The sequence below is a fragment of the Erpetoichthys calabaricus genome, chromosome 18 (assembly GCF_900747795.2).
Source record: "Erpetoichthys calabaricus chromosome 18, fErpCal1.3, whole genome shotgun sequence".
Taxonomy (NCBI): domain Eukaryota; kingdom Metazoa; phylum Chordata; class Cladistia; order Polypteriformes; family Polypteridae; genus Erpetoichthys; species Erpetoichthys calabaricus.
In genome coordinates, this window is record NC_041411.2 from 3142729 (window position 1) to 3203676 (window position 60948).

At 44.5% G+C, this 60948-nt stretch overlaps 2 protein-coding genes across 3 annotated transcripts; one reads left to right on the forward strand and one right to left on the reverse strand.

Moving 5' to 3' along the window:
* Positions 1–22052: 22052 nt before the first annotated feature.
* On the reverse strand, positions 22053–45083 carry sdsl (serine dehydratase-like). Of its 2 annotated transcripts, none has more exons than XM_028824713.2 (8): positions 45019–45083; positions 36141–36309; positions 29128–29167; positions 28419–28558; positions 27999–28087; positions 26198–26425; positions 25810–25934; positions 22053–25229 (listed from the first exon to the last, which is right to left on the reverse strand). In XM_028824713.2, the coding sequence occupies exons 2-8, from the start codon at positions 36294–36296 to the stop codon at positions 25036–25038; spliced, it is 972 nt and encodes a 323-aa protein (XP_028680546.2). In that variant the 5' UTR covers positions 36297–36309; positions 45019–45083; the 3' UTR covers positions 22053–25035. The 2 variants fall into 2 exon arrangements, with proteins under 2 accessions (XP_028680546.2, XP_051777343.1); XM_051921383.1 differs by lacking the exon at positions 45019–45083 and adding an exon at positions 41057–41306.
* A 79-nt stretch (positions 45084–45162) lies between these two features.
* LOC114668649 (L-serine dehydratase/L-threonine deaminase-like) lies at positions 45163–60550 on the forward strand. The gene is made up of 8 exons (XM_028824522.2): positions 45163–45276; positions 47141–47299; positions 47784–47823; positions 49579–49718; positions 51381–51472; positions 53911–54138; positions 58432–58556; positions 58731–60550. Exons 2-8 carry the CDS (start codon positions 47147–47149, stop codon positions 58937–58939), a joined length of 987 nt encoding a protein of 328 aa, XP_028680355.1. The 5' UTR covers positions 45163–45276; positions 47141–47146; the 3' UTR covers positions 58940–60550.
* The last annotated feature ends 398 nt before the right edge of the window (positions 60551–60948 follow it).

The window sequence follows — 60948 nt, forward strand, 5'->3', positions numbered from 1 at the left end:
TATTATTTCAAATTCTTATTTATTGTCTTAATCTAGAGGGTATGGATTGTAGCCCCCACGGCGGGGTGGATGAAAAAGGGTCTGGCCGAATAAAGTGGTGGAATACCTGTCACTGTTTCTCTTGTTTCATTGTGAATAAAAACAAAACTGTTTTCGCTAAAGCGCGACGGACCCTCTCTTTATTCTGCACTTGGTTTTCACCCCCCCCCCCCCACCTCCTTTCAGAATAAAGCACGCTTCACTCATGTTGCCATCATGAACACGGAGTCCACAAGTAAAAACTCACGTAAGACTCCCTAAGTCATAAGAAACATCATAACAAAGGAGAAGAGTAGCGGCAGATATTTAAAATATTTAATTGGGGGCTTCAGTTTCAAAGCTTCAAGTCTACATGTCCTCAGTTGTTGTAGACATTTGTCACTTGTCAGTTGTAGTAGACATTTGTCACTTGTCACCCCCCTGATGGAGCTCAGCAGAGAGCTAGTAAAGGATCAAATGTCAAAAATAACCTCATATTCATAACTGGTGACCTTGAAATTGTCTAAAACGATACCTCACATGCCTAGGTTTGAATGTTCTGGGAGAGGCTCTTGGTGGGCCAGGACCACCGGTGGTAAAGAATCAAATATCAAACACATGATCACATTCGTGATCAGCGACCTCAAGACAGCATACAACGACACTCTGCATGCCCACATACAGGATGTTTTGTGAAAAGGGGTATCTTTGACCCCTCATATCCCCATTAGGGGGTCCGATGACATGGTACGAACAACTTCAAGTCCTGCTGATCATTTTTGTTGAAGACACCTACTGGTTTACTCTTTATCATAAGAGAGTGTCACTGCCTGCACAGAAAATGGTCCAGAACCGGCCTAAAAGTGAAAAAGGTTTTTGGGTCTAGAGAACAAGACATGGGGGCAAACCCCAAACAGTGTAACCCCTTGCAGAACTTGACATCAGGAGGACTCAGACATGTGGGGGTTCTCCTCGTACAGGTGAGTCAGGAGGTGAAGGGAAAGAACAAATGAAAAAAAAAGTCATTTCGGAATGTCCAGAAGGAATTCTTATGAATAGAACAGCAAGCCACGCCCACACCTGCAACACAACCCCGCCCTCTGTGGGTGGAAAGAAGTCTACCTGCATTGGAGCCATGCCTCTTGGCACCGCCCCCTTCCATATATGGAATTGGGCATTCTGAGGGATGCATTTTAACAGGTAGTTTAAACCAAGTGATGGATCAATCCAACATGACGTCACTGTCACTAGAAGATAGATACAGTGCATCCGGAAAGTACTCACAGCGCTTCATCACTTTGTCCACATTTTGTTATGTTACAGCCTTATTCCAAAATGGATTAAATTCATTTTTTTCCTCAGAATTCTACACACAGCACCCCATAATGGCAACGTGAAAAAAGTTTACTTGAGATTTTTGCAAATTTATTAAAAATAACAAAACTGAGAAATCCCATGTCCATAAGTATTCACAGCCTTTGCTCAATACTTTGTCGATGCCCCTTTGGTAGCAATTCCAGCCTCAAGTCTTGTTGAATATGATGCCACAAGCTTGGCACACCTATCCTTGGCCAGTTTCGCCCATTCCTCTTTGCAGCACCTCTCAAGCTCCATCAGGTTAGATGCACAGCCATTTTAAGATCTCTCCAGAGATGTTCAATCGGATTCAAGTCTGGGCTCTGGCTGGGCCACTCAAGGACATTCACAGAGCTGTCCTGAAGCCACTCCTTTGATATCTTGGCTGTGTGCTTAGGGTCGTTGTCCTGCTAAAAGATGAACTGTCGCCCCAGTCTGAGGTCAAGAGCGCTCTGGAGCAGGTTTTCATCCAGGATGTCTCTGTACATTGCTGCAGTCATCTTTCCCTTTATCCTGACTAGTCTCCCAGTTCCCCACAGCATGAGGCTGCCACCACCATGCTTCACTGTAGTGATGGTATTGGCCTGGTGATGAGCGGTGCCTGATTTCCTCCAAATGTGACGCCTGGCATTCACACCAAAGAGTTCAATCTTTGTCTCATCAGACCAGAGAATTTTCTTTCTCATGGTCTGAGAGTCCTTCAGGTGCCTTTTGGCAAACTCCAGGCGGGCTGCCATGTGCCTTTTATTAAGGAGTGGCTTCCGTCTGGCCACTCTACCATACAGGCCTGATTGGTGGATTGCTGCAGGGATGGTTGTCCTTCTGGAAGGTTCTCCTCTCTCCACAGAGGACCTCTGGAGCTCTGACAGAGTGACCATCGGGTTCTTGGTCACCTCCCTGACTAAGGCCCTTCTCCTCCGATCACTCAGTTTAGATGGCCGGCCAGCTCTAGGAAGAGTCCTGGTGGTTTCGAACTTCTTCCACTTACAGATGATGGAGGCCACTGTGCTCATTGGGACCTTCAAAGCAGCAGAAATTTTTCTGTAACCTTCCCCAGATTTGTGCCTCGAGACAATCCTGTCTCGGAGGTCTACAGACAATTCCTTTGACTTCATGCTTGGTTTGTGCTCTGACATGAACTGTCAACTGTGGGACCTTCTATAGACAGGTGTGTGCCTTTCCAAATCATGTCCAGTCAACTGAATTTACCACAGGTGGACTCCAATGAAGCTGCAGAAACATCTCAAAGATGATCAGGGGAAACAGGATGCACCTGAGCTCAATTTGGAGCTTCATGGCAAAGGCTGTGAATACTTATGTACATGTGCTTTCTCAGTTTTTTTATTTTTAATAAATTTGCAAAAATCTCAAGTAAACTTTTTTCACGTTGTCATTATGGGGTGTTGTGTGTTGAATTCTGAGGAAAAAAATGAATTGAATCCATTTTGGAATAAGGCTGGAACATAACAAAATGTGGAAAAAGTGATGAAGCGCTGGGAATACTTTCTGGATGCACTGTAGATAGAGATAGATAGATAGATAGATAGATAGATAGATAGATAGATAGATAGATAGATATTAATATTAGTATAGTAGGCAGGACAACACATAGATAGATATATTAATATCTGTGTTATCCTGCCTACTATACTAATATTAATATCTATCTTAGTATAGTAGGCAGGATAACACATAGATGACAAGTCCTTCAGGAATCAAGGGCCAAAATTGAATCCCTTAGGTGTCAGACCTCAGGTTTAGTGTGTAGAAGTGCACTTTGTAAGAGGCAGATGCACCTCTTTGATCGAATGCTGTTGTATCGCCATGCTGGTAGTCTTATGGGGGCCTACCTAGAGTACCAGAACGTTTTCTTAAGTGTACCATTGCCAGTATACACTGGCAGTTTCATGGAGGACCCCCACTACTCTTTGACCTGTTCAACTGTAAAACAGGTTTGCAGGTCCCAAAATTTCTATGAAAGTGAGAGGAGCAAAAAGCCCAAGATGGGCAAGACTGGGGGGGGGCTCTGTTACAGATGAGACAAACAAATCTCAAGGCGAGGCCTCAGGAGGAGGTGCTGCCTCTCAGACGTCTACACGTTGTGGGCTTCACCCAAACGCCAGTCCGTGGCTTTAACTTGGCCAAGCGTCAGCAGGAGATTAGAAAACGACAAACATCAGAACATCAAGTCAAACAGATAAGACCACTGACTGCACTCCTTCAAACGTCCCCTTATAGGACTAAGTGTGGCCCAATCTAAAGGCCTGCTTTTGTCCGATGTGTGGCTGTGTTAAAGATGGAAGCCCCCCAGCAGGAATAAGAGTTTGTGGACTGTGCAGTCCCAGGGGGCTTCGTTCCCTAATAATCCGCTTTGGAGTTTGTCTTTTCTCCAACCACATTTGCACATGAAGGCATCGGGCCACGAGGGACGCGGACACGCATTCGGCCATTCTTTCCACTTTATTGGGTTCTTAAGAGACTCTGAGTTAGTGAATAATTACAACAGTGGGGTTGCTTCCAATCATCTCCCGGAGCAAGTGGATTTAACACCACAAATTTACTGGGACCTCGGGAGGGGGGCCCACCGTCTTTTGTGGCGAGTTGTTTTTGTGACGGACGCCTGGTAGGGCTGCCCACCTCTGCACAGCCCTCTAAATGGCCTACACGTCTGCCACTCACGTGTGTGTGGAGTATGAGGGCCGAGGTCTCTGGCTGTGCCCGTTTATATCGCAGTTGTAAAGTTCAGAAGGCTCGCCAGCTTTATACCCTCGCATGGCTGGAATCCTAAAATGGTCTGCTGGGCACTGGACAAGATAAATCAATGAAAGGGGTCTAAGAAAGTTCAAGGACAGGCATGGAAGGATCCTTAAAAGGGGACCCTGGAGTGTCAGTGGTCCCAAGGTTAAATGCACAATTAAATGTGATTTAACGTATGCCCAGTCTTAGGGTGGCACGGTGGTGTAGTGGTCAGCACCACAGCCTACATCACATTTCGCTCCAGCAGAGAGGCCAGTTGCTTCGCTAGGGACACTTCAAAGACCACTGCACAGGGCCATCTTAACAGGATTATAGGGCTCCGGGCAAAGCGGTGCACTGGGACCCCTACCTACCTCGGCAAGTCACAACATACATAGATTAGTGTGGGACCCCCGGTCAACTGCCCACCGTGCCCATGCGTTAAGACGGCCCTGCCACTGCAGCATCCGAATCCCCTCAAAACGAGTTCAACTTCTCCTCCCCCATTGACTTCATTGCATTTTGTCGAGTGCGCCCAAATTCTCAAACCTGTCTGCATTTTCAGCAGAGTGAATTCAGTGGGGGGCGGCACGGTGGCACAGTGGGTAGCGCTGCTGTCTTGCAGTTAGGAGACCTGGGTTCACTTTCCGGGTCCTCCCTGCGTGGAGTTTGCATGTTCTCCCCGTGTCTGTGTGGGTTTCCTCCCACAGTCCAAAGACATGCAGGTTAGGTGCACTGGTGATTCTAAATTGTCCCCAGTGTGTGCTTGGTGTGTTTGTGTGCCCTGCAGTGGGCTGGCGCCCTGCCCGGGGTTTGTTTCCTGCCTTGTGCCCAATGTTGGCTGGGATTGGCTCCAGCAGACCCCCATGACCCTGTAGTTACGATATGCCGGGTTATATAATGAATGGATGGATGAAGTAGGGGGGGTTCGCATCTGAAAAGTCAGATGGAAATGTGGGTGGTGCCCTTGAGGGCCAAGGATTCACCAATCAAAACAGAGCACTCGCTACAGCCCGCCCTCTCAGCTTTGATGAGTGAAAGTGACAGTTGTACATTCGAGGCGTTTTTTAGGTTGCGCGCCTCCTCAGTGGTACAAATAAACGACTAAATAAACTCAAACCAACAAGCTGCAAAAACATTTCGATTCACATTTAATTATTTATACTCACATTCACGTTATTATTACTTATTACATTTCACAGTACTTTTATTCAATTGCGTATTTTTATTATTTTAATTTTGGCCGAAATATTCCTCACAGTTGCGTGCAAAGTCACATGAATATATAACTGAATAAAACAAAGAAATACGCAACAAAAACAAATTTCATGATTAATGCTCATATATCACATGATATATATTTTATACATGATATATTTATATATTTTGCGCATTTTTCTTCATTTGGGCCCCCTGAAGTGGCGTCCCGTCCAGCTCTGCATCCTGCCTGCACAGGCCACACCTCCGAATGGACGCTTGAAAAAGCGGGAACGTCACACCGGCACTCCGCGCCCACCGCCTCTAAAAAATGTAAATATCGCGAATGTCTACGCATAAATAAACGCGCATTGAGAAGATCTCGCCGTCGCCCTGACAATCTGCATCCCCCGCACCGGCTCACGCACACGCGCACCCCTCCCACTAATCCAGGTGGTCTTGTTGCGAGAGGAGGCTGCAGCAATTTTCCTCTTGACTAGTTTTAATGTAAAAGTAATGAAAACGCGCGCCGAGCCCCGCGCAGCTGCCTCCCTGGGGGCTCCCTGCAGACTCGCGCTTTGTGCTTTTGTAATTCCACCCAGACAGACGTGGTTAGCATGGATGCCTCCGGATTGCCGGGTCCGCGGCGCGCAGCCTCTTCAATCCCTCTTCGGAATTCTGGAGGTGGCCTTGGCCGCCGGTGAGCTCTCGGAGCTCGCAGGTTTAACTCGGCCTTTCCGTACTCTGACCTCGGGTGGGGAAAAAAATAAAGAAAAAGAGCCGCTGGTGTTCACTCGCACGTAATATAGCGCCCCGAAGAGCAGAGACCGAGAAAGGACTCGACTTCCAGCTAGGATTGATTAGTTAGTAACCGCTGGTTATCATTCATTTAACCGGAGATCCGGCGCATCCTGCCAACGCAATCCGTCTATCGGTCTTGCCATTAGTTATAGAGCGGAGCAGGAAAACGCGAGCCGGGGGTGGAAACCGCGCGTTAGTGAAGCGAATGACAGAATCGAAACGGATGGTCGACTGTCTGGTATAGACAGATAGGAAAGGCACTATATAACAGACAGATAGGTATGAAAGGCACTATATAATAAATAGATAGATAGACAAGGCACTATATCAGATAGATAGAGATATGAAAGGCACTATATAACAGACAGATAAGGCACTCAATGATAGACAAGGCACTATATCATAGATAGATAGATAGGAGATATGAAAGGCACTATATGATAGATATGAAGGGCACTATATAATAGATAGACAAGGCACTATATGATACAAAGATAGATAGATAGATAGAGATAGATAGATATGAAAGAGACTAGATAGATAATGTAGCTAGATGGATGGATGTGAAAGGCACTATATAATAAAGACAGACAGATAAGGCACTATATAATAGATACATAGGTGTATGTGAAAGGCACTATATGACATGTAGACATACACACACACACCAGAATGTCTAAACAGGAATATTTAAAAAGAACTAAAAACGTATGCAGTGTTAGTCCCTGTAAGGCGCTATACAGGCCGACTGCCATTGGTTTAAAGGACCCCCAGTCTCGTTTCCTGACACACTTGTGCTGAATGCTTTATTAGTTGAAAGTCCTCAGTGTTGGTGTCTCATAGAAAGGACATTTAATTTAATTTAATGGTTTCTTGACAAAAGGGGTCTATCAAAAACAAAAACATTTCTGGGTGACCCCAAACGTCTGACTGCCGCACACCATTGACTGCCTTACCCAGAGTCTCGTCCTGCACTGCCTCTGACGCTGCCAGGACAGGCTGTAACTCCTGGGACCCTAAACTGGATTAGGCAGGTTTGAACACTGGATGGACAGACAGACGGCTCTTAAAATATTCTAACTACACTGTACATGCTGTCTATTTAATATTTCCAATGCATGCATTTAAATGTTCACCACACACAGGTTACACGCGTGATCAGGGGCTAAAATAAGGCCAGGTAAAGAAAGATGGCATCAAGAGGGGCATCTGGTGTTTAACAAAAAAAAAAAACTGGTCCAGTGCCCCCTTTGGGTTGAACCCAGTAAGTGTCTGCTTAAGACAGAGTGAGATGTGCAGTTTATTATTTTCCGTATTAAATGTTTGTATTTAGATGCCCATCCTTGCACTTTATAAACTACACACAAACTCACCTGCCATATTTATACACTCATTCATCTACACTCCTGTACACACACACACACACATATATATATACACATATACACACACACATATATATATCAAAAGCTGTAAGAAAAAGAAGACGCTGCCCCTCCAAGCCTGAAGTGGAGTGTGCAGGTGTGACCCGCGGTGCCCCCCCGAGTCGTGTGCCATATTTGTAACTGTCACAGAAGACACAGAGGTGTTTATTTCACAAATGCATTAACACAATGAGGGCACTTCATATGGCGCCCATGAATTCCATTTCCTAACACAGGTCTATTGTCACTAGCCTCACACACACACCTGACGGAGTCACTTTGGTGCCACCCGCCATGCCCTACCCCCAGAGGCTGCCAACTATCCTGCCGAGTGCCAGGCAGGTCCACTACAGACATCCCAAAATTACCCCCTGAAGATGTCGTCCACATTGAATCAAGCTTGACCAATAAGAGGACAGGCACCCCCTCACATCATGCCACCTGCTGGTGCAGGACGGGGGTCCCAACTGCACTGTTATCCATTCAAGTGCCACAGCAGATCATCACACAACTCAATGAGTGCCCCCAAGAGCCCACCCTAGGTGGCCGAGGTCGTCGTCTGGTGACACTCAGTGCATTTATCCTTTCAACTTAATAAAACACGTTTGGCTGCCAACGTCGTGGTCATCATCAGCGCCTGCCAGGATTCAACTTCTTTGGCTTAATCCCCGGATTTTGACCCCCCGTTTTTGAGAATTTGACTTCAAATTTGCTTTGTGTTTAGAAAACTGCCAGCCTGTGCCGCTCACCTGCCTGTAACCCCTCGACTTTTTAACGGTTGGCAGGGTGGCACCACCTGAGCCGTCCTCATTTTACTTTTTGGCCGCCTTTTCTCTGGGACTCTCCTGGTTTCTCTCAGATTTAAACGGCGGCACAAACCGCCGTTTCACCCCGTTGCCCTAGCCCACGACTTCTCAAGAGCCTCGCTTTGGCCTTTGCATGTTCTCCCCTCCGCTGCATTTGGCACATTACAAGATTGACACGTGGCGTCTTAGCAGACACTTTCATCCAAAGCGACTCACAAAAGAGTCATCAAGAAAAACATCAGTCTTGTTTGGGGACAAGGTGACAAAATGGACCACCGCAAGTGAAGAACTCGGAACCAAAACGCAAGCTCGGTTACAAGACCCCATCGAAGGCATTCACCAAACAAGAGGGTCTTCAAACACTTGTTAACCACATTGAGAAGTTCAAACGGAGGTGGGCAACTCATTGTGCCAGCCAGAAGCTACTCACACCAGAGGTGGCAGTACCAGACCCGTGTGATCACAAGACGTCACCAGGGTCTCTACATACACAAGGACTTGGGCACCTAGCAGGAGTCCGTGTAGTGGGTGGGACACCCTGCTCTCGTCACCCTTGAACCCTTGCAGTGGGATGGAAGTACGGAATTCAAAACAACCCACCAACCTCTGTCACTGATGAAGCATTTCGTAAGACCCCCACACAGGACCAAGCGCCACATCAAGTCCCAAAGTTAATTCTTACTTACATGGCTTCCACTCGAGTGCCTCCAAGATCCTCGGAAGTGGCAACTGGAACCAGAGCTCCAAAATCTGGGGGTCTGTGATCCACACGGAGAAAACGTCACAAATCCCAGGGGACAGGGGAACAAAAAAAAAAGGGTCACGTGGGGGCTGCCAGCACTTGGCTCAATCAATGCGCCCCCAGTTGTCCCAGTTTCACCATTAAGCTCATTAGGCCAAATCCTTGCACTCTCGCTTGCTTGAACTTACAGAAGTGAAAGACTTTTGGGTGCAGGACAAACGGAGACTGGGGGGTCCCGGCTAGTGGGCAGAGCCTCGTTCTGGTCGTTCACCTGCTCGTTAAGATGGCCCCTTAGACGAAGCTCATTAGGGAGGAGCGGCGACACCTGCGGCTGACCAAGAGGGCAAATTGAAGAGAGCACTGCTGCTGCCTCCATTAAGAGACCCTCACGCCTCCAAATCAGTTAATGACCAGCAGCCGCCCTACCCGCTGGGGTCAACTCCAACTTATTTTAATTTAGGGCGAAACCCTCAGACGAGTGGTCTTGACGGCCCCCTTAACAAAATGCTCAACAGGTGTGCCATTCCCCGCATTCACCTATAGAGGGCGCTGTCCTGGTACAACACAAAACACATGATATGCAAGTCACGTCCCACACCAGCATTTGATAAATGGGCACAACAGCTGCCAGCAGGGAGCGCCACCACCGACTGGGCAGACACCACAAAGTCCAGCCTGGTGCCAGCGGGTGAGGCAGGAACCGTTCTCTATTGAGCTCCTGGGCACACAGTCCGTGCCACACACGCATGCACGTTGTCTGCCAGAGTTGATGGTCATTGCTGGACGAGTCGCGCTGACCCGGGCTTCCCATTTTGAAATGTAATGCTGACAGCTGGCAGGGCCTCAAAAGGCGCCATATAATGGAGGAGTCACTGTGGTCCCGTGGATAATGCGGCTTGCTCAGTTGTCCCACTCCCTGTGTGGAAGTTGCTTGTTCTCCCTGTGCGCTGCCTCTTCCCACTTCCCAGCCATACACTGGTGAGGTGGTCTGCCACGTGGGTGCTGGTCCAGTGGGGGGTCTCCACAGGCCTAGTGCTTCCCTTGGAATCCTATATTGACGTTATAAAATCTGTTCATGGATGGATACTGTGTATGAGATGTGGGGGGTACTGCCTGTGGGTTCGGACATTTTGGTGGGATTAGCACTGGCTTACCTGTGGTGCTGGTGGGATTGAAAAAAAAAAATGGATGGATGGACTTCACTTCACACTTACTGCACAAACGGGCACCCGGCAGGGACGGCCAACTGTCTCGACCTGATCATCTAAAGCAGGCTGTGCTGCACCTTCCTCGAAGTGTAAGGTGCTGCGTTAAAGAAGCCCGGGCTCCTCCCCTGGTCCTGGAATGACCCCATGTGTTTTAAGGACCCCCAGGATTTGCACCCTGCTTAGAACAGAATTGGGCATCACCGTTGAGCAGTCAGCCGTACTTGTCACGGTGTGCTTTGCGAAAGGCGCTGTATAAAGAGAGCTCACTTAACAAGCAGTCATGAACGTATCCCTTTAGAGTCAAAGGGAGACTCAATAGCTAAATAAACACAGAACACCCACAAAGGGCCATCAGCCACCCACTTAAAGACACCTGCCTAATACTGTGCCCCCTTGTGCCAACCCGTCGAGGAATGGGCTCTACAAGACCTCTGATGGTGTCCTGTGATGTCTGTCTCTACGACGTTACCAGCAAATCCTTCAAGTCCCGCAAGACCTCTGTGCATCCGACTTGTGTCTCCAGCTGATCCCACAGATGCTCGATTGGGGAGTTTGGATGTCAAGTCCACACCTCGACCTCTTTGTCAGGTTCCTCAAACCCTTGCTGAACACCTTTTGCAGTGTGGCATGGCAGATTATCCAGCTGAAAGAGACCCCTGCCATCAGGGAATACCGTGGTCTGCAGCAATCTTGATGTAAGAGGTACAAGTGAAACAAGCATCCGTATGAATGCCAGGACCCAAGGATTCCCAGCAGGATGCTGCCCAGAGCATCACAGTGCCAGCTTGCCTTCTTCCCACAGTGTATCCTGGCTGCCATCTCCTACCCAGATAAACAACACACACCCAGCCATTCACACAATCTGAAAGACCAGACCACCCTCTTCCATAGCTCCATGGTCCAGTCCTGATGGCACTTTGAGTGATGCACAGGGGTCAGCATGGGCACTCTGACTGGCCTGCAATGCCCCGTTGGTTCTGACAACTTTGCTTTGCTGGCCAGCATGGCGTTTGTCAGCAATTTGTGCTCCAGTAGCCCTTCAGTGGAATTGGAGCAGACGGGCATCAATGAGTCTTGAGCGACCAGGACCCCATCACCACTTCCTCAGGACCATTTTTGGTAGGTAATGACCAACCGCTGCACGAGACCCGCCATTTTGGAGATGCTTTGACCCGTTGTCTCACCATCCCAAACTGGCACTTGATAAAGTCAATCAGATCCTCACGCTTGCCCGGTTCTCCTTCTTCCAACATGCCACCGTTCACTTGTTTCCTAACATATGCCACCAGGTGACTGGTGCCATTGTGAAGAAATCATCAACGGTATTCACGTCACCTGCCAGTCGTTTGAATGCTGTGGCTGATCGGGGTGCAGGGTACCACATATAGTGCCTTTCCAAAGTGAAAAATAACCCAAGGTGGGCTACAGTGCCATTTATTTTTTCTAGTGAGTTGCTGGCATTTTCTAAGCACTGCTGGGATCAGAAATGGCTCAACACCCCCATATATAGCGCCACCCCCAGGTCCATTATTCATCCAGGGTGATCAAATGGTTTGCAATTGGGGGCCAGGCTGGTGAAGAGATTATTGGGGAACAAAGACTGAAAGAGCGGCCTTGTGCTCGAGGGTCCGGTGCCTGTGCCCCTTGGTCACATGGTCTGCATTGACCGTTTCTTTATTCGTGATCTACCACCGTCTGGTAAGTCAGGAGGGGTCACGGCCACTTTTGGGAGCCCGAGCGTCTAATTGCATGTTGATAACGGAGCTGCAAAGTCTGGGTGGTGGGCTTCACCAAGAAAGGCGCTACATAGAATGAAAACTGCTAAATTCGCCCACACTGGTCTTTAATCTTGGGCATCTGCTCAGCGGACATTTTCTTTTGTCACCAGTGCAGTTTAGCGTTTTAGGGAGCCAGAGCTCATATTGGCAGTGGTACCGGGTTCAAGGGCAGTTTAGTGTCGCATGTGTTATTATAGGTTACTGTTAAGTTATATTATTATAGAAGGTTAGGGTTTGTAGAATCCTTATTGTTACGTGTACAGTGAAATACATACTGTAGCTTCATGTGCTTCACCAGCAGCAGTACCGGGTTCAAGAGCAGTTTAGAGTCATGTATGTTATTATAGGTTACTAGAAGGTATTATTAGGGATTACAGGGGCCTTATTGTCACGTGTACGGTGAAATGATTGCTGCATGTGCTTCATCAGTACTGGTAATGGGTTCAAAGCTAGTTTACAGTCATGTACAGCACATCACTTTGTCCACATTTTGTTATGTTACAGCCTTATTCCAAAATGGATTAAATTCATTTTTTTCCTCAGAATTCTACAAACAACACCCCATAATGACAACGTGAAAAAAGTTTACTTGAGGTTTTAAAAAATTTATTAAAAATAAAAAAACTGAGAAATCACATGTACATAAGTATTCACAGCCTTTGCTCAATACTTTGCTGCCACCACCATGCTTCACTGTAGGGATGGTATTGGCCTGGTGATGAGCGGTGCCTGGTTTCCTCCAAACGTGACGCCTGGCATTCACACCAAAGAGTTCAATCTTTGTCTCATCAGACCTTCTCATGGTCTGAGAGTCCTTCAGGTGCCTTTTGGCAAACTCCAGGCGGGCTGCCATGTGCCTTTTACTAAGGAGTGGCTTCCATCTGGCCACTCTACCATACTGGCCTGATTGGTGGATTGCTGCAGAGATGGTTGTCCTTCTGGAAGGTTCTCCTCTCTCCACAGAGGACCTCTGGATCTCTGACAGAGTGACCATCGGGTTCTTGGTCACCTCCCTGACTAAGGCCCTTCTCCCCCGATCGCTCAGTTTAGATGGCTGGCCAGCTCTAGGAAGAGTCCTGGTGGTTTCAAACTTCTTCCACTTACGGATGATGGAGGCCACTGTGTTCATTGGGACCTTCAAAGCAGCAGAAATATTTCTGTAACCTTCCTCAGATCTGTGCCTCGAGACAATCCTGTCTCAGAGGTCTACAGACAATTCCTTTGACTTCATGCTTGGTTTGTGCTCTGACATGAACTGTCAACTGTGGGACCTTCTATAGACAGGTGTGTGCCTTTCCAAATCAGGTCCAGTCAACTGAATTTACCACAGGTGGACTCCAATGAAGCTGCAGAAACATCTCAAAGATGATCAGGGGAAACAGGAGGCACCTGAGCTCAATTTGGAGCTTCATGGCAAAGGCTGTGAATACTTATGGACATGTGCTTTCTCAATTTGTTTATTTTTAATAAATTTGCAAAAATCTCAAGTAAACTTTTTTCACGTTGTCATTATGGGGTGTTGTGTGTAGAATTCTGAGGAAAAAAATGAATTTAATCCATTTTGGAATAAGGCTGTGACATAACAAAATGTGGACAAAGTGATGACGCGCTGGGAATACTTTCTGGATGAACTGTATCTAACAGATTACTATTAGGTTATGTTATTATAGGTTAATAGGGCTCAGTGTCCTTACTGTCATGTATTCAGAGACACTGTTACTTTCATGTGCTTCATCAACAGTAGTACTGGGTTCAAATCTCACTTAGAGTCATGTACTGTATGCTGTTACAGATTACTGTTAGCTTATCTTTATTCGGGTTTATAGTGCTCTTACTGTCCCAAGTAAAGAGCAGTTGTTACTTTCATGTGCTTCATCGGCAGCAGTACTGGGTTCAAAGCCAGTTTAGAGTCATACATGTTATTAGGGGCTACTTTTAGGTTATGTTATTATAGATTGCTAGTGTTTATAGAATCCTTATTATGACACATACAGCGAAATACATGCTGTACTTTCATGTGCTTCATTAGCCAAGACCAGTTTAGAGTCACGCATGTTATTACAGATTACTATTAAGTTGTTATTATAGATTTTAGGGTTTGTAGACAGGGCCGGATTTTCCTATAGGCTAACTAGGCTTCAGCCTAGGGCCTCAAGATCAAGAGGGGCCTACATTCAAATTGTTAGCAAAATTAAAATTACACTATTCTAAAAACAGTGAACACTAAAACACTGAACCGAAAATAAGGAGAAATTCTACGCATATGACTAATAAACAAACATAAAAATGTATTGGTTAAGATCAGCGCGTATTACGTATTTTATTATCTCTCATGTAATTTACAAACTTAAAAATGGAAGGTGAAAGGGCCTCATAAGTGGAATAGCCTAGGGCCTCTCTTCATATAAATCCGGCCCTGTTTGTAGTGCTCATACTGTCACATGTAAAGTGCAGTTCTTCATTTTCATGTGCTTCATCGGCTGCAGTACTGGGTTCAAAGCCAGTTTAGAGTCACGTATTTGACTACAGATTACTATTAAGTTGTTATATTATTATAGATTTGAAGGTTTATAGCGCCGTTACTGTCACATAAACAGAGCAGTTCTGACTTTCATGTGCTTCATCGGCGGCCACGTTGGGGTTCAGGGTCGGTTAACAGTCGGTGCGCACGAACCAGGATCTAAACAGAGAGGGAGACTGAAACTTCACCCGCTCGCTTACCGAATCCCTGACCTGAACGGGGGTCCCAGGAGCTCCGACACTGATGACCTAACGCTTGTGCCCCTCGTCGCGTCACCATGAGCGCAGAACTGATTCATTTTGCAGACGTGAAGGGCCCCCGTCCCCACAAAGCCTTTCCCCAGATCGTTGCCCCTCTTAAAAAGTCGAGCGCACCTGCCCAGGTTTGCGGCCTTATTTATCATCCCCTCCGCCGGCGGACTTGGGGCGCGATAAGCGATCCTTCATCCGCAGCGCGGCGGTCACTTGAACTCGCCGGCTTACCCACTTGTGCCATCGCTAACGCAGCGTGATTGATGAAGAGGCTGCCGTCACATGGCGGCTCTCGGCAGGCAAGGCAGGCAATTAGCAAGAGGAGGGGACGAGCCGGCGCTGGCCTCGCAAGAGTTAAGCCCGGGGGTTGACTCGAACAGTCATCCTAGGCAGAGAATGTGGAGGAGTCGGTATTATGGACTTGCTGTAATTAATGATCTGACCTTTTTTCTCTCTCCCTGTTTGGAGTATAATAGGATTTCCCAGCCCGCGGCGGAGGCCATAAGCACCTCTGTGGCGGTGCAGATAGGGCTGCCGGGAGAGTCGTGGCGCTCGTTGATTTATAGGGGCCTGCATTGTGCCACTTGCTCCCTGGAGATGAGGGCCAGGGAAATTCATTAGAAGAACAGAAATCACTGTAATGGGCTTTTAGAGAGAAAATAAAAAGGGGAATTTAGATAATGGAAAGCCGCTGGGGTCTCGCAGGAGTCTGGGGGGCAATCCCGGCTCCGCACTGTCAATACCAATGCCGAAAGCGGCAAAGCGATTCAGCTGGCGCTCGATCTCGACTGTCGGATGCTTTGTCGGGGTCGGCCGTGCCAAAGGCTTTCGGCGGATGGCGGACGTGAGGAGGGACGAGGGGGACCACCGGCCAGCCAGAAGTGATGACTGCGCCAGGAAGAAGTCACTGAAGAAAGAGAATGTCGACTTGTAGGTCGCCATGAAATAAAATGCCAACAGAGTGCGATATCCGAGCATGAAGAAACCCACCCTGAGGAGGTTAAGACCCCCACGTCAACTTCCACCATGTAGATCTGTCCGAGCTGAGGTTAACTTGAAGGGACTGGGGAAGGTGACACAGGAAGGAGGTCAATGAAGAACAGTGAATTCTAATGTGTCGATCTACGTGTGTCACCAGGAAGTGTGACGGGTGGCCCTTTCCATTAATTTTTAGCATAGATACATCACCTCTTGGGCATGAATGAACTTACCTTGGTGAGACGACACGAGGAGGAGGTCATTGAAGAAAGTGAATTCCAGAATGCCGGGCTACAGTATGTCACCATAAAGCAGAGTGCTAGTAGAGCATGATGGTGCCCACGACCCCTTAGAGACACATTTTAGCCAATGTTGACCTGAAGAAGCCCACGCTGGGGAGACTTCACAGGAGGGGAGGTCAATGAAGTACAATGAATTCCAATGAATGTCACCATGAAGCAGTGTGCCAGCGCCTGAGGATGCCAGTGGCCCCTTTAGCATAGATAAATCTCATCTGAGGGGGTCATGAATGAACTTACCTTGGTGAGACGACACAAGAAGGAGGTCATTGAAGAAAGTGAATCCCAGAAAGTCACCATGAAGTAGTGTGCGGGTAGCTGCTGGTGACCTATTAGTCAAAGTTCAGTACGGATATCTGAGCCAAGGCTGGCATGAAGGAACCCACCTTAGGGAGACATCAGAAGGACCTCAATGAAGGCGGCAAATTCTAGAATGGCTAACTATGTCACCATGAAGCAGCGTGCTAGTAGCTAATGACGGTGCTGGTAACCCCTTGATCGACTCTGAGTAGAGATGTATATCTGAGCCGAGGTTGGCATGACCTCTCTGGTGAGACCAAGTAGAAGAGGGCAGTGAAGAAAGGGAATTCCAGAATACCCAGCTGTACATCTCTATGAAGCAGTGGGCCCAAGAAGTGTAATGGTGGCAGCTTTGAGTAGAGTTCTATCTATCTGAGAGGAGGTTGGCATGAAGGGATCTCAACAGGGGACACTGGACAAAAAGAAAGTCACTCTAGAGAGGGTGAATTCCAGAATGCCAACTTTAGGGTCACCATGAAATAACACGCCAATAGGGTATGATATCTGAGCTATGAAGGAACCCACCCTGGGGAGACGATGTAGAAGTTGTCAGTAAAGAAAGGGAATTCAAGAACACCCAGTGTGGTGAAGAAGTGGGCCCAGTGCCAACTTTCAGTAGGAGTTTTATCTATCTGAGCTGAGGTTGGCATGAAGGAACCCTCTACTGTACATAAGATGGAGGTAAACGAGAAAAGGAATACCAGAGGAGACTACACAAGAAGGTCAATGAAGAAAGGGAACTCTAGAATGCTCAACTCTTATGACTCCATGTAATTACATGCCAACAGACCCCAACGGTGCCAGGCGGCCCTCTCCTCAGTCAATGCTCAGTACACACACACCACACCTGAGGTATAACTTGAAAGAACTCACCCTGGTCAGACAACCTAAGAAGGACGCCAATGAAGAATGACAATTCGAGAACGCCTGACTCCGTCACCCTAGAGTGTGGTGGTACCAGGGACCCCCTTGGTCAACTTCTAGCACTGATGTATCTGATTACAGGTTGTCACGAATAAACCCACCAGCTTCGTAAGACTACACAAGCCCCCTGAAGAAAGCTACACACCAACCGAGTCTCATGGTGACTGTCCCCTTTGTCAGCCTTCAGCACAGAGACACCTGACCCCAAGTCCACATGAAAAGGCCCACCTTGGTGTGATGACATCAGATGGCGGTCATTGGAGAACGGCTCACTAGATGTCACCCCTTAAGTGTCATGTGAGGCTGCTATGAACCTTCACCCCCCCCCCCCCCATCAACAAGTCATCCTTTCGTATACAAATATCTCAAATTTGAAGACCCCAGCTGTGACACCACCAGACAGAAGTCATTGAAGAAGCCAAATTTGATAAAGTAGTTCAGCAAATAGAGCAGGATGGTACCAATGGCCCCAAAATGAATTCCAGAATCCCCCAGTGCACATCACCCTGAGGGGCAGCTAGGGACTCCCACCAAGTCAACTTCTAGTGCAGAGATATCTGGCCAGGGATGAAGTCATTAAAGAGGGTGAATGGCAGAACGCCTGCTTTAGGTCACCCTGAAGTAGAGTGGTGATGCCAGGGACTCCCACGTCAAACGGTTGTTTAGAGAAGTCTGCACAGAGGTTGACATGAAGACAAAGGTCAAGACGAGACCAAATGGAAACGAGACCCTCAGCTAAATACCCTTCAGCCGGAGGTGAGAGTGAAGAAACGATGGACACGGTGCCCCTTTAGTCAACATTCACTCGGAAGGTTTCTTTTCATTGTAACTCAGCATGAAGGAATCCACCATGTCAGTCAGATCCCACCCAAAGAACAAATTTCATGCAGAAGATGTCAAACTGAGGGGAGGCATTGGGACCACATGAGGTTACTCTACATAAAGTGCCTCCTTTGAGGCCAACATGGAGGAAGCTCTTAAGCTGGGACCACACCGAATGGAGACCTTGGACTGCGTTTGATTTTAGCAGATGGGTAACGAAAGATCAGGATGAAAGAAGGCGTCCACCGTTCAGCTAGCAATTCTTCAGTCATACAGTAGAACACCAAAAGGGGATGTCCCCCCTGATCAGCTGACACCAAAGACAACCCAGCTGAAGGAATTTCAGTTCAGGAGGTAACATCATGATGGAACCAATGTATCATCAGGAGAATTTGGAACCTGGGGGTCTCCTTGAGTAAATTTCAGTACACACAACTCCTTGAGGAGGAGGCCATCATTATGGTGCCACATGCCACTTGACTCGCTTTCATTCAAACGATGGCTGGACTGAAGGTCTGCATAATAAAACCTGCCACCCAAAGATACCACGCAAATGAAATCGGTGAAGAGTTTCCAGTTCAGAGCCCCCTGCCTGAACATCAGCAATCTGAACTTCATTCTGATGTGAAATTTGGACTGTGCTGCAATAAGCCATCGATCAGTCAGTCCATGACAGTCACACCTTCTTCACATTTGTGTCCAGAACAGACCAGCCAGCGGAATTTGGGCATCACATCCTCATTGTGTGAGGGGGCAGGACAGGACACCACAGCACCAGTGACTTATTGGTCAAATGGTTTTGCTGTGTTGTAACCTGTATGGGCACCAGTTCCTTTTTCGTACTTGACTGCACTTTATTTTTTCACAGAGATACCTAGATGTGAAAGGCACTATATAATAGACAGACAAAACACTATATAATAGACAGAGAGATAGACAGATAGATATGAAAAGCACTATATAATAGATAGATAGATGTAAAAGGCACTATATAATAAATAGATAGCGTAATTGGCAGGATTAGATAGATTGATGTAAAAGGCACTATATAATAAATAGATAGCGTAATTGGCAGGATTAGATAGATTGATGTAAAAGGCACTATATAATAAATAGATAGCATAGTTGGCAGGATTAGGTAGATAGATAGATAGATAGATAGATAGATAGATAGAGATAGATAGATAGATAGATAGATAGATAGATAGATAGATAGATAGATAGATAGATAGATAGATAGATAGATAGATAGATAGATAGATAGGAAAAGCACTATATAATAGACAGAGAGACAGATAGATATGAAAAGCACTAGATAGATATGAAAGGCACTATATAATATACAGCATAGCTGGCAGGATTAGAGATAGGCACTATATAATAAATACAGATAGATAGCGTAGTTGGCAGGATTAAATAGACAGATAGTGTAGTTGGCAGGATTAGATAGATGGATAGATAGGAAAAGCACTATATAATAGACAGAGATAGACAGATAGATATGAAAAGCACTAGATAGATATGAAAGGCACTATATAATAGACAGATAGATAGCGTAGTTGGCAGGATTAAAGAGAGATATGAAAGGCACTATATGATAGATAGATAGATAGATAGATAGATAGATAGATAGATAGATAGATAGTGTAGTTGGCAGGATTAGATAGATAGACAGATAGCGTAGTTGGCAGGATTAGAGAGAGATATGAAAGGCACTATATAATAGATAGAGAGATAGCGTAGTTGGCAGGATTAGTTAGATAGACAGACTTCTGACAAATGACAACTTCATTTAGTTTTTGTTTCCATTGTATTTTGCAGCACATGGACATCAGATGGGGCTGCCTATGGGACCCCCAAACTTTTTTATGTCCCATTCTGCTGCTTTGTTTACATTATAGAGATGGGGCAAAAAGGACTGGCACTGACATGAATGTGCTGGTGATGAGATGTCCTTCATCCACATATCTGATTAACCAAGACTCTGCCCTGGACAAGCTGGTTAAGAAGATAGATGGATGGATGGATGGACGGACGTGTATCTGCTAGGTTATGACAAACGTATTTTTCAGGTAAGGAAGACAGGACATTCAAGCTCAGGTAGTCTCATGGCACCAGAAAGTAACATCATGCTGCATGTTGAGAAGCATACAAGAGTAAGAATTTCACTGGAATTTGCACTCAGGACAAGATGATAGATACAACATGCCTCTCATATAGCTCCTTTCACACCTGTGTCTGCACTACTGAGCACTTCTCATGCCATGAGAGAGTTCAATTGGCATGTTGATTGGCACTTGCATTGTATTGAGACAAGAAGGACCTGTAGCAGATATTAGAGACGCCGTATAACAGAAAGACCAATCTGAAGCAAGAGATAAGCAGATATGAAACTAGGGGATGAAAGGCGCTCTATAATAGATGGGAAGGACAGCATAAAACAGAGCTAAAAAAGCACAAGACAATTTCCCCTCAGTGATTAATACAGTGTATCAAATACAAAAAAATAATAATAAGTGATATGCAGATATGAAAGGAGCAGTGGAATAGACAGGCAGGTAAGTCGCTATATCAAGGATAGATGTGGAAGTTACTAAGCTCCACATCAACAGATAACTGACTGACACTTTATGAGATACACGTGAAAGCGGCTATGAAAGGCGCTATATAATACATAGCCCAGACACTTTATAACTGTGGATCTCGCCGACCACTGTAAAGCAATACATTTCTTGCCTTGTCTTCCGAACAGCTGGGATTCGGCCAGAGCAGAACGGGGCAGTGAAACACGCGGGTGGGTCGCACACAGCGCCCCCCGCAGTACGCAGCTGACACGCTTTGTGTCGGAGGGTCTCGCTGCGCGCCACTCAACGGGAGACGACGCTTCTTTGTCTGCCCACAATGCCGCTCTGTGGGCCTGCGTGTCCCAACAAAAGGGGGCTGGGGCGAGGGGTACGGCGGGCAGCCCCGCAGATGAATGGATGAGTGGGTGTCGGCCTTCTTTGAGCACCTGTGCCAGCGCTGCTTTTTCTCACTGGTAACAATGGCCGGGGGCGACGGCTGTAGGTAAAGCACAATGAGGCAGCCGTGGCGAAGGGGAACGGCGCAGCTGAGTTTCTCTGAGGGTCCTGGAGCGCGCGCACGCGTGTACATTTGAGGGGGGTGTTGGGGGCTTCAATGAGTGGCTTTCTGGTTGTTAGCCACCCAAAGGGATATTTAAATACCTAATAAGGAATCTAACTTCATTTTGTCTACAGAATAACTGGTGCAGTTTTCCGAAAATACAACAGGTGGCGCAGGTGAGCAAGGAACAAAACAATGTATTGTTCGAGAGGTGGTGTGATGAAGTCTGAGGGTCTTTAATGGGGTACAAGCAGTAGAGCGCAGTGACCTGAATTAACACTAACCCTACTGGTGGTGCAAGGGCTCATCTTTGGTGGTAGCTGGAGACAATCCGAGCAGTCATAAGACAGGAATAATCACAGGGTGAACACACACACACACACACACACGACTAACCTGCATGTCTCTGGAAAACATGCAAACTCCACACACGGAGCACCCGTGGCACCAACCGGGTCTCCTCAATGAGCTTTTGTCTTTACCATAACGCAGCTGTTTGCAGGGGCTTTGGAACAAACTGAACAATACAATGCAGGCGCTATATGGATCAATAGACCGAGGACAATGAGGTCAAGTCAAAGTTAACCCTCCATTCCAATCCAGAGTGTTGTATGAACACGCGAATGGTGACCTAAGTGACATATCATGTAAATCCCCTTGTGGACCAGGAGAGGGCAGCACTGCACCACAACCCTCTCCAGTAAAGCACTCCTCTCCTCTAAAACACGCGAAAAAATAATAATAATAAAAGACAAGTTACTCTTAATGTGCACAAACGGTATTTTGAGGAGGATGTAAAGTTTTTATTTCAAATTGCACAGGTAGGCTGGATCCACAATAGTTACAAAAAAAAAATCCCATTTATTGTCCAATAAATGAACTCTTCAAGGTAATTAAAGGGAGAAGAATTGGAGCCGACAGAAACGAGCAAGTTTACAAAATGATTAGAGGCGCAGATTAGACTTCGCCACATTCCCAGACAAAGCTTTTCAACAGGCGTTTCAATCCGATTTTATGAACAGACAGCTCGGGCAACGCACTTTTCTTTATTTAAGGTTACCGTTGGCTGCTTAGCTAATCCTTTATTTATGGTGAAGGTAATAAATCGCACCACGGGCGCACACATATGAACGGCTTGAGGGGCTCCGTGTCTAACCCGAAAACAGCAGATTCCCGTTAGACCTGTCAGGCTGCATGTCTTCTCAGAGCCGTTGACAAAAAATACAAAATTGGTAGCTTCTCCTGTAAGACCCCCTTAGTCCGTTACATAATGAATGAATTATTAGTGGGGTTCATTTCAGAAGCCGTTACGGAAAACTGTGCAGCAAGGACCTCAGGTTGGCAAACAAGTGGGTCAAGACAGTCGGAGAACGGCAGTGCAGTGTAGCCAAGGACCGCCAGGTGGCAGCATTGCACGCGGATCGCGATCAAAGTCCGGCTGTGCTACAAAAAAAAAAATTCCCAATCACACATCAGCTGACAGGCGTCTTGTCTGCATTTATTATATTGGAGGTGTGCTGCCACTCTGGACTGTGAACACCACGCGGGTGCAAACACACGGAGTGAAAAAGGAACTCTGTCACGCACAAAACCCGTGAGATCGTGCCACCTGATTGACCGGTTACTTTTAATCACATTTAAATAATAATAATAATAGGACTGAACAGCTGTCCAACTGCAGCATTACTGGTCACCCCATAGTGATCTCCCAATTCCGACGCCCTCTGCTTTGGTTAGTTTGGTGGACGACCTTAAATAAGCAGCGGTGCAGCTCACAAGTGATAGCATTTTGTCCTTCCATTAAATGCATTAGCAAAAATATCTTAGGTTTACACAATGCTGATTTCAATATTTTCACCAGCACCCGTCGCAAAAGGCGCTATATCGAACACACCAAGATAAGTTACATACGATTCTTAATATCACGCCGTAGACGTTTTCATTTTAAAGCGCGCTCGCATTATAGTACATTCTTACATGAAGTGCAAGGGTGCCGCCTAGCGTATTTGCAAGTAATAGCATGCTGCCGTAATTGGAGTCGCGCTAACCTTTATTAATCAGGTATTTAATTTGAGGTTTATTTTACAGACACACTCGAATACATTAATGACCAAATGATCTTCGGATTTCTTGTAATATAGCGCCTTTACTTGTACAGTGCCAAGTGGAGACGGGACTTCACAAAGCCGTGTCGTACAATAATAATAATACATTATATTTATATAGCGCCTTTCCCATTCTCATCGGAGTCAAATGTCACTCTAATTTCCCAGGTTCTCGTGGCACATAATTTATTGAATCCTCATCCAAGTAACTGAATCCCGAGGGTGTCCATTCACACACCTGAGCACTCGTCGCTCAGCCGAAGGTCCATCTTTACAGTAGCGGGAGCAAAAACGGAGCACACAAATGAATCAGCGGGACTTGAAAAGGCGATTTCTTTCAGAGTAAAACAGCCTTTGAACCTGGACTAGAGTCGAAGGTTTGGTATGTGGTGCCCTCTTAGTGGCCACACGATGAAAATAGTCTATCGGTGCAGCGCTTAAACGAGGATTAGAAGGTCGCCTTTCGGGACCTCCGACTGAAATCCCAGGAGGTCTTTTTTTTAAAGGAGCAAAGAGATGGCACGTGACACTGTGTGTGTGTGTGTGTGTGTGTGTGTGTGTGTGTGTGTGTGTGTGTGTGTGTGAAGGTGGCCAACACATTTCTAAGGCGCAATTGTGCACGCACATGGCAGCCAGGCTTCTGAAAAAGCAATTCCCAAATGCAACATGATTGCACAATTAATATAGAACTGTGCCCCATAATGAAGGGCAAGGCGCCATAAGTGCAGGGGCACTATGACCACTGGCTTGTTTAGACTAATCGCCCTGCACATTTCAGAGGTGCTTGTGATCGAATTTAACGACATTTTTCTTTTTGTCTACTCGATTTAGTTTTTATCAAATAATCTCCTGGCTTTTTGCAACTCTTGCTGAATTGCATTTCCAGCTGTGGCCTGCAGAGGTCACCAGAGATATCGCAGCTTCACTGCAGAAGTTAAGATTAAGGGGGAAGTTAAGGTGCTAATGTGCGAGGCTTTCACTCACTGAAATGCGACAACACTGACCCAGAAAGTAATAAAAAAAAACAAAAAGAAAAACGGTAGGTGACTTTGAATGTGGACGGGTTGGGCAGGGAATCTGGAGCTGGACCCTGACCCTGACTGGAGGGCCGACTCCACCATCATGGTGACCTAGGGCAGTCTGGGTTAAGGACGTTGTGATCGGAAGGCGACTCGTCTTAGTCAGGAAACGACAAAGGCTGTGAAGGCTGCTGCTACCTGGACATCTCTAATCCCACCAAGCTGTCACCAAGGAGGCCTCATCAGGTCCGTCCTTATCACATGCTGTCCCACTGCTTTCTCCTACTCATTCAGTATTCACTTTCCAGCCTTCCACGTGATCCCAGACTCCCAACTTCATCCATAAGCCCCTCCTGGCCTTCCACTTCTACTTTAAATGTCCCAGTTACTGCTCCCAGTCAGAGATTCTTCAGCCCCCATTCTGATTGGTCATCACTAAATCTCAAGGCTCACAAGTCCCAGTGCTATACTAAAGTCCAATTACAAATCTGAAGGTTGCCCCAGTTCATTCATGAAATGACACCACCAATACCCCTTGGATGTAAGTAATGAACCAGACCCCCCCCCCCCCAAAACACATAACCATCAACACCATCCCCCAATCCTCGCCCCCACTTTGTTCCATTTTTAACCTTTCATTATTTTTTCCTGGTACTTCAGAAGTTGGTCCAGGTTGATGCCGCTGCCACCGCACACAATGACCACTAGGGGGCCCAGCTGGGCAGGTAGCTGTCCCTGCGTCTGCAGTCTAGTGATCAGTCCGCTGTAGATGGCCCCCAGTGCGGCCCCGCAGGAAAGCTCGACCAGCACTCGCTCATCATCTGTCAGGGGACAACACAAGTTTCAAAATATGAATGGGCACTAAATGACGCGGTGGCACAGGGGTTAGCACTACTGCTTCAAATGCCCAGCAACCTCGGGTTTTATCCCATGCTTCCACGTGTTCTCCTTGTGTGCATCTCCATGTCCTCCCACCACCCTTATAGATATTCATGTTTGATAAACTGGTGATTTAACTGGCACTTTGTGCTGGTGTGAGGAGGTGACTGGGCCCTGTGCCGAGCTGGCACTCGAGTAGCTGTAACTGATTGTGGCCCCTGTGACACTGAATTAAACTGACTTGGTATGTTATTTGCGTTAAATGAACTGGTCTGTTATTTGTACTCGTGCCCTCCAACTGGGTGGCATCCCAGATGGTCTCGATACCCGCTGTGGACCCAACACACTGAAAATGAAGGGTCACAAAACCAGCAGGACTGCCTCAAAATCCTGCCTGACACCCCCCACCTAACCCAATGGCATTTGGCATGACCTCCGACATGTCACACAATGCCCACATTTAAAAGGACCACCCTTCAACTATCTGCATTAATGGCGTAACATTTTATGTACAAGCCTCACCTAAGAAGCTCTTTATGGCCTGCAAAGCCTGCTGATCGGTGACAACATGCGACAGAATCGGCAACTGCTGGGTGACCTCCAGTGCCCTTGGGCACACAGTCTTGGCTCCGAGGCACTTGGCTTCACTACAAGAAAGCAGCAGGAATTCAGATGAGGTAAAGGAGGAAAAAAAGATTGACAGAAAGCAACAAAGTTTAGAACATTGTAAGTCCTACCAAAGCCTGCCCTGGGGCTAATTTTCCAAGCACATATTCATTTATATAGCGCCTTTCACAATGCCAATGCTTCATACATGAATAATAGAAGAATCATCGCACAGAAGGTACCAAAACCAAAGTGGACCCTCAAACATCAAAAATGACAGCCACGCGTAGAAATTCCTCCATACCTCGTGATGTCCGGGAGGGTCACCAGCTTGCCGGCCTTCACTGCCGCATTCAGACTGTCGGCCCCAATGGTTTCCATGGCGATGATGGGCACATCCTCCCAGCCCACTTCCTTCACGCCCTCGGCCACTCCACACAGCAGCCCCCCTCCGCCCACTGCGACTACTATGGCTCCAGGTTTAGTGGGAAGGTGGTCTCGGAGCTCCTTCACGACTGTCGAATGGCCCTGCCTGAGCATGGAGAGGGACAAAGGATTTCATAGAAAGAAAAAAGATGGCATGCAAGTCAAGTAGTGGATGATCCAAGTCTCCAGTTATTCCAGCTCTCTGTACCACACATTTAAGGGCGAGTAGCTGCGCCCATAGGCTTCTCATCATATTGGAGATACCAACGTTCAAACTTGAGGTGGAACACCTCTGGTGGAGTATCTGCACACACTGATGAACTAAAACATCTCACCACCTGCCTAAAACACTGTTGCTCCTCTCTGTGCCAACCTGCCGAGACATGTACTCTACAGGACCTGGGTGGCATCTGAACGTTACCGGCAGATCCTCTAACTAATCCAAGTGGGCAAGGTGTGCATTTTGGACTCGTTGTTCCATTGCATCCCACAGATGGTCAACTGGATCGGCGTCCTGTGCTATCTGACACCATGACGTTAAGTTGCGAGGTGGGGCTTCTGCGGCACATCACACAGATGCTTCATTGGACGGACATCTGGGAAACGTGGATGTCAACACAACACCTGGAGCTCTTCATTATGCTCCTCAAACCAATCCGGAAAAATCTATGAAATGTGGCAGGGCACGTTATCCTGCCCAAAGATGCCACTTCCATCTGGGAATACCTCTTGCCATAAAGGGGTGTACCTGGTCTGCAACAAGGTGTAGGTAGGTGGTACACATCCAAATGAACATCTAGGCTTTTGCCAGTTTTGTACTCATAGTGGACCAGGTGACTTTCTTCTATTGATCCAAGGTCCAGTTCTGATACATTTGAAGATGCACAGGGGTTAGCATGGGCACTCATCCCATATGCAGTGCCATACACAGCAGGGATCAATGCACTGACACGGTACCCCTGTAACGCCATCCCTGTGATTTGTACCACCGTAGGCCTTCTGCTGGTTCGTACCACATGGAGTTCACCACCCCTCGCATGGATGAGTCAGCGCCACACAGCACCCTGTCAGTGCTTCATGGCTTCTCCCTCCTCGATACACCATTGGTGGCACTCACCATGAGAACCACCATTTTGGAAAGCAGAATGACCCACTTATGAATGAATGGGATTGTATGGTACGCACTCGAACAGAGCAACCTCTCCATGTGAGCTTATCATAGATCTTGCCTAACGTTGGAGGACCAAGTGAACGCTCACGTCCAAAAAGGACCTTCAGAGTACACGTTAATGTCCTGGACATCGTGTCACTGGTGCCACCCGGTTTAGGGTTCAAGACAGTATTCAAGCATGGATAGGCCACCAGTTCTATGGGATGAAGGCCTCCAAAGTGGCACAGAGTGGCACTGCCCGCCTTTTAAAACTCAACCCATCACTGAAATTAAGGTCTTTTGTTACGCCTCCATCTGTGCTGGTATTCAGAAGGTTGCCGGTTCGAATCCCCAGCACTGCCAAAAAGAGATCCTACTCTGCTGGGCCCTTGAGCAAGACCCTTAACCTGTTATTGCTCCAGGGGCGCCGTACAATGGCTGACCCTGCGCTCTGACCCCAAGGGGGTATGCGAAAACTAACAAATTCCTAATACGAGAAATTGTATAAGGCGAACAATTCACATCTTACCAGATGAGCGGGTGGTCAAATGGTGGGACGTACTTCAAGCCTTGACTTTCAGCCAGCCTGTGAGCTTCCCTGTCAGCGTCGTCCCACACCTGAAATGAAAGAAGCACAAAGGGGAGATCTGTCCACTCGTGGGTTCACTCGGGCAGACAACAGCACCCTTTCAGCTGCTTGCCCTCCTTGAGACAGCAAATTGGGGAATTGAATGTGGATCTTTTGGACTACAGAACAACCCTTTTGAGCAGTGGAGCTAAAGGAAGACTTTTTTGGGGACTAACTGGGTGCATTTTACATAGTAGTAGCCTCTACCGATCACTCGGCGCCGCCATAACCAAAGAGAAGCCCAACTCATGAAGTCGGTCAGGCTTCTCTTCGCCCGGCTGCCACCATTTCCATGTGTAATCATGTGACCTTTCCCCCTACCTGTCCAAACACCTGCACAGAGGCTCCGTATTCCCGCAGCTTCTGAACCGTCAAATCTGGAGTTGACGAGGGGACAATGACAGTGGCTGGGATGTTCAGCTTCCTGGCCACATACGCAGTGGCTAAGCCGGCATTACCCCCTGCAATACAGAAGTGAGACTGTGAGAAGAGAGCCTGCATTGAAAAGCACAAAACAACATGAGATTCACTCAGTCTGAATGGCAAGACAATTCAAAAACCAGACTAGTAAAGGGCCCACCACGGCCCCCGAATCAAACAGGACATGTCACGTCTCTCTGTGTGCCATGAGGCAGCATCACTGACTTCAGTCCCACTCAGGTCCTTATCTGCTGGCCAATCGCTGAGCCACTCTTTAATGTTGGAAGCCATATCTTTAATTGGCAAAGGAGGGAGGACACGTTGCGCACGTCCAATCTGTGTCCATAGAGAGCCTATGGGAAGGAATTGTTGAACTGGTGGGTCACCTAGTGGAGTGATGCCCTTCAGACTTCTCCAGCCTGCCACAAATCTCCCCCTAGCATCTCAGATATGCTCAGCAAATATGGACATGGATATCCAGTTTGGGCAGCAATTGGGATGATCATATTAGAGGAAAAAAAAGACCATCATGCCCAGAAACTCACAGGCTGGCAAGCATGAAGGTATGATGAGGAGGCAGGGCAGTCTCCCGTAAACAGGGGGCACTCACCTGAAGAGCAGACGAAGCCTTGACAGTCGTGAGTGGCAGCCTGCAGATCAGAAAAAACACAAAAAGGTCTGAGCCAGACGCCCTCTAGTGGCTTCACCGCGGAAAGGCGCATATCACCTGACCAGTGGCGTAGCTCGCGTTCGCGCCACTCGGGGCGGGGCTTCAATTTGCCGCCCTCCAACGTATCTGAATATGTTAACCTATTTAAATAGAAAATTAAAATGACGTAGAGAGAAAAATTAAGATACATTTTGCATAAATTTATTTATATTTTTTTCACATATAATTATTTATAAGCATCAACTAGACAAGAATACAGTAGATACGCACTGATAAGCCGTGTTCGGATTATTATCATTCTTTAATTTAATATTATTTATTGTATCAGTATGCTGCTGCTGAAGAATGTGAATTTCCCATTGGGATTAATAAAGTATCTATCTATCTATCTATCTATCTATCTAGAAATTCTTATCGGTGTAATGTTTCTGTTTATTTGTGTTATTGCCTCATAAATATTAACTGCCGTGTCTGATGCCGTCACAGAAGGACCGTCTGAAAATGATTTTTGAAGCATTTGTGGATGAAAATCAGAGAATTTGACTTTTTTCATTCATGAGTGATATTTTTCCGAACCCTGCTGCTTACACATGAAGTGTTCTGAGCCTTTGGGCCAATAATGCCGCCCGGGGCGGACCGCCCCCTCCTAGATACGACACTGCACCTGACGTCACTCCAATGACTTGACAAATCGGCGCTAACCACAGTGGGGAAGGAGAGCATCCTTAACATCAAAGTCATCGGCGGGTGACCGAGGGCACGTGCTCACTGTCATGACTTGACTTGGCTTTCCTGGTGCCCGTCTCGTTTAGACCATTAATAATAATTTGGTGTAAAAACTTGTCCCTTTGCCCAAATGTTTCTTCTTCATGATAGCCGCCTTCAGAAAAGAAGCTTTGCGATTAACGGAGTAAGAATTTTACTTTACTATTGATGTGTGACCCTACTGTTTTTATTAATATTAATTTAGCACGGCTATCCATACAAGAGATCTGTGACCAGGTCAGCACTGGCAGCTGCTGGATGGCATCCTAGATAGGAGGCCAATGCTTTGGGGTCCTAGCAGGAATAACAGAATGAGGACAGCATAAAGAGGGCAACCCAAGGGACGAAAATGGATCAGAAGGGGGCTGTAGAGGAACATTTAGATATTCTGCACCCTTGTAATTGGAGCCCGGGCATAAATAACTTCCAACAATGGAGTCCAAGGATGCCAGGATAAAATGGGGTCTATTCCAGGGATGAGAATATAATGAAAGGGCAGTGGGGGAGCATACAGAACATGTAGTCTGCAACTTAAAATTATGCGTCCTACGCCCACTACCGTGTCTCACGGGCAAACAACATGCCAGCCCTGAATGCCATGACTCATTCATCTCAGTCTCAGTTTATTATGCGCAGCATTCACTTACATTTTACAATTACAGGTAAATAAAGGCGCGCGATCGTGACACAAACACGAAGGTGATCAAGCAGTACGAGTGAGGAAAGCAAGCGAATGCAAGCGGAGTTGACCCGAACCTGAACGCTTTGAATCGAGTTAAGCGCTGGAGCTTCTGTGCTGTGACTCACAATGTGCCGCTTCGTGCGAACCGCCATGAAGGGGTAATGAAGCCACACTGTTCTCCTTTATTGGTTAATGTTTATTATTAACAGGGTGAAATGTTAAAAACAAGACAACATACGAGTGCTCAGACTCGGCTGGTTCAACTCCTGCTCTCACATGAACACTGGGAGAGCCTCACGCTGACGACGGAACATAACACAGACAAAGAAAAGAATGGCGAAGGTGTTAAAAGTGCAGCACACATGGAAGCAACAGAAACAATAGAATAAAAAATCATGTATGAAAATGTGTTAAGAATGATGATAAAAATGGATATAAAACAATATGACTTAAGGACTTGTCATTCAGTACTATACATATGGTCAGGTCTGAATTCACATACTGGTCAGTCTTATGTTCAGATTGACTTACGACCGGTCTGTCGGAACCGAACGTGGCTGTAAGTCAACGGCTACCTGTATAGTAAAGCTGTTCTCCACCCAAGTAATGTGAGACTATACTGCTGTCCTCACTGGCAGCAGACGGGCGATGATACCTGGGTGCCACCAGAGGGAGCTCTGAGTAGATGACCCTGATGAGAGGAGACTGGAAATGACTTCAGACCAACAGCCAGAAGAGAGAGTGGGTAGTGGTAGACTGACCTGAGGAAGAGTGGCCTGAGTCTCTGATATGCTCAGGAGTTTCATGATGGACGTGGACAGACACCCACAGAATACCAGTCTTCAGTTAATTGGTATCTTTTGTTGTTATTATTATATATTCTGCTGTAGTCTTTACTATCTGTGCATTAGGGTCTAGTCTTTTGTCACACATGTGCACTTTGGGGGCAGCCAAAGGGTCCAAGAGAGTGTGAAATAATAAAAGATAATGAATTGGACCCGAGTGCCAATGCCTTTCTCCCAGAAGATTTAACCATTCTTTTATGCCCCAGTCCCACTTGGCACCATCTTTTCCGGCCAACTATGATGACGTCATTTCCGGTCCACTTCTGGCCACATCACATCCAGCCGGCCATGATAACGTCACATCCTGACTGACTGCCCTCAACCTCCTTATTGCCGCCATTACTTAAATAACATCAACTGTGTTTGGCACTGTTGAATGTTTTTTCACAATTTTGACTATTCTGACATTATACGGGGAAGCTTCCCCAAATCACTTTCTTGGTTTTTGCCGATTTATTTCTCCACACCGTGTACTGACACACATGAGGCAAGGAATATTTTTTGCATAAAAATCACTGGGAGATTTGTGTGGTCAAAGTCAAGCCAACGTTGACACCAAGAGTATCAAAGATGAACAGAGCTGAATTGCTTTTTCGGTGTCTACATCTTGAATGACTTCGCTCCCTTTTGGTAGCACTGTTTGTTGTTGTTTTTTTTTTGTTCCCAGGGGTAGTTATATAAAAATTCATATTCTGGGGGTGTCTGCAGCAATTAATACCCCTTAAAAAAAACTTAAATTTTAGCTGACTCCGAGCTCTCAATTCCTTGATTTATTCCTTAATTAGAATAATGAGATGCAAAGCGAGCCACAGAACGTCTGGTCCATTAGCAGCAGTCACTAATTCAGAAAATGGCTACAAAGACCACCTGCAGTTCTCATGGAGGTCCCTGAGTTAGAACATAAGAGACTCGTGAAGTGCTTTGAGGAAAGGTAAGGCACTAGATCAGTTAAACGCCTTATTTTTATTATTGCTAAGACTACCATTATTCAGCTTCTTCGGTTGCCCTTGGCCCACTCGTTATACCCATGTGCACATGCGTCTCCTAGGGTCGGGCACTAAACTCGCGCCCCACTCTCTCAAGTTTTCGGTTTTGCACCATTAGAAAAACATTTGGTTCCATTGTTCCAACTGACTGAATAGATAGATAGATAGATAGATAGATAGATAGATAGATAGATAGATAGATAGATAGATAGATAGATAGATAGATAGATAGATAGATAGATAGATAGATAGATAGATAGATAGATAGATAGATAGATAGATAGATAGATAGATAGATAGATTTATTAATATATTATTCTGTGCGTCACCGGATTACAGTTTTACTCGTGCGGATCGCCAGGGAAAGAAGGGCGGCGGCGGCTTAGCAAACATTTACTCGAGTTGGTTAAAGTGTAAAGATGTCTGTTTTGGTAAATACAAGTCCTTTGAGTATCTCGCCATTGCTATTCATGGAGATTCTCACGTTCTAGTATTATCCGTGTATAGACCTCCTAAATTTAATGTGTCTTTCTTTGAGGAATTCTCTGACTTGATGTCAATTTTAATTACGAACTATGACACACTCTTAATAGTCAGCGACTTTAACTTTCATATCGATAATCAATGTGACCCGAAAGTAAAAGAATTCATGAACCTCCTGGACTCTTTTGATTTGAGACAGCTCGTTAATCAGCCTACACATAAAGCAGGTCATACGTTAGACTTAGTGATTGCTAAAGGACTAAAAGTTGATATAAAGCAGGTCACTGATATTGGTCTATCAGACCATTTTCTTTTATTATTTAATATAGAAATAATGATACAACACACTCATGAGAAGCATATTGTTAAAAAACGCTTCTTTGATTCATCAGCAGCTTTAAAACTTACAAACATTCTAAGCAAACAGTCCATTTATAGTGCAACTATAATAGCGAGGATGATATAAATAGTAAGGTGGAAATATTTAATACTAAAGTGAGGGCTGCTGTTGACTCAGTTGCACCTGAAAAGACAGTTAAAAAATCTTCTAGCATTGTTATACCATGGAAGACCCAAAGAGTGTCTGATTTAAAGAGAACATGCCGGAGAGCTGAGCGTAAATGGAGGAAAACTAAACTAACTATCCACTATGAAATATTAAAGGTTAAAATAACAGAATACAATAACATAGTCCGTCTTGAGAGGCGCTGCTATTTCTCTAAGATTATAAATAACAATGCTAGTAATCCCAGAGTCTTATTCTCGACGATTGATCGTCTGCTAAACCAGCAACTCAACGGAATGCCTCCAAAGTACTTCCAGTAAAACCTGTGAGACTATTGCTGTATTTTTCAATCAAAAAATTAGAAATAACATAGTATATCTGCCCAAAACTGAGGATCCTCTTAAACCCCAGTACTCCGTAATAAACAAATTAAATTCTTTCACCAGGATTTACCTGATTTATATAAAATAATTTCTCAACTGAGACCCTCCACCGGCGTCCTTGACCCAATACCAACAAGTTTTTTCAAAGAAGTATCGGGCGTGCTAATTGATAATATTCTTGACATAGTAAATTCGTCATTAGATACGGGGGTCTTCCCAGACTTTAAGACTGCTGTAGTTAAACCCCTGCTGAAGAAAAATAATCTCAACTCCTCTGCTTTTGATAATTTTAGACCCATCTCTAACCTGCCTTTCTTAAGTAAAATTCTAGAGAAGGCAGTCATTATGCAATTAAATGACCACCTCAATAAGCATGCTATTCTTGATAAGTTTCAGTCAGGTTTTAGAACAAATCGCAGCACAGAAACTGCACTCGTTAAAGTAGTAAATGTGGACAGAGGCCGTCTATCTGTTCTCATCCTCTTACATACCATTGATACCATTGATCACAATATTTAGTCAATGGGTGGGCCTCTCTGGCAGGGTCTTAAATTGGTTTGAATCCTACCTGGCAAGTAGAAAATTCTTCGTTAGTTGTGGTAATTACAACTCAAAGACACATGATATCCTATATGGTGTTCCACAAGGCTCTATCCTGGGTCCGGTGCTCTTCTCAATCTACATGCTTCTGTTAGGTCAGATTATCTCAGGGCACAACGTGAGTTACCACAGCTATGCTGATGACACACAGCTGTATTTATCAATAGCACCTGATGACCCCGATTCTCTTGATTCACTAACACAATGTCTTACTTGTATTTCTGAATGGATGAATAGTAATTTTCTCAAGCTAAATAAAGAGAAAACTGAAATTTTAGTGATTGGCAATAATGAATACAATGAGGCTATTAGAAATAAACTGGATGCATTAGGATTAAAAGTCAAATCGGAGGTAAAAAGCTTAGGGGTAACTGTTGACTGTAATCTGAATTTTAAATCCCATATTAATCAGACCACTAGGACAGCATTTTTTCCACTTAAGAAACCTAGCAAAAGTTATACCTCTTATATCATTGAAAGATGCTGAGAAATTAGTTCACGTGTTTGTTTTCAGTTGACTAGATTACTGTAACGCACTCCTCTCAGGACTACCCAAAAAAGACATCAATCGTTTGCAACTAGTGCAGAATGCAGCTGCTAGAATCCTAACTAGGAAAAGAAAATCCGAGCACATCTCTCCAGTTTTGATGTCACTACACTGGTTACCTGTGTCATTCAGGATTGACTTTACAATTCTGCTTATGGTTTATAAAGCCTTAAATAATCTCGCTCCATCTTATATATCGGAATGTCTGACATCTTATACTCCAAATCGTAACCTCAGATCCTCAACTGAGTGTCTCCTTAGAATTCCAAGAGCAAAACTTAAAAGAAGTGGTGAGGTGGCCTTCTGCTGTTATGCACCTAAAATCTGGAATAGCCTGCCAGTAGGAATTCGCCAGGCTGATACAGTGGAGCACTTTAAAAAACTGCTGAAAACACATTACTGTAACATGGCCTTTTCATAACTTCACTGTAATTTAATCCTGATACTCTGTATATCCAATTCATTATAATAACTATTCATGGTAGCTCTAAAATCCGTACTAACCCCTACTCTCTCTTCTGTTTCTTTTTCCGGTTTCTTTGTGGTGGCGGCCTGCACCACCACCATCTACTCAAAGCACCGTGATGTTCCAACATTGATGGATTAAAACCCAGAAGTCTGCATGACCATCATCATCAAGTCCTTCCATGAGAACTCTAAATACAAAGAGGACTATTTCATTTATGTGAGGTAGAATGCCCAGAGGGGACTGGGTGGTCTCGTGGCCTGGAACCCCTACAGATTTTATTTTTTTCTCCAGCCGTCTGGAGTTTTTTTGTTTTTTCTGTCCTCCCTGGCCATTGGACCTTACTCTTATTCTATGTTAATTAATGTTCTCTTATTCTAATTCTTACTTTGTCTTTTATTTTTCTTTTCTTCATCATGTAAAGCACTTTGAGCTTCATTATATGTATGAAAATGTGCTATATAAATAAATATTGTTGTAATACAGGTGGATGTGAATGGCTGTAAACACCCTGAACACTCAAAGAAACTCCAATCGCGGTTCACACGTGCATTTAGCAAGGCAGCCACTTTAAAATGAAGACTACACCGTAATGCCCCGGTGCCATTCCAATGACTAATGTAGTCCTGGATGTGGCTGCCACCTAAACCCACATCCCCAACACAAGACATCACATCACATCAAAGCCCACCTGCTGACAGTAGTGACCAATCCCTCTAATTTTAAAAGAACCAGAGGGTTGGGTGTTGTCCATCTTGAGGAACACCGGAGCTCCAACAATCTTGGTCAGTGATAGACTCTCCAGCAAAGGAGACACCAGGTGGAATGGCTGACTGGGGGAGGACATGGCTCATCGATTCCTGAAGTAAAATAAAAAAAAGAAAGATCATTAAATTCGTGCATCCAACTTAACATTCCCAAAGCCAACAGTGCCAACTGGGCAAAGCAACAAAGCAGTGGGTGACATTAAGTGGGGTGTCAGTTGACTGCAGAGCCCACTCAAGCAAATCCAAGGTACATACACAAAGGGGTGCACACTACGGACACTGAGAGGGCACTACAGGTCATTGACGTCTAATAATACCGAGTACCCACTATGGACAATGAGGGCCATCCACCCCACCTAGGGATCCCAAACAAGCTTCGACCAGCGCTGTCCGTTTGTAGCACTAGCATAGCACCGGTAAGGCCGACATCACATTACACAACTTGATTACACTGCCGATGGCTTGTCACCTAAGGATGTCAGATTACACGACTACCCATTTGCAGGGTGTGCCAAGTTAACCCATTGTGTGAAAACCTTTCCAGCACAGTTTCACATTTCCAATTGCCCCTTTTCTCACAGCCAATAATATGCTGCCTGACAGAGCCAGTGCCCATGCAAAGTGTTTTAAAGCGAGCTCAGGCGACATCCCAGCCCTTGTTTGCCCCTTTTTTTCCATTCTATCGTGTGATGTAAAACACAGCACTACAGACAATAGAGCCTCTATTCTATCTGCAATGTTCAAAATTCCCCCATTCTTTATTCCTTGTCGCTATATTATATGCACTAGCTGTGCTGCCTGCCTAAGATGGGTTGAAATCATGAAAGTAATGAATGTAGACCTCAGCTTTAGCATTTCCAGAACACGATATGTTGACAAGTTTTTGGAAATGCATTTGAATTTCCCCATGAAACTAATAAAGTTTATCTAATCTATAATAATAAAAGGCAAAGCCCTCACTGACTGACTGACTGACTCACTCACTGACTGACTGACTGACTCATCACTAATTCTCCAACTTCCCGTGTAGGTGGAAGGCTGAAATTTGGCAGGCTCATTCCTTACAGCTTACTTACAAAAGTTAGGCAGGTTTCATTTCGAAATTCAAAGCGTAATGGTCATAACTGGAACATATTTTTTGTCCATACACTGTAATGGAGGAGGCGGAGTCACGTATCGCGTCATCACGCCTCCTACGTAATCACGTGAACTAAAAACAAGGAAGAGATTTACAGCACGAGTCACACGCGGGAACGAAGGTAAATGACGTTAATTTTTTACTGTCTTTTAATACTGTGTAAGCATACATATTAACACATGTGCAATTAAACGTGTGCATTTACGGGGTGATTTATCAGGCTTAAAAGCTCGCCTTTTACTAAAAAGGAAAATGCAAAACTATTTTCAATCAGTTTATTGAAACGCTCCCGTTAAGGATTGCAATAACATATTCGCGCTGACGCCACATCTCAGTGCCAACACTTTGCAGACTCTACTTAAAAGACACGCCCTCCTCACTGGACAGTTAAAAAGACCAATCAAACTAACGATGACATCAAGTATTACCCAATCAAAAGTAGGAAAGGAGGCATCTTCATAAAATGCGTGTGGGATGATTTGCATGAGACGCTGCTTTAAAAAAAAAATTATAAAAAAAATACGGGATAAATCCCGTCCAGTATTGATTCAAAACGGGACGCGCAATTTCATTCTCAAACGCGGCACGATTCCGTATTTTAAAGGACGGTTGGCAACCCTACAGTGCCAGGTAACCACCCATACAATCAGATTGTGATTCAGACTAGGAATGCAATGAATGTAATTACCCCGATCTACATACAAGGCGAAAGTCTTGCAACATTCAAAGATGATGGTTTGGGATAAGTACACCATACAACATAAAAGAGCTTATGAAGCCTTGAACCGAAAAAAGCAAGATCTCAGAGATCGTAACAAAAAAAATAGGAGGTAATGTCGTTTTACTCGCTGTAGATTTTAATCAAACATTACCAGTTATTCCACGAGGGAGACCAGCAGATGAACTCAACGCGTGTTTAAAATCCATGCTTCTCCTACGCTCGGTTATATGTCGCGTGTTCTCGGGTAGGTGCACCAAAAAATGTATACATTTAAGCATGTAATGGGCAAACAAAAAATGAGGTATACCCGAAGGCACTGCAGTAGTACTTAATGTAACTTTACTTCTTAAATGTTAATGTTTTACTGTTTAATAATTTATACGCTTCTTATATGTTGTTCAAATTCTTTTATCAAAATACCACTGACAGCGCAATGCACGATAACATGGAGTGAATACACCATACGCATCCGCCCACGGCTGCCCTGGTGTGCGCAGATAGGAGTTGATTCTACAATAAAATAAAATAAACATAAAAAGAGTAAAACAATCATCACCCATAAAGCGGATAGTAGACGTGACGTACTATATGTGTACCAGATTTCAAGTGTATAGGTGAAACGGTTTGCGAGCTACAGGTCATTTAAAATCCTGGACAGACACACAAATTGCCACGGTAGCAAATTACAGAAGAACATTTTACTGTTTAATAATTTATATTTATATGAAAAGTGCTTCTTATATATTACTTCATATTCTCATATGATAATGATGTTAATGTTTATATTGATTTCTGTGTTATTAAAACTGCATGTATGTGTGTATATGTATATATATATATATATATATATATATATATATATATATATATATATATATATATATATACTAGCAAAATACCCGCGCTTCGCAGCGGAGAAGTAGTGTGTTAAAGAGGTTATGAAAAAAAAAAGGAAACATTTTAAAAATAACGTAACATGATTGTCAATGAAAGCCCGTTTCAGTCAGTAAGTCTTATGTGTGTGTTTATGTATGTGTGTATATATATGTAGATGTGTATATGTAGATATGTATATATATGTATATGTGTATAAATGTTTATGTGTGTGTGTATATTATATATATAATATATATATATATATATATATAAATATAAAAGACAGCAACAGTTATAACAATGACAACACAATTACATTGACAATCATGTTACGTTATTTTTAAAATGTTTCCTTTTTTTTTCATAACCTCTTTAACACACTACTTCTCCGCTGCGAAGCGCGGGTATTTTGCTAGTCTAGTAATAAAATGCATTACATTTGTCATTCTAACAGATGGCACATCACAAACTGCTTTTACAAATCCCATACCAAATTGCAACCAACAGAGAACATGTTCAATGCATTTTGTCATTCCAACAGAAGGTGCATCAGAAACATTTGTAGTGATGCATTCTATTACTACAAATGTTTCTGATGCACCTTCTGTTGGAATGACAAAATGCATTGAACATGTTCTCTGTTGTATGCAATTTGGTATGGGATTTGTAAAAGCAGTTTGTGAGGTGCCATTTGTTGGAATGAAAAATGCAATGCACTTTATTATTACAAATGTTTGTGATGCACCATCCGTTGGAATGACTACGATATAACAACCAACTCCTGAGTGGACTCTCCTTGGTTATAATTATAATAATAATAATACTTTGCATTTATATAGCACTTTTCTCACTACTCAAAGCACTCAGCAATTGCAGGTTAAGGGCCTTGCTCAAGGGCCCAACAGAGCAGAGACTCTTTTGGCATTTTTGGGATTCGAACTGGCAGACGTCTGATTGCCAGTGCAGATCCCCAGCCTCAGAGCCACCGCTCCACCACTAATCAACTCTATACGCACTGAGCCCACCCCTCTGTCTAATGACAAAAAAAATTAAATCTGCTTCATTTAGTTGGGGAAAGACAAAGGCATGCCAGACTGAGTCGCTGGGTAATACAAGACTACATGACTGCCTCTGACTTGCAAAGATAATATAAATGAACTCTACAACTGAAAATCGCTGAAAGTGTCGTGTAATGAGGCGTGACCTCAAGTAGACAAATTGCTCATCTCCCACCGGAGTGCTTCGGTGATGCAGGCCCCTTTTAACAGAAGCTGGATGCTGACATCTCTTAAGTCTCTGGCTCACCGAACAACGTGGTCCAGGATATTGATAAGTTCTCATAAAGTGTCTTTCACGGTGTTTGAAGGACATCATACAAAGTAAGTCGAAAAACGTGCAACAAAAATTAAGACACTGCGAACCAATACATTATGGAGCCAACTGTAAGAAAAAAAAAATAAAAACGAAAAGGGGGAAAATATTGATGCTTATTGACAATTAGAAAGGAGGAGGACCAGAACAGCGTCACCTTTATTGTCACTTGGGCTCTGCCGAGACTGTATGAACAGATCCGTTACTGGACACGTCGCTATGTCAGGTCTTCATTGTCCATAGCGAAACTAGAGACTGAACAGACTATCGTTTGTATTACATTAGGATATGAACCGAATGTTCCAATACCCGACACACAGAAGCGGACTTTTACTACCTCGGTATTTGGCACGTGATGTGAAAGACCCCAGCGACTGAGAACCAGCTGTGGTCGAGTCTGAAGGGGGCGCCTAAAACTGATCAGATTACCAGAGATGTGGCCAACTGAAGCGCAAAGCCGACACGGTGTGTCCATTACCCCTGGCTGTCCGTCTGAACTAAAGAGCCCCAACGACTCAATATCTTCCCCCGCCGTTTACACTCCAGACAGATACAGCCAGAGGCAGACATGCAAGTGCGTGCAGGTGAGGCGGAGTCCACCGGAGAGCTACCACCTTCTGAACCGAAAATGCCAATCCGCTGACCCACCGTTACGATTGTGCTCACCGATTTTTTTTTTTCCAGTTGGGCTTCCAAACCCCGTAAGTCTGTAGAGGCGCAGGCGCTATACTTACACAATGTCACTTGGCTGCTCGGACAAGGCGCGGAGGTTTCTGCGAAAGGAGAAGGTGCAGAGTTTAGTGCCGCAGGAGGACTAACCGATTAATGATAAACGGCGTGCGCTCGGGATCTGCAAAGCTTCAATTCCTTCAGGGTTATATCAGGCTGATCGGACTAACTGTGTGTCTTAGTTACAGTATAAACTGGAGGACTCTTCTACTTCTGGGTTTTAATGACGGTTGGACTCGTAAGCTTTATCGAGTTTAATGGACTTTAATCCCGCGAGCCTTAATTTAATACATACTGTATTTATTCATTAACCCATTCAATCCAATTCGGGACCTGCATGCTACAGGAGGAGTCTGTAGTACAGAAAAAAATAAAAGCCTGCGAAGAACGCTGCTGCTGCTTCGTAGCATTTTACTTGTGATACGCGTGGAGACGCGGAGTTCGGCATCAATAGGAGTTGTCGCCGTGTGCTTCCCTCCCACACAGTCTATACGTTCATTGGTGATTCCAGGGTGTGTGTTACGTGTCATCCCTGACAAAGGATGTGGGCCAGTGCTGTAGGACTGTCTCTCAGTCCGCCACAAGCGTGGGATAACGCTAGTTTGATAAAGTGCTGTCCATCCATCCATCCATACATCCATCTGGCTTCTAAACCCTCTTAATCCAGGGCATGGCTGCTGGGCAGCTGGAGCCAATTCCTACAGCATATGGCGCAAGGCAGGAACAGTGGTGGGGTTTGAGGTAAGGTTTTGGAAGCTCAACCCCTGATCTCTTCATTCTTTTATTTATTTTCTTTAGAATCAAAACTCCCATGTTTTAATACGCTCGAAACCCAAGGGAGGACCCCATCACCACCGGCTCTTTGTTTGTACAACACTTAAACTTAATCAACACTTAAAAATGTCGCCCGGACAGGTCACCAGACCATTGCAAAGTGAAAACACACACACACACACACTCACACAAGGGGCCAGTTTAATTAGTGCCAATACAGCTAATTTTGTAAAAGCATCATCGATAAAAGATTTTTATTGAAATATGATAGGGTGTCCAGAATTACATGTTCCCGACCTTACAACCACTCTCCCCCAATACATAATATGAACACCTAGGGGTCACTATTTATGTAAGTCAATGACCATGAACTCCGGACACCAAGGGGGGGGGCACCCCTCCTCTAAGTCTAATAATACAGAAAGCATGGATATCTAAGGGTCGCTGATCAGCAGACACTCAAGACACTTAAGGGGACCCACGTTCTCAAAATCTAATAATGTAAAATGTGCACTATGGACTCCTAGGGGTTGCAGCTTATCCAACACAAGCGGACTGCATGCTGAACTTTTCCATAACCGCCTCCCATTCACACTATGGACACTGAGAGGGACCTAGAGCAGCATATGGGGCTCCATCAGCACTGCCAAGGATGTCAAATTAAGAGCCTACAGGTGGGTGAAGGCACTAGCACCCAGGGTCGGATTTATATGAAAAGAGGCCCTAGGCTATTCCACTTATGAGGCCCTTTCACCTTCCATTTTTAAGTTTGTAAATTACATGAGAGATAATAAAATACGTAATACGCGTTTATCTTAACCAATACATTTTTATGTTTGTTTATTAGTCATATGCGTAGAATTTCTCCTTATTTTCGGTTCAGTGTTTTAGTGTTCACTGTTTTTAGAATAGTGTAATTTTAATTTTGCTAACAATTTGAATATAGGCCCCTCTTGATCTTGAGGCCCTAGGCTGAAGCCTAGTTAGCCTATAGGAAAATCCGGCCCTGCTAGCACCAGCCATTATCAAAATTTAAAACATGTATACATACCTGCGATGACTGTTAATTTTCTCAAAAAATGCCTTTCATGTATGGATTCACTCCATAAGTGACATTTACACATGACACTCAAGTGCCTCAGATAAAGGAGCCTTGGAATCATCAGATGGAAAGACTCCATCATGAGACTGGACAGCCAACACAGACTCCATTAGAAAAAAAGACCCAGAAGCTGGCAGACAGGCGGGCAGACAGTGGAGGTCTCCAGGACTGGCACTTTTAGTTTCCACTTTCTACTTTATAGCTTGAATCTCGATGATGTCAACTGGCTACAGCTCGTCAATTTATTAATGGATAGATATTGTTGGTTTCCATTTCTGTTTAATCATTGTTTTCCTTTGTCCTTTGTGCTCTTTAACTAATCTGCATTTATATGTGCACCAGTTCTGTATTTAGTATAAGTATAATCTGTACTTGTATTTTAACTGAGAAGTGAAGAGCCCTATACAAAAAAAAAAAAAAAAAATAGATTGTATTGTTATTTCTGGAAATTTCATGTGAATGAGTCTTTTGGGTTCCCCTACGTCATCAGAGTGTGGGTGGCCTCTGCATGACTTTGTTCCCGTTTCCTCCCATAGTCCAAAGTCATGCTGGCTGGGTCAAAAGTTGATGAATTTCAAACCCTGAGCTCATGGGCTCAAATCCTTCTACTGCCACCTGTGTGACCCTGAGTCACCTGCGTGTGCTCCAATTTAAACAAGAAAGAATGGAGCCGTCATATCTCAGGTTTTGTAGTGGCCTTGGATGAAGGCTCGGCCAAATAAGGAAATGCAATGCAAGCCCAGAGCAATATCTAATGTGGGGTCGATTCGATTATTGGCGTATACACGGCATAGTGAAACTCTTGTGTTACCTTTCGAGGTAAGCAGCGAAAGACAAGTATACATAGAAGTAAACAGGTACAATAAACGGTAATAGAAGAATCGCGTAATGTATGATATGCACATCACAATAAAAATTCTGTTGATGCAACAATTGCAACCCGATGAGTAAAAAATGAACAGTGTGTTGCCACCCAGCGCATTTAGTGTAAAGTTCCGCAATGGAAGCGCTTCCGACTACGATTGCCGTTTGTTCGTGTTAAATGAGAGTTATTTCATTTCTCAGAAGTTGCAAAACAGCCCCCCATCCTACCCCGGCTTACATCACCAGGCAGTCATTACTGAGCTGTTCCGCTCTTGCCACAGAAGTGGTCCGCAAAACCAGTTCAGGGTGGTTGCGAGTCAGTTCTTTGAAAGAGCTCGCCTTTTTTCTCTCTCCATAATAAAATCTACGGAACTTGATTACTAAGCAGCGCTCGGGCTATTTTGTGCATACTGGATTCGTCCGGTTTGCAGCGAGTGAACCAAAATAAGGAAAGAAAAAGGAAAAGTCACCAGGACAACTGCAGCGCCGCTGCGAGCATTGCACCCCGCAGGCGCCTCCACTAACCACCAGAAATAGAAACTGGCCCCTTTTGGTAGTCGTCGTTCACAACTAAAGGAGGGGGGTGGGGGCCCCGCTCGTTTTACCGCAACACACCAAATTCCATTCGCGTGTTCCTGACAGTCACAGAAAAATCTCTTCGCGAATGAGACGCGCGTTCACGTCGCTGGTCACAGGGTTCAGTGCGGAGAGGCCTACGGGAGCGCGCAAGAGTGTTTTAAACGCAACGTCACGCTGAGAGGTAGCGAGAATGAAAAGAATAATAACGCGTTTAAAATCCGTGGGGTGTGTTTTAGGGGCAAAGTGAAAAGGCGCTGTAAAGCTACCAGGTGCGCGATGCTATGCACTGTATACAGAAATAAGATCACTTCAGTGAAAGATCGCGACCATTCACTTTATGATGGTAACATAGTTAAAGCGGATTCGTCTGAAACAATAACAAAACAATGCCTGTCTGCCTCGAATTTAAGCACCGTACTATTCAGTGAGGTACATATTAAGAAATCAAAATCCACCAGTGAATATATAATGTAGCCCATTCTACACACCGTCCTAAAATGCAGCGGCAAAGTCCGTGCGAATGACTTTCGTTAGTCTTAGCGCATAGGAAAACAAATCGGAAATGGCAACTCGCGGTTACTTCAATTAATAACGCGTTCCACTGACCACATTCTGGCACTTCAGCCTGCCATTTCAAAACGAGGGTACCTTTGTAAAAGTCCGAGAAGACCCACAAGTCCAGGGCGCAAACCGGACTGCGCTTCTCGCCTCCCTGTGTGGGCGTGTCGGAGGTGTGCCGCGACTCTGTGCGGCGATTGGTTGCCGCGCCGGGTTCTCCCGTCATATAACTGGAGTTGCACCGGCTTGGAAGGATGAAATACAACACAGAAAAAGAGAAGAAGGAGAAAAAGAAAGACGAGATCAAGTAAGAGCGCAGTTGTTGGATTCGCGACTCGACTTTAACAGGTAAGGATGCGATGACTGTACTATCCACTGGCCGTTAATAAAATCGAATTTTATAACCTAAATAATTTATACCTCTCGGTTTACTTTGATTTCTACTATAGTATCTTATTAAGCCTATACATCTGTCAATTTACCTGGCAAAATGCTTGAAAATCCATCCATTTTTAAAAACGCCTATCCAAATCAGGGTCGCATGGAAGCTTGAGCCAATCTCTACTAGCGTCGGGCGCAAGGCAGGAACAATCCCTGGACGGAGCGGCACAGCCAGTCCAAAAATTTGGCAAATTCTACAGAACAGCGCTTCGGATGTGTTCTCTGCGTACCTAATTACATTTATCATTAAACTCCTTTTTGAGTCTTATTTTAAACGCAAATGTAAACGCATTAAAAGGGGCACAAAAACCATTTCTGTGCATGTTTTGTAAATTCGATTATTTCAGTAGCCGTCGGAGTGCAACCTGACAGACACAGGCAAAGATGGACGGGATGCGAGACAGTTTTTTTTTTTTTTCGTTTAACAAAATTAATTGTTACTGTATATAGGCACTTTAGTTTCCATTTATGATAATTGTGTTCGGGGTCAAGGGGGCTCATTATACTCCGGCAGATCCAGGGGCAGCGCATAGAGCCAGCTAAGCCAGGACAGGACACCAGTGCGCCACCTGGCCACTCTGGCAGTCATACGGGCCAATGTAGGGTCGCTAGTTAACCCAGGTGTCCGGGTTCAGCAGGGGCATTTAGCTAGACCCCTACCCCAGTTAGGGGTACATGTCACTCCACTTCTCAGCCCGGCGAATGCGGAGTACATTTATAGCGTCATGCAATGTACCAAAAATAAAAGGTTTTCATGAAGTTTTTTTACATTAAATATTTGTAGCCAGCTTCGAGAACAAAGACCGGTCCACATTGGTGCCCCTGAAGCACAGGGTTTTCTTTTAAAGCACCTTGTCTGACTTTTATTAACATCTCTAAATATCTCATTACTGATAAAATTTGTTTGGTTAGTTAAGTAGATTGTGTATGAAAACAGTAATGGGTCATAATATAAATATAAATATTGGCCATTTTATCATATTAAAAATCGGAAAGGGTAAAGGCAGGCACGGTGGCACAGTGGTAGGGAGTAAGGAGAACAAGGTTCGCCGTCCAGGGTCCTACCTGTGTGGAGTTTGAACGATCTCCCCTATCTGCATGGGGACTCGAGTTTCCTCCCGCTGTCCAAAGACATACACTGACACTAAACTGGCCCTAGTGGGTGTCTGGCGTGTGTTTTGTGTTCTCCCTTAGATGGCCTGGCATCATATCCAGGGTCTGTTCCTGCCTTGCACCCTATGCTAGCTGAGATGGGCTACAATTCTACTCCCCCTGGTCTGGATGAGGCAGTTTAGTAAATGCCATGACATGAAGTGGTAAACAGGCTGCTTAGCATCCACAGCAAAGTTGCCCATCAGTCATGACTTGTGCAAAGCACAATAGCAACTCTAAACTGAGCCACTGTGTGCACACGTGTGCCCCGGGATAGGCTGGCACCCTGTACATGGGCACTTTCTGCCTTGCTTTTATTAATTGCCCAATTTTCTGAATCCTCATCTTTTAGTAAAAGCTCCAAAAAAAAAAGGAGGGGTGCCAAGGCACATGAACTCAGGCTGTGCTATTACTCATCTTACATTAATGTCTTTAGGATGTGGGAAGAGAATAAAGCCCCCATGAAAACATTCAAGGACAATGGGAATTAAAAGAAGGTGTTTGCAGCTGGGAGGCCACCCCTACGCCATTACTGTTTTGACTGTGTGTGTTGTCTGCATTATTTGGTGCCAGTCTTGAACATTTCTTTGTTAATCTGTGTCCTTTATGGGATTTCTAGGGTGCCATGAACTGTGACGATAGCCTGCACATCATCTCTCCTTTGAGAGACAGCGTCCCCTTGTCCAAGTTAGCCAAGACCAGAGTGTTCCTCAAGCTGGACAACTCCCAGCCGACGGGCTCATTCAAGATTCGGGGCATTGGGCACCTGTGCAAGACCGTGAGTAACAAATCCTGAAAAGAAGGTCAATGTAATATTAGCATTAGCTGCTGGGCACTCAGTGATGTCTATGCCATGGATGTGTGTGTGTGTGAGAAGTCAAAGGGGGCGAGAAAGGCACATCCAAAAAAAGGGTTTTGATTACTGCATGAGGAGGAGCAGGGATGCCACACCTGTCTGCCATACTTTTTGGGTCATTTGGAATTAGGTACAGGAGGAAGGGGGTACTGTGTCTGCGGGCTTGGAGTGTTGAGGCTGGCACTAGACGATAAGGGTCAAGAGTGGACATTCACATTTTGGGAATGTCCGTTTGGCTCAAAGGAGGTTGGCATGGAGACCACCAATCCTGCCAAAGCTGAAAGGGCCTCGTCTATGGAGAACAAGGCGGCTTGTATGGCCCCTCTTATGCAGCGATAGGCAGACAGTGTTCAGAACAAATTAACAAGGAATAAAATGTTCTCTCTGTTTTTGTGTGTCTTGGCAGTGGGCGACAAGAGGATGCAAACACTTTGTGTGCTCATCAGGTAAGTAAACAACTTGTGCCTACGGGCTGCTCAGATTCTCTTTGTAAGCGGACAAAACCCTTATAAGCACTCTTAAAAACCTATGAGATATAGAGATACACGGTACATACTCACACATACAGGCATACCCTCTTATATACGACAGTGGTGTACAGCATACACACATAAGGAGGCACAATTACAATCTTTTAAAGATATATTAACAAAAGCATGAGGTATACAAAATATACTGTACACTCTGATTGATGTATGAATACTCTATATACCCATATATATATATATATATATATATATATGTATATATATATATATATATATATATATATATATATATATATATAATATGTAAGGTATGTACATCACTAGTATACATTTGCAGAGAGAAATGCCCTTACAATCCTTTAAAGATACACCAACAAATCTATGGCATATGCAGCATATGTATGGTATATGTCATAAGTTGTACCTTGGAAGTTTGATTTTTTTTATTAGTAATTTCCATACCGTCCAAACTTTTATGGAAATCGGTTGTGTAGACGCATCTGTAAAAAAAATCATTGATATACACACACGTATACCACCTCTTACCTTCTACACTAATTCAAGTTTGTGTGTCCCACACCTGCATTTGAAACCAGTGCCCTCGCGTATGTGATTTTGTAAGGAAATTATTTCTAAATTGAGACCTTGTGACCGATTGATGTTCTTGCTCTTTAGCAAATAGTTTGACAACTGACTCTCCTTAGACGAGACGTGCAAAGTCTGTCCGGTCTTTCTTTAAAGTTTATTATGTTTTGGTGTACTTGATGGGTCTATCTTTGCCCACCAGTATACTTGTGACATTTCTCTTTACTTCTTATAGCACCTTTTGCCGAACACTCACCTCAAAATGCAATAGAGGAGCTTCACAGAGTCACCCCAAGCAGCAGATGGCGACGGCTTCATAATGTCTATTAAATAACGAGACTGTGTTTCTATCTCTTAAACAAGGCAGTGAGAACCGATTCTGAGCACTTTGCCATTCAGGTTTAAACCTGTCCAAACCCGTACGACAAATGACGGCACCCTCTGTCGTTTAGTTGATTGCCAGTCACCGTTTCATGCAGTTGTGTTTCCCCTCGTGCGCCGGAATCCGTTTGAAATTTCTAGTAAAATTGAGCAGAACACCAACGGAATCTTTTCAAATGCTTACTGAGGATTACGGGGAAGGCTGCATGTCTCCTGCACGCGTGTTTCTCCTAAATTGAAATTGGTGTGTAAAGAGACACCTTCTGAGTCAATGTATGCAGTAAAGAAGTAAAGAAGAAACCGTCCGAGGTCTTGCAACAGCCGACAGAAACTGATCTGCTCCACGCCTTCGACCAGTGGAAGCCAAGACTGCATCCGTGCGTAACTGCGAATGGGGACAAGTGCTAGAATTGTTGTATAGATAAAAGGGAGTTATTGCGTCAGTCTCGTTATTCAATAGACAGACCTCATATACCAAACTAACACAAAAGTCATAAAGGTCACAGTACCTTAGTGGCCCCTCGCGGTGTCAACGCAGCCAAAACAGGAGGCCACAAACCCCACCACTGATTCACTGAAAGCGCCTGTCCCTCCTGTAATTCAAATTGTGAGATGTGATTACTTTCGAATCGATAAATTACAGACAGAGCGACTTGCCAATTCTGGCCTTGTTCTATTAAAGATCAAAATGCACAGTGATGGGAGTCGGCCTGTGTCCAGCCTCACCTGTTTGGCGTTTCTTCACAGGAGGCAACGCCGGGTTGGCAGCAGCATACTCTGCGAGGAAACTGGGGATACCAGCAACCATCCTTGTTCCCACCAGCACTCCGTCCTTCACCGTTCAACGCCTGAGAGATGAGGGAGCCACAGTTTCTGTAATGGGAGAGGTGAGTCCTGCCTGTTTACTGTCCATCAAGTCCCTCATGGTGTTGACGCTCATGCGCTGTCCACCCAAAGGTTTGGCATAAACCTGTCCACCTGTAAGAAGGTTAACTTGATGCTGGCACTACTTTGCTTTTTGAGCTTTGGTGTCATCAAATGAGTTGCATTTTCACTTCTGCCATTGAGGCCACACAACAGAAAGGCCCATTTCTAAATTCGGTTATTCAAATTCACCCCTCGTCATGATCCAAATCAACTCTAATTTAGATCTTTAAAAATTACCTGTATTGCTACAACACTCAAAGTCATGGTGGGGCTAGGTAAATCAGACATGGGCACAAGGGAGCAATGCCACCAATGCCCTGGTCTTATCGTCATCACCAGCAGTTTCAATCCACTTCTCCTAGGGGGAGCTGCATTGACAACATGGTGAGCTACACCTGACCAGGCCATCAGGCTTCCCCAGCAACATCTTCCAGCTCCTCCTGGGGAATTCCCACACACTCCCATGGTTTTCCAAGCTTTATTATACCATTCAAATGGTAGGGAAAGGGAACTGATTGACTGGCGAAGAGTATGAGGAAAGAAACTTTAATCTGTAGATGATCATCCATTAAACAGGAGAAGAAAAACACCCAGGACACAGATCCAGTAGTGGAGCCAGGCCTGGAATTGGTGTGTACCAGCAAGCACCCAGTCGCCGGGTTAAGCCATCTAGCTAAGTCAGTGGCACAGAGTGCAGGGTGAAGGTCGAGGTACGAGTGCAATGGCCGTTGCGTTAGTCATATCACAATATTAACGCATGCTGTAGAAACACACCTGTGTACAGCACAAATTAAGTGAGGAGCTCACAATACGTAACTGTTATGACTTTCATGTTGTTTTCACATACCAAACCATTTCCACAATTTAATCTAATGTGTATCCAGACTATATTGCGCATAAAGGCAGGAAACAACCTTGGATGGCTCCTCAAATAGGCTTTCTCCAGAAGAGTTACATCATCTATCATGAGCATATTATAGAATAACAAAGTGAAGAATAGCAGGATGTACAGTCTGTCGATGATGGTGGAAGGCGGCTCCTACATCCTGGGATGGTGTGGAATAGCCAGAAGACTAACGCCAATCTAAAGCTAAATGACGTACTAATCTTGTCCTTGTTGGCTTTATTCCGAGTGAAGGGTGAGCTCACTAGCTCCCCAAGTGGCCATAATGTACAAAATGTTATGGAGGTCAGAGGGGAACAGCTTGGCTCATTTGCCTGCATACCTCACAAGGGTCAAAGCTCACTGGCCACATCTCAAATAGAATACCCACAGCACTGTACTTTGATTAGAGGGGATAAACTAAAATGTCCCCCAAAAATAAATCAGATGTGTCTGAAACTTGAACATTCACCGATAGAAACAAGTGCCGTGGTCTAATTTACACGTGTGGGTGCAGAGTTATGGATGTAAACAAAAAAGGACAAGGAGTTACCAAAAATATTATTAGGACTTAATGGTCCACATCGTCGATCAGATAAAGGCACTTACCTGATAAGCCTGCACTTTTGTGTGGTGGTCTTAATACACATGCAGGAACAGGATCTAAAATGAGAAGCAAATCAACCAGATGAATCAGGGCAGGTCTGCATTTGTGGTTCACTTTCTTAATTGTTCACAGATCCTGGATGAGACTATTGAGCATGCCATGAGAATGGCGGAGAACAACCCCGGCTGGGTATACATCCCACCTTTTGATGACCCTCTCATCTGGTGAGTACCTACAAAAGTTTTTTTTGTTTTTAGTGGGTTAAGATATGGCCGTTACAAAACGTGACCACACCAGACAGCCCATCTAAACACATCAGTTATTAAAGCACTGCCAGTTGCTCAGCTTCTCCCCGTGTCTGTGTGGCTTTCCTGCCAATGTCCAAAAAGTCATGCAGGGTAGGTGAACTGGGGATGTTAAATTGGCATTACTGTGTGCTTGCTGTGTGATGAACTGGTGCCCAGACCAGGGTTGGTTCCTGCTTTGTGCCCTATGCCAGCTGGGATTAGGTTTTAATTATTTTTTTTTAGCTTTATTAGATCTAGGCTGAGTGACTTGTTTTTCTCGTCATACACATTTCATTGTATGTTGACCCTGTGTTAACCTATATATGACAAATAAACCTAAACCTAAACCTTCAGCCACCCAAATGACCCTGGTCCAGATTAAGCGGGATAGAAAATAACGTGAGACTTTACCCCTTATCCATGAATGACATTTTTATAACATTTCCATGAATGGAAACTGGTTGAACTGGTTAAATCTGCCTAAAAAGCAATACAATAACTGAAATGAAGTAAATGTGATGTAAATTTTCAATGGTTTACATGTTACCTTTGTAATAGTAATGCGTGTTCAGGGTACAGTCACAGTAGCACTAAAACAAGACATCAGTTACACGTCTAATTCGCATCCAGGACAGTCGCTCAGAATCTGCCTCAACTTCAACTTGTTTGCAGGCCAGACACGCAAGGGAATGCTCGGAATGTTCCTGGCAAACGGGAAGTTTGCACTGGGAGCAAGCGGCCTTTATCTTTCTCTCCTTTGCCCTTGGGCACATGTGACAGCGTCGCTTCTTAGCTACATTTGCTGCATCTCCACGGGGCTGTTTCAGCGACTCCAGTGCTCTCAATGGAACGTTTGACACTGTGTCACTTCCATCATCAATGTCCTCTTTATTTGAGTTGTCTGATGTACCGAAATCCGACAACTCCATTATTTTAGCCAGGGCTTCACTTGCATTGAACTTCTTTGTTGGTCATTCATTGTTCATAAACACATCAACTGGACTTGCTCCTCAACAAACTGTACACCAGCAATGTCTCAGGTAGGACTAAGAAAATCTAAACCAAAGAAAATACAAATTTAAATAGAAAATTCAAATATAAAATGAAGCAAAATGCTCATACAAAAATGGTAACGTTTCCTTAAATGGAGGGGTCTCGGAGACCCCAACTACTTTGTGCTACTGTAGCACTTATTTGCACTAAGCTATTGAGAAGCGGATTTCGGCACATTTTTCAAGACAAAACAAAATGAAAAGTCAGAAAATTTCATGGCTGTCGTATTACCATGAAAGGGAAAGAATTTGAAAATCTGCGACTGGGGGCCTTGGAGACCCCCCCCCCCCCATTCATGGATGAGGGTTACAAACAAAAGGTATCATATGTATGTCATATAGTGCCTTTACTTCTCAAACAGGGATTTCTGTAATCCTTTACTATAGATTTTTCACTTTCATAGTGCAGGGGTCGCCAACTCCGGTCCTGGAGGACCACTGTGGCTGCAGTTTTTCATTCGAACCCTTTTCTGTTTTTGCTGCTAGTTTTCATCGACTTGCTCTTGAAGACTCAGACCCCTTAATTGTTTCTTTTTCCTTAATGAGATACAAAATGAGCCAAAACAACTGGTGTCCATCATAGAATATCTGAAAATAAAGAAAGGTCTCAGGAATGCTGATCTGCTCAGGTCCACAAACAGTGCTCTTAGAAAAGAGAAAATCAACAATTTCAGAAATGTCTGCTAATGCACCACGAGAGCAGCAACAAGCCACGGAATTAAAGGACGGGTTTAAATAACGACAGGACTCGGCACTCTCATTAAGCAGCTGGTTGGAGTTGGAGGCCCTGACTTAGTTGGTCTTCTGTCGGCTCCCTCACTTAACATTTCATTTCTCTTTGGTGCCCTTTAAGGAAAGAAATGAAGCAATTCAGAGGAACAAATCTTAAATAACAAGTCAATTAAAATGAATTCAAAAAGACGTTAATGAGCAGCACAAACAGGGCACTCTTTAAAAAGGGTTAGAATGAAAACCCTCAGCCACGGTGGTCCTCCAGGACAGGAGTTAGCGACCCCTGGTATAGTGCATGTGCAGGAAAAACACAGTGCATAAAATTATCAAAAAATATGGGATCCCTTACATAGACAACTAAGTAAATACAAATAATTTTACTCCAGATCTCCTATATAGCACCTTTCATATCTATTCACTTACGTACTAATCCAACTTTGTATAATTAATCATCACATATACTGTTAATCAAAGTACACTTTTCCTTTCAACAAGGGAGCACTGCTGAAAATATCTGCCAAATTCATAAACAGAAAAGGCTGGGACTTACATTTTTCTTAATTTTGTTCTTCCTCTTTCTGATTTAAAAAGGGAAGGCCACACCACGATTGTCAAAGAACTGAAGGAATTGATGGAGGTCAAGCCAGGGGCCATCATCCTGTCCGTGGGAGGCGGTGGCATGCTCTGCGGGGTCGTGCAGGGCTTAAGAGAAGTCGGCTGGCATGAGGTGCCCATCATCGCCATGGAAACAAAGGGCGCCCACAGTCTCAACGCAGCCGTGCAAGCCGGAGAACTCGTCACTCTGCCCGAGATCACCAGGTAAGTTCAAGTGAGTCAGCAAGCCCTCGGTCAACTCTCCTGCCGTGGGCTCATCCCAAAGTTCACCTTGTTATCAGGCACTTTGCAGCTCGCAGGCGGTCAATATGAGCAGTTCAGCATCTAGCGATGCCACTCGCAGGTGTTGACAACCCCGCTGATTACACAGAGTCATCGAGCTTGGCAGATAAACTTGGGACCATAATGTAATGTCGGGAGCTAGAAAAGATGGCTGAAGTGAAGATGAGCCTTCGCTTAGCCTGGCAATGTGTAGCCCATACAGACTGTGCTTTGTAACCCAGCTGGCCTTGACTTATGACAGTCTGAACACCCTTTCAGTCTCAAATAGCATTTTGTGATAAATAAAAAGCCTACACGTCATGACATATGAAATGTATTCACTAGAGCAACAAAGTCTGGCTTTCTCATATTTGAATGAAGCCGTGCGCTGCTTCTCCATGATGTTTCAGATGGGGTCTGATTGTTGGCTTAAGTGTTTTCCTCCATTCTCTGTCATTTTATGAATTATTATTGGACATGTTTTTGTTGTTTGCTTATTTAGTATTAATGTGTCACATGTATACAGTGCATCCAGAAAGTATTCCCAGCGCTTCATCACTTTTTCCACATTTTGTTATGTTACAGCCTTATTCCAAAATGGATTCAATTCATTTTTTTCCTCAGAATTCTACACACAACACCCCATAATGACAACGTGAAAAAAGTTTACTTGAGGTTTTTGCAAATTTATTAAAAATAAAAAAATTGAGAAAGCACATGTACATAAGTATTCACAGCCTTTGCCATGAAGCTCAAAATTGAGCTCAGGTGCCTCCTGTTTCCCCTGAGCATCCTTGAGATGTTTCTGCAGCTTCATTGGAGTCCACCTGTGGGAAATTCAGTTGATTGGACCTGATTTGGAAAGGCACACACCTGTCTATAGAAGGTCCCACAGTTGACAGTTCATGTCAGAGCACAAACCAAGCATGAAGTCAAAGGAATTGTCTGTAGACCTCCAAGACAGGATTGTCTCGAGGCACAAATCTGGGGAAGGTTACAGAAAAATGTCTGCTGCTTTGAAGGTCCCAATGAGCACAGTGGCCTCCATCATCCATAAGTGGAAGAAGTTCGAAACCACCAGGACTCTTCCTAGAGCTGGCCGGCCATCTAAACTGAGCGATCTGGGGAGAAGGGCCTTAGTCAGGGAGGTGACCAAGAACCCGATGGTCACTCTGTCAGAGCTCGTCTGTGGAGAGAGGAGAACCTTCCAGAAGGACAACCATCTCTGCAGCAATCCACCAATCAGGACTGTATGGTAGAGTGGCCAGACGGAAGCCACTCCTTAGTAAAAAGCACATGGCAGCCCGCCTGGAGTTTGCCAAAAGGCACCTGAAGGACTCTCAGACCATGAGAAAGAAAATTCTCTGGTCTGATGAGACAAAGATTGAACTCTTTGGCGTGAATGCCAGGCATCAAGTTTGGAGGAAACCAGGCACCGCTCATCTGGGGTGACGGTTCATCTTTCAGCAGGACAACGACCCTAAGCACACAACTCTGTGAATGTCCTTGAGTGGCCCAGCCAGAGCCCAGACTTGAATCCGATTGAACATCTCTGGAGAGATCTTAAAATGGCTGTGCATCCAACCTGATGGAGCTTGAGAGGTGCTGCAAAGAGGAATGGGCGAAACTGGCCAAGGATAGGTGTGCCAAGCTGGTGGCATCATATTCAAAAAGACTTGAGGCTGGAATTGCTGCCAAATGGGCATCGACAAAGTATTGAGCAAAGGCTGTGAATACTTATGGACATGGGATTTCTCAGTTTTTTTATTTTTAATAAATTTGCAAAAATCGCAAGTGAACTTTTTTCAAGTTGTCATTATGGGATGTTGTGTGTTGAATTCTGAGGAAACAAATTCATTTAATCCATTTTGGAATAAGGCTGTGACATAACAAAATGTGGAAAAAGTGATGCGCTGGGAATACTTTCTGGATGCACTGTAGATGCTTCTTTGCTCATGGCGGCTACATCATGGCTGTAGGCGTGTTCAGTCTGGCAGGGAATCATTTAAGGGTCACTATTTTAAGTATATTTTGGTTTCAGATTCAGAGTTTATTTTTAATTTTATTTTTTATGGTTTCTCCTTGGCCTCTAAAAATATATTTGTTTCAAGAGTTTAAGGATTCAAAGAATATGGTTGTCATATTAGTTTTTGAATCTGATGCATCTTTAACACTGTTTAAATAGTTCTCTGGCGGTGCCATCTTGTTTCATTATGGGTTCTGCTATCTCGAGCACCCGCAGATGGAGATACATTCACAGGTTGCCCAGTAACGTCTCCTGGAGTGACATCAATTAGCCTGACGACCTATAAGCTTGCAATACTGAGCATTCATCATCCATGTTTATGGAGTGAAAGAAGAGACAAGGGTGACATTAAAGTGTGGGGGACCCTGTTTAAGCATGAAACAAAAAGAGGGAAAAGAAAGTAAAATTGCAGTGAAATCTGTTAATGTTATTTACTGCCTCTCTGTTCAGGATTCTTCAATGTGAAGCTCTGTTGTTCTCTGGTTAGGAATAAATGACAACTTCTGGCAAACTCCTTCTTTAAACAGCCCACGGAGAAGAAGAAGGACCTGCAGGGCCAAATCAGAAGTATAGGCACGTGAGCCTCATCCTTCAGGCTCTGGGCGAAATGAGACTGTTAACAAATCGCACTCCCCCAAACGATGGTTGGCGTCTGTGTCCTTAACTCATTCAGGATGCTGGCGATTTGCTCGCGTTTGATTTTTGTTGGAACATTTAAAGGAATCTCTGGTTTTGATTTCTTTTCTGCCCGTTGTAGTGAGAGAGGTCTGTGGTGGTACGTCTTAATGTCGTCGTGTTCAGGCTCAGATGAATGTAGATGTGTGTGTGTTAGCATTACAGAGCAGCTCCCGAGGTTGATCATGCACTCGCATGCAGTTCAGCCTCACTAGCGCTCAGGGGTCTGTAATCAGCGTGGCTGCATTCCTATCAGCTTAAAAGGTGCCTGAGCAGGATAGTGGAGGAGATCAGACTAACAAGGAGAGTAGGGAGTGGGACCAGCATGGTGGACAGGAGGCAGAATAGTCAGTGGCCCTGCAAGGGAGCGAGAGGAACAGATCTCCAAGTGCAAGTCGCTCACACTGAGCAACGTGGAGGAGTTGGAAGTGATCGAGTAATCCAAGAGGTCCTGCAGATGCCGATGGAGGCAGCAGGAATGAGGGTGTCTGGCTCAGAGCGGGACAGCAGACGTCTAAGGGGGCAGTCAGGATGGGAGCCAGAGAGAGGGGGACAATTTTTTGGTATCTCCACCCGCATGTAAGACCCAAAGTGTGAACTCAGGGAGACGGAAAGAGAGATGTGCTGGGCTGACAGGAGTCGAGGTAACCCAAAGTCTGGAGTTTTATTGTTGGATTTCATGAAATTTATTTATTGCTGATTTTACTCCCACCTAAACAGCACTGATTTTTATCATACATTATTTTATTAAGTATTAAAAACGACTTGCACTTTGTTTGGAATATTTGTCGGTTGAATAAAAGCCCAATTGAACTTTGCACTTTTCTCAGTTCATGACTATCGGTTCTGGATTCAAAAACCCAAAATGGCAGCTGTGGCTACAATGGACTATCATTCCCATCAAGCAAAATTTCCACTATTTAAGGTTTACGACTTTCTTGGTACAATGTTGTGCTTAAGATTCTTGTCTCGCTCATATCCTGGACGGTGTTTACAAAGACTTGCCAGTTTCATTTTTACATTTCATCGCCTGATTCTCTCTCTCTATTCAAAATGACTGCTGCTTGCTCTGTGCAGTCGGTACATTTGGGTTTTCTGGTATTGAGTTTGTTTTTGGGTTTCCTTTTTTAGGTAATCTCTTTTGTCTCACTTTTGCTTTTTTTTGCCTGCCTCGTCTTTTCTGACTCTTTGATTACTTAAATGAATTCTTTACATAAAGAAGATGCGCTAGCTTTTATACTTTAGGTCACAGGTTTATGGTCACTCTTTTACCTATAGGACATTCTTGAGTATTATGAACTTTAAAAGCTGGCCCTGAACCCTGTTTTAGGCTTTTGCACACCAGAAAGCCTGCTATTAGTGTTTGCTGCTAGGCTGCTTGGGGTGAAGCCTGATCTTTAGGACCAGACCTAGCAATGTCCTGGTCTTGTGTTTGTTATTGTGAGGCCTGCTTTTTGCTTCTTTTTGTGTTGCTGAATCACAACATCGTCTTCCTAGCTTCCTATTTTGATCTTGATGCCTGCTTTCTCCCACAGTGTTGCCAAGACTCTGGGAGCTAAACGGGTGGGTGCACAGACACTTAAAGTGGCTAAGGAGCACCCAGTTTTTTCTGAGGTGGTGACAGATCAGGATGCCGTGATGGCCATTGAACGGTTTGTTGGTAAGTATCAAGTAAAATGGGTGCCAAATTGCTTGGCAATTAACAGTAGCTTTCATTACCAAAACCCCCCGTGGCTGAATTTGTGTTTCTGAGCTTTGTTGATTGGTTGATTCAAGTTCTTGTAAAGCCAAGACTTTCATGTCATCTTATCATTCTCTCTCATTCATTCCACAGATGATGAGAAGATTTTAGTGGAACCAGCATGTGGCGCTGCGCTGGCAGCCGTCTACAATAATGTGGTCTATAAGCTGCAGGAAGAAGGCAAGCTGAGTCAGGACTTGTCATCAGTCGTCATTGTGGTGTGTGGGGGCAACAACATCACCCTGGGTCAACTGCAGAGACTGAAGGAGCAGCTGGGGCTTCCCAACACCATAGCCGCCTAACTCACAAAACGGACATTGTGTGTGGCCATAGCGGAAAGAATTCAGGAGAACCAAATCTAAAATTACAATTCACACCAAATACAAGATATTGGGTAAAAACTAAAAGAAACTTAGTGACCCAAGGAAACTGTAAGACGCCATAGTGGCCGAGGTTTGTTAAAATAAATGCTGGAATTCAGAGTCGTGAGCAAAATACGGCAAGACACTGTGTCATCATGCACTTCGCAGAGTACACCTTTACTGTAACAACACGGTGTTCAAGAACTGCAGAATTCTACTCAAACAGGAAGCACACACAAATATTTGTAACCAATCAATTTGCCCGTTACCTTTTCTGATGAACATCAACATGTAACACACATACAGTATATCCTTAAAAGCTCTGCAAGCAAATCTAATTGACCAAGAATTAAGCAAAAACTTGGAACTAACAGATAAAAATTACATAAATTTTAAATTATGAATGCAAAAGAGAAATTGGCCTCTACCTACTTCCTTTGCTTCTTTAAAAGAGATTCCTGTAATTGTGGAGTCTGTCCCAAGGTAGAACATTTGTAATACAGAATAATAACACATCATAACGAGAATGTGATGTCTGTAGTGGAGGACAGTTAGTCGATTCATTGAGAGAGAGTACTTTCTATTTTAACCCATCAACTTTAGTCATTCAGTTCAGTTTCAAATTGTTGCTTTCTCTGTATTTTTTTTTTTTTTTTAACCGGATGTGGTGTTTGCAGAAGTATTGCATACATTTAAACCATTCTATAAAGGCCCTACCCCACAAGGGAAGGTCCAACTGGCTCATTGGGATGGACCATCAGCACCACCCTTCTATGCAAAGATATAACTAAAATAAATGATAAATCTCAATGTACTTAAACCCATCTTGCTATCGTGAGGTGGATTATACATCAATGTATAGAAAAAAAAAATACCAGCAAGCAACCTCGTTATAATTTCACAGGTGGTAAGAATTCATTATGCGCAGACTGTACCACAGGAACCACATTCCAAGCTGCCCACATCATTCCAAAAGTCTTCCATCGATTGTTTGCGGTAAGCGACATCATCCCATTCAATGCCTGAACCTTTCGGCCGTTTTTTAAATGCACTTGGGTAATAAAAGGTTGGATAAACATTCTAGGAAATAGTCACTTACCCGCCATCCCTTCCCTACTCAGGTAGGACTCAAGATACCCAAAAAATGATAATCTGACCAATTCAAATTTACAGTTTTCGAGGTGTAATTTACAAAATGTACCAGAAATTGCCTGAGGTTTTATTTTTATGTATTTAAAAAAAAATTATATGTTCAACTTAGTGAAGCCTACTTTCTTAGCTTGGTGATAAAGGGAAATGTGCTCATGACGAAGGACACCGTTACAAATGGCTACTGACCTTGCAAACACAGTGGTGTCTCCTGGCCAGTCGACTGGAGTTTGACTTATTTGTTCTTTTTGTGTATATAAAGTTTTGTAAAGTAGCCTGTTAATTTATAGCTGTTGGCAAATTAAATGTTGATCTTCATGTTATTATGTTAAAGAGGTTCCATTGAAATTTAAAATACTTTGTTATTAAAGGATAAATAAAAACTACGCTTTTTTTTCTCTAGATCTGTCATGATTGTGGGTTTCCTTACTATGTGATCAATTTTTGACCATGTCTACACGTGTTTATTTTGTCAATCTGACTTTGCATTACGTTTATCATTACCGATTTTCATGACCCTTGTTGTCATGTTTCATAAGAACGTAAGAAACGTGACAAACGAGATGAGACCATTCGGTCCACCAAGCCTGTTTGTTTTGCTCACAGCTAACTGAAATGCTATTTTTGCCCATCAAGCTACACTCAAAGTGACAAAGTGAGAACATCTTTTCAGAAAGGGGAGGAAATTTATTTAAAATAAAGTCACAAACTGAAATCTCTCATTTAAAGAAGTTGTTTGACCCTTTCCTTGTGGTCAGGTGTCATCCTATCTGCTTTAATTCTCCTTGAGATGTTTCTAG

What these genes read in the sequence shown, in the direction of transcription:
- sdsl (XM_028824713.2), bottom strand. Translation starts at nt 36,296, where the DNA reads ATGTCCTCCCCCAGTCAGCCATTCCACCTGGTGTCTCCTTTGCTGGAG. An exon ending in AGGCTTCGTCTGCTCTTCAG is followed by an intron (nt 28,559 to 29,127) that starts GTGAGTGCCCCC and finishes TCTGTATTGCAG; the next exon opens with GGGGTAATGCCGGCTTAGCC. An exon ending in ACCCTCCCGGACATCACGAG is followed by an intron (nt 25,935 to 26,197) that starts GTATGGAGGAAT and finishes GCTTTCTTGTAG; the next exon opens with TGAAGCCAAGTGCCTCGGAG.
- LOC114668649 (XM_028824522.2), top strand. Translation starts at nt 47,147, where the DNA reads ATGAACTGTGACGATAGCCTGCACATCATCTCTCCTTTGAGAGACAGC. An exon ending in TTGGGCACCTGTGCAAGACC is followed by an intron (nt 47,300 to 47,783) that starts GTGAGTAACAAA and finishes GTGTCTTGGCAG; the next exon opens with TGGGCGACAAGAGGATGCAA. An exon ending in GGCCATTGAACGGTTTGTTG is followed by an intron (nt 58,557 to 58,730) that starts GTAAGTATCAAG and finishes TTCATTCCACAG; the next exon opens with ATGATGAGAAGATTTTAGTG.